This window comes from Lactuca serriola, chromosome 3, assembly GCF_051521515.1.
Source record: "Lactuca serriola cultivar US96UC23 chromosome 3, Lser_US96UC23_V15, whole genome shotgun sequence".
NCBI lineage: Eukaryota > Viridiplantae > Streptophyta > Magnoliopsida > Asterales > Asteraceae > Lactuca > Lactuca serriola.
In genome coordinates, this window is record NC_136410.1 from 50,737,900 (window position 1) to 50,809,988 (window position 72,089).

Genomic DNA, 72,089 nt, shown 5'->3' on the forward strand with positions numbered 1-72,089 from the left:
TCACCGATAAAAGTCATTTTCGCCGTTAAAGGCATTATTGATAATGTGTTGATTTCTTGTAGTGTGATTTGTGTTGTAGTCTTTTTTTCATTTTATTTTTTTCATAACCTTCTTTCTCCTCTAGCTTCTAAGTACTTAAATAAGGTTTGCCTAAATTTCCAAAAAGAACAAGAATGAATATAATTACAAGTTTTATTAAACCCGCCATTTGATAATTTTATAGTCAAAATCATTACTCAAGTATTTTCATCCATTTCACTTTGTATATGTTCTAGACTGCGATTTATATGTTTACGTTGATCGTTTGAACATATGCTTTGAACATATGCTAAAAGACAACATTTACTTATTCCTTACATCTATAATACTCTAAATATATTATTACTTCTTTTACCAAAAGTAAGATAAAAACACTTTAAATTTTACAGATAGAGTAATATTTTTGTTTGGACATTTATGCAAAGGGAAGAATACAAAAACGAGACCACGGTACATGAATACAAAAACGAGACCACGATACATGAACCATAATAAATAAAAGGGTGACGACAATAAAAACAAAACAACCAAACCACTTTAACCCAAAACCAATTTTAGAGTTTGTGTGTTTTGGTTTTGCATGCAATACCCTCTCTATCGAGCTGCCACATACTCCCCTCTGCATGCTTTCCTTTTACACCATTTGGCCACGCACACCCACATCGTCCTCGTCATCTCCTTTTTCTCTGTCACTATAAATACCCATCTCCTTCCATTCATCTTCTTCACTCAAACCCTAATTCTCTCTTTCACACATGCAAAACACAGAAGAGGTCATGGCAAGTGGATGCCTTGAACAACACAGATTCCATCCTTCCCACCAAATCTATCTTGCCAGCAAAAAGTCACTCAGGGACATCGATATCCCACCCCGCAAGCTCCTCAGCCGCCGTGCCTCCGCCTCCTCGCAGGAGGCCCTCATAGACAGCATGTATCATCAGCAGCAGAATGAATCTCCCAGGGTACTTCCCGAGGAAACACTCTTCAAGAAATTCTTGCCTTACAACTCCGGTGTGGATTCTGATGAAGATGCCGATCCCTACTCTGCTGATCATTTCCGTATTTATGAGTTCAAGGTTCGCAAGTGTACCCGTAGCCGATCTCATGACTGGACTGACTGTCCCTTCGCTCATCCTGGCGAAAAGGCTCGCCGGAGGTGTCCTCGTCGGTATAATTACTTGGGTACAGTGTGTGCAGACTTCCGTCGTGGGAGCTGCAGCCGTGGTGATTCGTGTGAGTTTGCTCATGGAGTTTTTGAGTGTTGGCTACATCCTTCTCGCTACCGAACTGAAGCGTGCAAAGACGGGAAGAACTGCCAGCGCAAGATCTGCTTTTTCGCTCACACCCCGCGTCAGCTCCGAGTGGTGCCACCGGAGACGACGGTTCCAGCGAAGAAGCATCATTCGGAGACGTGTCATTGTTGTGCCCATTGTCGGTGCCTTTCAAGTGTCCATCACATCAATTCGCCTACCTCCACTTTGAACATTGATATCGACAGCCTTTCCCTTTCGCCACCTGCATCTCCGCCCTTCTCTCCGGCCAGATCCGGAGCAGGGTTCTCCCCTATTTCCCGATTTGCAGACAGGCTAGCTAGAGCCGAGTCCTTGGGGATGACCCAATTTGGAAACAACAGTTGTATGCAGAATGAGTCGATGAATGAGCTGATCAGCAATCAGTCGCTAACTGAACTGATGAGATCTATGGAGGCCATGTCTGTGGAGGAGAATATGAATATGAACTCGCAGTGGGTAGATGAGTGCTTCAACAACGGGTGTGGTGGTGTTTATGATTTGTCTGATTCAACTCCGACTTCATTCTCGAGGAGCAGCAGTTCAAGCCAGAATGTTTACAATGACAGCCCCGTAAATGGTCCAGATCTTGGATGGGTGAATGATCTTCTGACATAGACGAATCAGATTTATGGGTGGTGTAAATTAAGAGGAAGATGTGGCGGATTATTTGAAGTTATTATTTTGCTTTTATGATTATGAATATTATGTGTATTGTTGGTTTTTGATGTGAAATAAAATCTAATCAGTAAGTTGTTCAATTACAAATTAATGCAAGAAATAAATTTGGAGTTTTACATAAAGATCCCATGAGAGGTGTGTCTCGGAGTCTTAGTTGGATTTGCTACATAACTTATTTTTCTTACAACTCAATCTGTTTAATTAGTTATTTTTTACATGCGTCTCGGTTAAATTTGTTCCACAAACTATTTTTCATTTAATTTAATTTGTTGCATATGTTATTTTTCCTTAGGGTACTTCATTGACGTGTATGATTTGTACATGTGAGTAAGCATTCATCCGACAATTCTAAGGTCCATTAGAGCATCACAATCCATAGTTTAATATAGTTTAATAGAAGATGCAACCAATAATCACAATCCCTTATCCATAGTTTAATAGAAGAGACAATCAATAATCACAATCCATAGTTCAATGGAAGATACAATCCATAGTTTAATTTAATAGTTTAGGAGATACAATCCATAGTTTCATAATTTACTAATAATTTCATAACATAATAAAATAACATAATAAAAGGGGTCGAATATATTTAATGGATTGAACTATTTAGTTAGTATTTAATGGATTAAATTTAATTATAGTAGAATATCATGTTAATGGAAAAAAAGGCGTATTTAACTGAACTTTTTAGATGAAATGGTGGACAAAAAACCAGTTAGAATTTTCTTAAAGTTCAAAAATGGTTATATAAAGTCGATCGTATGAAAAATATAATAATGATAATAATATAACAGTTTATTAAACTTTATAGAATTCAAATACATCCACATTCTTAGTTTATAAACATCACAATATGACATTTATAGCCATTCCATTTACATTACGAGCATTTGAAGCCGATTACTATTGACTTCACGTGATACTGTGAGATAAAAGAAAACAACATTATATATTTATTTATTGATCTATTTTTTCAACATATCTATGTCTTTTTTTTTTCTTCTTCATTTTTACCCACCAATAGCTATGTTTGATCACAAAAAATATGTATAATAAGAATGACATATGGATTGGTTGGTTGAACAAGATTATTTGTTACCTTTTGCTAATCTACGTAAACATTCAAGTTTAGAATATGTAAACACAATTAATTAAAATAATTTTTTGATTATTATGAGAAAATCACTCAATACTGTGTTGGGTCGATTTCGGTTTCATCTTCGGCTTTCCACAATTTATTTCCCGGTTACATTGGAATGTGGGTCGGATTGCAATCATGTAAACCAACTTTTTTTAGAATGCGTTGAGCATACGCTTCTTGGTTTATAGTAATCCCCGATTCTTCTTGTTAACTTCAATGCCAAGATAGTAAGTTACTCTTCTAACATCCGACATCTCAAAGTTCTTGGACATCTCTAATTTGAACCTTTTGATCATCTTCAAATTTGTACTTGTCATAAATAAATCATCAACATAAATTGCTAAAATCAACAGGTTAGATCCTTCATTTTTTCCGGTACACCAATGGTTCTTTCATGTACTTTTGAAATTTCATACTCTTCAAAATCCCTTCAAGCTTTGTGTTCTATGCTCGAGGTGCTTGTCTTAGACCATATAGTGTTTTTGTAAGGCAATACATTTTATGCTCGTTTCCTTTCTTTATATAGCCTTCCAGTTGCGATATGTAAATGGTTTCTTTCAATTCTCCATGCAGGAATGCCGTTTTAATATATAAGTGGTGAAGATCCCACCAATTAGAAAGACGAATTTAGAAAGGTATTCTCGCACCATAAGAAACAGTCAGACATCTACTTTAGTGGAAGAAAGGGAAATAATGGTAAGTACTATGGTTTCATTTGTTTCGTAGGAGTGACTGATGAAAAAGGATTGGAAGCAAAACTAGATGGAACTTACTGCAGAAAAAACAAGTTACAGATTAATATAGCTCGCCATGAAAGGAAGCTGCCAGTTGAGATGCCCTGCAGTAAAATGAAGAGCGGTTTCCCTGCCTAAAAGAAAGCGCCAATGGGTAGTGGTTTCGTTGACTGAAGATCATATGCCGAGGTCACAGGAACCAGAAACTTCATGTAACATCCCAAAACCCATGCTAAATTTCTCATTTTTAAAAAAATATAACATCCATTTTTAATAAAGTTACATTCTGGATTAATCATTTGTTCATAAACCATTATTCAGATATTAGAGTTATACCAAAGACAATGCGGAATCTCGAATCATAAAACGGTTGATGTGTGTGTACAATCACGCCTTCGTTGTTCGATAAGTACCTACAAAATAGTTAATCCACAAATGTAAGCATAAATCTTAGTGATTTACCTAAAATATCTCATACAACACAACATAATAACCAGCTATGTTCTAGCAACATCCCTGGAACTATCAGCAATCTCAAACGTCACATACAACACATGATATAACCAACTATGGGTTAACAGCAACCATGGGGAGTATTTTCAGTCCCAACGGGATAACAACATGTCTTGTAGATTAACAGCACACCTCCCGGTTTATCAACAACCCTAGGGACTATCAACACTCCCATGGACTCACAACGGTCCTAGAGTTATCTGCAACTCAGTTCACATATAGCAATAATCAACAGATAATACCCAGTTGGTCAACATATATTACCGCACAGGTAAGTATAGTGAGAATACTCACCTCACGAATAGCAACTAAACACCACAAATCTCACACACTAGGTAGACAGGTACAACGAGACACCTAACAGTAATAAAGAAGTACCCTATCAATCTACACTCTAAAGCCCTATTTTGACCAAAAGTCAACTATGGTCAAAAGTCAATGCTCAAAGTCAAAGTCAAAGGCCAATAGGTTCAATTGTCGAGCCTCACATCGTGACCAACCCTTGTTCACATCGTGAGAACTCACTCAGCTCGAATCCAACTCAACTCATTCCTACTCAGCCATCTCGATCATGGAAAACCCACTCAACATGCATCACAATGTGAACCTTCCTTGGTCACATCATGAGCATAACATAACAATTCAGACACAAAATCCTTCCTTGGTCACTTCGTGACACCCTCATTGTCACGTCATGACTTTAGTCTGAAACCTCCACTTAATGATTTTGAGTCCTTAATCCATTAAGTCTCTAATTCCAACTTTTCTAGAAGCTAAAGGGGACTTCAAAGGTCCATAAAATGATTACTTTATAGACATGCATGCTCCATGCATATCCTCAATCCATTCCATGTAACACCTCAAATTTCAAGATATTTTTTTTTCAATTTTAATTTACCAAACATTACTCATAAATCCAAGTCATTACATATATTATAAGTCATTATCAAAACAATATCAGAGTATCCTAAAATCCACAAGACATCATAAGCCGGTGAATGTGTACAATCATGCCTCTGCCTTCTCAGAATCTACAAAAGTACCTGAAACACATTTAAATTAACACTGTAAGCACGAAGCTTAGTAAGTTCCTCAAAATACCACATACACAAATAATTAGCCTCTCATGGCTGAATCTCGATAAGGACCCTCCGGTTATGTGTCTCAGTGAAGACCCTCCAGTCCCACGTCTCGGTATAGACCATTCGGTCATAACTCAATATATACACACAGAATAATATAATAACATAAGTCACAAAGACAGAATGCATAATAACACATAGATCAGCATAAGCAAATGAGACCCTCCGGTCAATAATACGAATAAGACCCTCCGGTCACACATAAATTACCACACAGGTACGTATAATGAGAAGACTCACCTCAACCGCTACACGAGTAATCCTACACTGTTGCTGCTGCTGTGAAATGGCTACTGAACTGAACCAAACAACCCAACACCATAATCAATAACTAAGCAAGGCTAAACCCCAACACTACGCCCAAAGATGGCCCAACTAACTAGGCCCATTAATGACCCAACCCATTGGGCCCTACCATGGCCAAAGACCAAAAGATCCATAAAGGTCCACTAATGGCCCAATTTTCCAAATTGGGGCCAAACCCTTATTTGGGCCTTACCTAAAGCCCACTACTTAACCCTAAACCAAACACACCTTCTCAGACGGCCCAACAAGGCACCAAGCAACTAGGTCCAAGAAGGTAGCCCAAATGCACAAACCCACTCACACAGAGTATGCGGGGCATACAAGCATGTATGCGCATCATACTCGCTTGGAGGCTTGTACGCCCAGCGTAAAGTTGCCAACTTTACGTCCACATGCGACTACATGAGACTCTTAAGCTAGAAAGGGACTTAATGGGTCACTTAATACATGCATGACCACATAATACACATAAAGCTTGCATCTTTATGCTCAAAGATGCCAAAACAAACTCAGATCTGAAAGGATTAACATTCAAATAACTTAGCTCATCCATTAACTCAAAAAGAAGGCCAAAATCACAATAAACTACCAATGAGGAGATCTATATATACATACGGAAAGATTGAAACTTGATACCTCAAATGGCTTTCCCACAAGATGATGGCTCTGGATCTAAGGCTACTCCACCAAGCCAAGCAACTTCAAACTCCTCTTCTTTCCTTCCTAAAGCACAAAAGGACACCAAATCCATCCAAGAGCTCAAGAGGAAACAAAGTCGATTTAGGGTTTGTAGGGTATTGGGGCTGCCTTGGCAATGAATAAAAATGACTAACATTATGCTTATATACGGTACAACCCTAAAAATTAGGGTTTTCAATATGTCCCTCGTACGCCCAACGTACCTCCGTGTACGCCTAATGTACGAGGTCTTGTATGCCGACCCAACTTTTCCTCTACGCTGCGTGTTCTTCCAACTATGCCTTGTGTAACCTTCCTCGCACCCTGCGTACCTTCTTGGTACGCTTCGCATACTAGGGTCTTCCCCAAACCCTAAACCATCCAAAGACCATAACTTTCTTGATACAACTCTGATTTTGACCATCCCTATTTCCACGAAAAGGTATCAAGACACTTTACACTATTAGGAACTCATACCAGCCAATATCCCGATTCCATAAAAGTTCAACTGATAAATTACCAAAATACCCTTTTAGCTCCAAATCACAACCGAATACCCGGATCATCAAATACATCATCCATCTCCAAATGAGCTCAAAACTGGCTTCCTCAATGATTCTAATCCTGCTAATATCCAATCCTTGATCACCATGTTGAAATGAAAATGACCTAAAACAGGATGTTACATTCCAGACCAAAGGTGAAGAGATAACATCAAAGCTCACATAGATCTAGCAACATAAAAGCATAAATGTTTAAGCTCCCAAATGCACCAAAAGGCCAAAAACCACCACAAGAGATTTTGGCCAGGGTTTTTCCTAAGGTTTGAGGGTAATGGAGGCTGCTAATGAACCCTAGATTTGAGATAATGGGGCTTAAATACGAGGGAAACCCTAAAATATCATGGGATTAGGTTGTAGCATTCCTCACGTGGTGAGCACAAACCCAGATATACATTTCTTACTTGGCTTGTGTAACACCCAAAAATTTGGGCTAGTCAATTTAGAGATAATAAGCACTAAAAATGATTTTTTAATATAATATTATTTAGGATAAATAATGTTAACCAAAGTCATATTGTACGTAATAGGACTCCGTACATATAAAGAATGCTAAAATCTGACTTCGTATGAAGAAGTTATGCTTCATAGAAGTTTCACGATTAAACTGACACGACTCCGTATCGTAAAAAAGTGAATTCTCGATAAATTACTTTTTAGCCTAAGTGATATAAACATAATTCATAGTAGTCGTTAAAACAAGAGCGCTCATATAGAGAATGTCCAAATCTGACTTCGTAAGAGGAAGTTATGATTTTTCAAAGTTTCAGCGCAGCAGTATACTGCTCTGAAACTGAAAGTAGAGATTGGTTGATTGTTAGGAAAAACAATCTAAATGGGATTTGGATATCTTGTACATATGATTTTTTCAATATTAAGACAGTCGAAAGGGATATCGTATGAGAGAATTATAAATTTTTAACGGACTTTAAGAGTCTAAGCTTGTTAAAAAAATATAACTTTAAAAATGAATTCAAAATTAGCCGACGAAGTCTAAATGAAATTCATAGATCTCATCACGAGATTTCTAGTGATATAAGAAAGTCGAAAACAAAGCTCGTATGAAGAAGTTATTCTATTTTGAAAATAAGGAAATTCGTGTGCGCAACGCCCGACGCGCGCTGATGATGTGGTAGTACGAGAGGGCGTCATGTGGCACGGTCTATCGCCACTCCTCCAAAGGTCAAGGTGACATGGCTCCACTTAATTGCGACACATGGCTCTATGAGAATTGGACACGTGACAGGTTCTAGAAGGGTAAGAGGTCGCCTATTCGCATAGCGACACGTGGAAAGCAAGCGCAGGAGCCAGCATAGCCCAGGTGCATGGCACACCTCCAGGCTGTGCGTAGTGTACCTTGTTGTTACCTATATATATCCTCCGAAATTTCTTCATTTGGCACCAAATTCAAGCCTCTTTCTCTCTCGAGCGTTCCTCATTCTTACATTTAATTTATGTGAGGTTCCTTAGGGCATTTAGCAAAGTTTTGAAGGGTCTATGAGTTTAGAAAATAGTACTGTTCTGTTTTAGGATTTTGTCCCTTCATTTTCCCGGCTTTCACTTAAAATCTCTGTAAGTTTAAGTTACACTCTCTTTCTTTCATTATAACTTATATTTATAGTCATAATTCGTTATTATGAACCTATAAATACTATTTATTAGTAATTCCATGTCGTTATACTGATTGATCTGCTTATGGGAGAGGTGTATAGAATAGTCACCTTGGCTTGGTTGCTAGATTTCAGAAAGGCTACACGCCGAAATGATCCTGCCTCCCAACTGTCATGTTTGGCTGATCCTTATTTGATAGATCTTGGTGTAGACGTTCAGGTTAGTGAGGAATCCAGACTATAATTATTATAGTCACCAGGATTACGAAACTAGACTACGACTTAGTACTTTATACGTCTAGGTCTTTTAAAAGTACGAAGCAAAGCGCTGCCAAAATCATCAGGCATCCACTTTTATCAAGTGAGTGCATAGTTACTTTCATCTTATATATATATATATATATATATATATATATATATATGAAGTTTCTAAATAATTAAATGATATATGTGCTTATGTGCAAAGATGTTTTGTGTTAGATGAAATATTATTTAATATATACCATATATGTATTTTATAAATTTAATACATTTGGGTAACGATGGGTAGTAGTAGATACCACTGTATGATAAAATGCCATAGTATGAGGAAAGATGTAGGCAATTATAGGATGCTATGACTCAGAAATGGTACTAGTGTAGCAACGATGTAGAAATGGAACTAGTGTGCCAATGATGTAGGAATTGTACAAGTGTGCCAACGATGTAGGATGGTACTAGTGTGCTAACGATGTAGAAATGGTACTAGTGTGCCAACGATGTAGAAATGGTATTAGTATACCAATGATGTAGGAATGGTACTAGTGTACCAATGATGAAGTCACTTAACAGAGTACAGGTGACAACCACCATACTATTCATGATCGTCCTGTGGAACACAAGTAGGTTTATAAATTGTAGGTGATAAACTTCATGCCCATTTAATGTACTCTACCTTATTGACCCGTACTGCAGAGAAATCCTTGTAATAGTACTATCAGTAATGATGATTAAGATGTCCTTATGAATAAAAATAGAAAGAAACCTACTAACATGTATTGCAGAGAAATCCATGTAACAGTACTGTCAACAACGATGAATACGATGACACTTATGATAAACCCTTAGGGAAGAATAAATAAGAAAATAAGGATGGATAATTGGGTTAATTGTTTGATAATTAAACACACTAATTTTATTATTTTCGGTTGAAAACTATATGTACTCACTAGGTTTCCAAACTTGACCCACTCAATTTTTTTGTATCATAGGAAAAAGTACAAAGATATTAACATCCGAACCTGATGAGAGATTTGAGGAAATATAGGCTATAAATGATGTAAAGACTACGTTTATGCCTATGTTTCTTGTATCAGTTATGACATCCTAAGATTTTATAAATTAATGAAAAACATTTCTTCTGAAATACTTTTACGGCACCAAGTTTTGCATTTGTAAATAGACTGTGTTTTAAATAAGCATAAACAAAAAGTTTTAAAATGACCATAAATTTGGGGATTTCACAGCTTGTCACCTCATGACCACGCTGTGATCATGTCGTGACACCCGGTTTTTCCCAAAATCCATGTTTTTGACTCGTAGAAGCCCTAAATCGAACCATTATGGGATACGGGTGTTACACTGCCCCCCCCCCACTTAAATTAGATTTCGTCCTCGAAATCTACCCTACCAATCATTCTGAAACACCCCTTCCATTATCCCCCTCTAGTGATTTTCCAGACCAACTACTTCTCGTTCAAGCCATCACCACCCATGATGCCCGAGTCAGCGACCAAAAACCCAAAGATTTTCAAAACCAAATGCGTACCCCACGCCTGAGTAGAGTGTTCCTCAAGTCAAAGTAATGATCTTGATAGAGAATGAGGATCAATACATCACAACCAACCGAAAAAAGAGGAGTTGTCACCCTTTCTATTAACTTAAAACTCTGCGAACATGTCTGTCCCCATTACAGACAAGGCCTCTCTCAGCATCAATCATGTTGACCAAAATTCAAAAGTATGACCCCAACAAAACTTCCCTGATATACGCCGTCCCACTGAGAGCAGTAGACAGGAAACCATTACTAACTGCAGAAACTGACAACCTCGCTTACTGAAATTTGAGTGAAAAAGCACAGGTGAGAGCTAAACTAACCCACACATCCCCGAGGTCCAAAAACCCTACATCTAGATAAAGCGATAGCCAAACGGAATAACAATGACTAAGATCATACCACACTAAAATCAGATATCATGATTTAGTTCCTTAAATCAACACCCTACTTCCTAACGAGTCGTAACTAACCAACCGCTCCCACGAGCACAAACATCGACAATATCAAAAATTGTGTGACACCTAGGCTCCTAGAGCAATATAGGTGCACAATGATCTGCCAAAACCCCCAAGGGTCTTAAAACCAACTGCACCACTGTCATCTAGCTCGAGCCATCACCACCCCTAATGCCCAAGTCAGTGACTAAAAACCCAAAGATTTTTAAAACCAAACGCGTACGCCAAGTCTGAGTAGAGTGTTCCCCAAGTCAAAGTAACGATCCTGATAGAGAATGAGGATCAATACATCACAACCAACCGAAAAAAGAGGAGTTGTCTCCCTTTCCATTAACTTAAAACTCTGCGAAGTGTCCCCACTGTAAACAAGGCCTCTCTCAGCATCAACCATGTTGACCAAAACTCAAAAGTATGACCCCAACAAAACTTCCCTGATATACGTCGTCCCACTGAGAGCAGTAGACAAGAAACCATTACTAACTGCAGAAACTGACAACCTCGCTTACTGACATCTGAGTGAAAAAGTACAAGCGAGATATAAACTAACCCACACATCCACGAGGTCCAAAAACCCTACATCTAGATAAAGCGATAGCTAAACGGAACAACAATGACTAAGATCATACCGCACCAAAATCATATATCATGATTTAGGTCCTCAAATCAACCCCCGACTTCCTAACGAGTCGTAACTAACTAACCGCTCCCATGAGCACAAACATCGACAATATCAAAAATTATGTGACACCTAGGCTCCTAGAGTAGTATAGGTGCACAATCATCTGCCAAAACTCCCAAGGGTCTTAAAACCACCCGCACCACTGTCCTCTTGGTATTCCCAACTAGTATACTACTACCCCCATGTCAATCTGAATAACTATGGGCTATCATCAACCTTAGGACTATTAGCAGTCCTCGATTTATCATCAACTCTAACATTATTCATAACAGCCATCAGTTACTAATACCTAGCTAGTCTAGTATACACCCTACCATGACATATGTAATATAGGGAGAGAAATCACATGAATCCTCATCATGGAACGAACACGATTCCACTAAGGATAATTCCAATAATAACTGCTAACGTACAACCCTAACTTTTCTAGCAAGTCCACATCTTATCTCTTCCCAAATCAACTTGCCGTTTTGAGACACACACTCTTCCCTAGTCCAGCAGCCACTGACATCACATTTGACGAAACGTGACCGCACACAATTAGGAATTAAAAAGGTTGTGAATGATTGATCCAACATATCACACTCCCCAAGAGAGGACAAAACACTCCTCAGGCTAACTGTCTTTCTTCCTAAACATGACCTTACCCACAAGGTTACATACCAGCAAATCAAATGAAACAATGAGCATCAACCTCCATTTACACATTCTTCTATCGACCATAATTAAGATTCCATACTATTATGACATTGAACATATCCCAACAATGTGCAACCACGTTTGACGAAATGCGACTTGCTGAAACTGAATCTTACGTAACCACGTTTCTACCTTAAAAATGAACATTGTTTCGCTGATTTCCGATCTTCCACTAACTAATTCCAGCTACTATTTCAAACCCAATAGGAACAATAATTCAATAACCAAGAAATCAAGAGAAGTCCTACACCGCGACCAAGATACAAACTTTACTAAACTTGTCTAAGGGTTGACTCATCAATTTCACCCTTAGTTGATACAGCTTGAATCCTTCAAATATCCTTAACTGCTACTGATAAACACAACAATCAATGATCGAAAATCAGTCTGGAACTAAACCCGATGAACCCGCACATACTAAGCAAAACCCCCACGAAAATACTCTTATCAAACTCTGAAGCAATCCAACATAATAATGACTGCCCATTCTCAGCTATAAATATCCAACCCATACCACGAGCTAACCATGTTCTCTAAATCTGATGCACAAATCGAGTGGCTCAACGCTCCCTAACAAAATCACCGGTACTTCTGAAAAGAACTATTGGCCGCAACAAGTTCCTTACCCATCAACCTCCTACAATGAGAACAACACATGCATCCTTAAAGACGTGCACCTGACGACAATTTGCTCAGCACCCATGACCTGTCCAAATCTTAAATTTATCCGCGTCCATGGAAGGCTTTGACAGATTCTTAAAAATTACAACGAGAAAACTGTTGGATTAGGTGTCTAAGCCAATAACTAAATTGGTATATACTTGAATTAAAAGCAAATTCCTTTTTGGGTTGCCCTCAAAACTAGTAATTAACAGAATGACTTTTGGAGAGAAGATTGATTTATTGATTTAGTATATGATTAATAAATAGAAATAAATAATTTGTTAATATATTATGAGATTGATATATTAATTAGACATAGTAACACTTAATTAACAATTAATCAAAAATTATTTAGAATTAATTTTAGGATTAATTGGATTAATTAAAAGTGTAATGACTTAAGTTGTAACTGTTCAATAGTTGAACAGTAGAAGGATTCTAGATCCCTCCAAGGGGGAACGGAATTTAGGCGCCTCCTATGGTTTCTAGAATACTCCATATAGATAATATGAATAATTTGGAAAGTAGATAATTCCATATTTTAAATAATATTATTTTATTTCAAATTACGGATTCTAGGATTTTCCTATCATCTATAAATAGGCGTCCTTGGACTCCCTATTTTTGTCCCAAGTATACCAAGAGCTAGAAGAGTAGAAATTATGCTTCCATGTCTTCTCTCCTCATAAGTCTTCTATTGTTAGGGTTTGTGTACAAACCATTAGAGACATCATAATTTTGGTGTTGGCTTTCCAAGCAAATTGAAGAAAGATATTCTTGATTATTTACAGTAATAATCAAAGATTTATGTAAACCCTAATCCTTGTAATTTCGATTATAGTAGGCTTGCCTTAGGGTTTATGAAGTTCAATTGTTTATTGCTTTTAATAGAGAAAATTTATATCCGAAGTAGGTTGCATGTAAACTTAAGGATTAAGTTTTTCGACTCATGTTTTCTTTTATAACCTACAAACCCTATTAGTGGTATCAAAGCCTTACTTTCCAATTGATTATGGATAATGTTGAATAGATCAGAACTAGGATTTATAGAAATTAAACCCTAAGGGCTTGAAATTTCGAAAATGGCTAGGGTTCTCAAAACCCATTCACCCACCCCTTGAATCTCGAAAATAGTTAGAGTATGTTGGGGTTTATCTAGTTTCCTTCACAATTGTTTTAAAAATCTTAAAATATAATAACTAAAATTGGATAACCTATACCCTAATTTTCAAAAATTAGAAAGGGTAATGGGTTAGTATTAAATTTATATTAATTAATTAATTGTTTAATAGTAAATAACTATTTAACCCACAAATGATTTAAATTAATTTAATTAGAGTTAATTAAAGGATAAAGATTAGATCATAGTTGGTTTAAAATTAATTGAATTAAAAAGTTTAATTTAGATAATTAAAAGTTTAAACCTTGATTTTGAAATGTTTTAAAATACACCTTATATATATATATATATATATATATATATATATATATATATATATATATATATATATATATATATATATATATAGAGAGAGAGAGAGAGAGAGAGTCAAAATCAAATAAGAAGGAAAATTTTGGTAGGAAGGTAAGAAATTTTTTTCTATGTATTTTTTTTAACAAACAAACAAAATGAATCATTAGATGATTCAAAAGTTAGATGATTCACAAGAAAAAATCCCCAAAAAAACATCTTCATGATTCATTTTTAAGTAAATTAAGAAAAAAACTCATTTTTATGACAATTTTAGTGAATAACAACAAAATCATTGTATAATTGAATCATCGAGATGTTTTTTTGAGAATTTTTTTGTGAATCATGTTATTTTTGATTCATCTAGTGATTCATTTGTTTTATTCGTCAAAAAAATATATAGAAAAAAAACTTCTTACCTTCCTACCAAAAAAAATTTCTTACCGCATCTATATATATATATATATATATATATATATATATTATAATAATAATAATAATAATAATAATAATAATAATAATAAGCCATTTGAATCGCTAGTATGCCTCATTCACGAAGCCATACTATAAGGGGGTATAAGGAAGCGGCCTATAAAATGGTCGTTGAATGGGTGTCCACTCTCACCAACCGCTCCTTTGTTTGGTGAAGGGTCGTACGCAGAACGGGCTCGATATGACATAAACTCATTAAAAGTATAATGATACAAAAGTACTAGAATCATCTTTTAAAATCTCACTCTAGTTACTTTATGAAAAATGTGAAAAGTATTCTAATCTATGAAAATGCACATCATGCTTTATATGTCATTAGTAGAGCGTGTATAGTTAACCGAAAGACTAATAGGGACTTTAAAGAGAAATGATGGGCATCTAAAAAATTTATCATTGTTAATGGAGTGCGTGTGTTAACCAACACATTAATTAGAGATGATAAATGACATCGAGGTTGCCAAGCGTGTTTGCATGGTTATTCACATCTTGTTTGTGATCCTCGGCATCCAAGTCAAAAATAGAAGAGCATAATCTGAGATTAGATATGTCATTGATAGATTCAATGAATCTCAAAAGATCTAGGAATTTTATAGATTGAAATTGGTGAATTGTTTTACCTACCTTCATAACCTCACAATAAGATTACGACATCCCTCTTCTTAGTTGTGAATTATTATACTGGATTCTAGCCTTGAATACTTATTATGGGTTAAAATATTAAGGAATTGATATCATCTAACTAAAAACTTCTCTTCTTTTATAGATGTCTACTTCTACTGGTGATGTTACTACTCAAACCTCCACCAACAACAACTCAACCTTCACTCTACTATCAATCCTCTCTAAAGAGAAATTAGCTGGTCCAAACTACATGGATTGGATGCAAAATTTCAAAATGAAACTTCGATATTAGAGCAAATATAAATTGTTGGATTAGTGTCTAAGTCCATAACTATTTTGGTATGTACTTGACCCGACTGTGCATGGTCCTTTTGGGTTGCCTTCACACTGGTGACTAGACAGGATGATTGTTGAGGAGAGAGACTGATTTATTGTTAAGAATAATAAATGAGGGTATAAATATGATTTTTTTAATATATTATATGAATAATATATTAATTTGGAATCATATTATTAATTAGTATTTAATCAGAAATTATCTTAGAATTAATTTTGGGATTAAAGGAACTTACTCAAAGTGCAGGGGCTATTTTGTAATTATTCAATAGTTGAGGATTTGGGGGCATTGGATCACCTTTATTAAGGCTTGAACGAAAATCCTAGAAGGATCTAGGAGTTTTCGTCCTAGGGCTTAAGGAAAGGAGTCCATGGACTTGCTTAGGCCCTAAGCTAAGGGATTAGGGTTTACACCTTGAAACCCTAGTTAGCCTTAAGTATAAATAGCACCCTTAAGGCACTAAGATTTCTTCCAAGACTTGGGAAACGCTAAAAGGGACGAAATCTAGGGCAAGATACCCTTCTCACCTCTCTCCCATATTCATCCTTTCACCTAGTGTGTTTGTGAGCCATTAAAGGTACTACACTTGTGGTACTTGCTTTCAAGAGCTAAGGAAATTCAAGGAACTAGTTGTTATTGCTATATAACAACAAAATGTATGTATTCTATTTTTATATATGAATTTCGAAAATAATAGTAGCATGCCAGGTTTCTTTTTGTGTTCATAAAGTTGTATAACTAATAGTGAAAACATAGATCCAACTCTAGGGTTGCATGCACACATAGGATTGTTTGTATAAAACCCATCAGTGGTATCAAAGCCATTGTTTTTTTTTTTCAATTAGCATTATTCAAATGTATGAACTTGACATATTAGGGTTTATGGCCAATAAACCCTAGGAGGCATGAATTTTCAAAAAATTAAGGTTCTTGAACCCTGATTTTCGAAATTTGGCTAGGGTTTCCCAAACCCTTTCCTTAGCCTCCAAGATTTCGCAATCTAGGGTTATCTAACCCTTGGATTTTGAAATTGCCTCCTTCCCCAAGATTAGATCCTAAATTTTAGGGATTTGGATAATGCCATATCTTGTAATTATCCTTTAAATGTTTAAATTTGGTAATTAAAGATTTTGATTTATCCCATCCCAAAATTTCGAAATCTAGGGTATTTAAGGGATTAGATTAAAATTAATTGTTTAATTTAAAAGATATCCTTACCAAAATAAAAGATAATTGTCAAATTAATTAGATAATCATTTCCTTATGTGATAAACTTGATTTATTTGAATTATTTGATAGATTATCTTGCAAGAAATTGAATTAGGTCATATTTAGATTATTACTAATTAATTGGTTAATTATTATTATTTGTAATTTGATCTAGAATGTTCTTGTTTATGTTTTGAAAAGTTTCAAAACTTGCCCTCAAGTTTTGGAATTTAAATTGTTTGATTAAAAGGTTTAATTTTGAAAAAGTCTAAATTCTAAAACCCTAATTTTGAAAAGTTCAAATTACACCCTTTTGGTTTTATTAAATTAATTAAGTGTATAATTAAAAGAAAGTTAATAAATCCATAATGATATGGTTTATATTTAATTAAATTAAAATTGTAATTTATAAAATTAAACCACCTAGTATTTTAAAAGTGTAAAATACACCCTTATACTATGTATAACATTAAAAGTCTAATATTATATATGTATAACTTAAATGCTAGTCTTACCGTTAATAGGCCTCATTCACGAAGTCGATCTATAAGGGGGTATAAGGTTATGGCCTATAAAATGGCTGTTTAATGGGTTTCCACTCTCACCCACCGTTTCCTTGATTAGTGGAGGGTCGTTAGCCGAACGGGTAGGATAGGGCAAACCCTTTCCATTAAAAGTATAATGAAGTATAAAGTAACTAAATGTTTTTACAAAATTCCCAATCTTAGTTACTTTAGGCAAAAGTGAATTGATGCAATTCCATGAAATTACACTTTGTGCCCTTGCGAAGACGTTAGTGGAGCGCATGTGGTTAACCGGCACACTAAATGGTTCTAAGCAAAGGTAGCAAAGGGTGACTCAATGTTTCTCATAGTTCAGTGGAGCGTGTGTGGTTAACCAGAACATCGAATAGGTGATTGTAACATTGGGGGCACCATGTAAGTTTGCATGGTTATTCACACCCTGTTTTATGATCCTCGGCATCCCAGTCACAAATCGAGGGGCATATCGAGATTTAAACATGCCATTGAAAAGTTCAATGAATCTCAAAATATCTAGGAGTTTTCAATACATTTTAAACTTAAGTTTCCTTTTCGTTTTTTATGGTGGAAATTGGTAAATCGTCATTTACCTACCTTCAAATATTCTGCAACTAGATTACGACATCCATCTTCTAGGTTGTAGAGTATTGTGTTGGATCCTAGCTTGATGTTTCATTTGGATGTCACATCAAGGATTCTAATCAACTTAACTTGAATTTTCTCCCGTTTTATAGATGTCTAGTTATGATAATCATGGTCTTCCCAAATCCCATGGAACAAGCTTTCCAAACGAAGATGATATTCCGCGATATGATCGAGGAACAAGAGATCATGCTTCACTTCCTCCACCTCCTCCAATTATTCTCCCTAACCCACAAGTTCGAAGCCTTGAAAAGTTCAAACTCACTCAAGCCCTTTTGGCAAGTAAACATGAAGATGGGAAACCTATGTGTGCACGCGTCTTAGAGATGAAGTCACACATCGATAGGTTAAGGATGTTGGGTGTCGAGATTTCAGGCGAGTTAGTTGTTGATTGGGTTCTTCGGTTGCTTCCTGAATCATATAGTGAATTCGTTAGAGAATACTATATGATGGATCATGACGTGACCCTCATTGATCTCACCTATTTGCTTATAGCTGCTGAATCAGCAATGATTTGGCGTGCTGGTCAAGCAAATTTGTCTGGTGAATCAAACTCCCAAACTACAATGGACATTGAAAATGGTGACATTAGAAATCCAGAAAAGGTAAACTCTGAGATAGTTCCATGTGCCATTTCAAAAGAGTCAATTTGCTTTTATTGCCAAAAGAAGGGGCATTGGAGACAAAGCTGCCCTAACTACCTGAGAAATCTAAGAGATGGGAGAGTCAAGGTGCATGGCTCTACTTCAGGTAAAATCCATTAACTAACTCTTTTAAGTTCCTATTCTAGATTCTTAATACATGATGTAATAAGATTACATTTTGATGTTTTATAGGATCGAAGAAAAGAGAGGAAGCTTAAGGGAAGAAGTGAGCTGAATCTAATCGTGAAGAAATGGATTTCGATTGCATTGCTTGAAGATTAGAATTTTAAGCTACTACTTGGAGTTAGAATAGATTGCTATGAAATATGTATTAACATAGTTTTCAATTGAATTGCATTGTAAGGACAAATTTTTCCGCAATAAAATAAATTTTGATTTTATATTATTTATTTATCCTTGCAATGGCGTGTATGAAAAATTGATGTTTGAATGTTTCAGTTATTAGCAATAATGGATTATGTTATTTGTGGAAATGTCAAGAATTTACCAAATACGGAGAGTTTCTCATCGCCCAAGTTTCAATTGGACAGAGACTTGGAATCATGCAACTTGGTTGCATCATGACTGAGAAATTTTATTTTTGGAAATTAGACTAATTCGTTGACAAAATGTCAAGTGATCAAGTCCACCACAAGAGTGACAAATATATTCGTCATGATTTACTAAAGGTTTAGTAATTATGATTATACTTATAAAATTAAGTGTAATTCTGAGTTGATGGAAAGAGTTTCAATCAATAGCAGAACGGATAAGAAGAATCAAGTAGGCAGAAAGATAAAAGTTTCTCTATTCTAAGAAGAAGGGAGAGTACCTTTTATTATGTTTTATGATAGGTCTTAATGATTAAGATGTTGGATATAGTGTCTAAGTCCATAACTTTATTTGGTATGTACTTGACCCGACCCGGCATGGTCCATTTGGGTTGCATGACATTACAATACTTGGATAGACTAAACGACAGAATATGGCACTTATGATTATTAATATATTATAAGTTCTAATATATTAATAATAGTATTATTTAATTAGTATTTGATCAAGTAGTAATCTAGTATTAATTTTGTGATCAAAGTGAGACTAATTAAATATATATATATATATATATATATATATATATATATATAAGGGTTGATTATGACAATCATCAATTCTTTTATGGTGGATTAATGATCCATGGTTTATAGGTTATGGATGTAACCATTTGGAGCTCCATGGATAGTCCATGGGAGTTACAAACCCATGGGTCATGAGAAATGAAGAGTCATGACAATTAAGAGTATTCATGTGAAAACCCTAATTGTGACACCACTATAAAAGGGACCCTTTGGCTAGTGAAATCGGACCTAATAAGGTTACTAGAGAGGGCATAACCGATTTTGAGTGCTAGAAGTATTCTCTCAAGTTATTCCAAGTTTTGTGGTGTTGTGTGAAGCATTTGAGGCACAACATTTGGGGTGCTAGGCTCATAAAGTCTTGAAGGAATCCAAGCAACAACAAGGTATGTATTTCTACTAGTTTTTATGTTTTATATATTCCCCATGCCATGCTAGTTAGGAAATAACCTTGAAAAAGAAATTTGCATGTATATAGAGAAAACATAGATTCAAGGTTATTAGGGTTGCATGTACACTTAGGAAGTGTTAGAATGCTCAAAACCCATCATAAGAACCATATCTAAATTGATCCTCTAAATGAGTCTTAGTACAATTGTATGTCTGAGAAGAGGAATCAAGAATTGAAGAAATGGTTCAATCAAGAAGTCAATCATACTTCGTTCCAAAAACAAGTCTTAGAGTAAAGATTGTGACATTGAGTGACAAGTCTTAAGAAGGTTTATAACATTCATCAAATGTGGAAAGTTGTGATGTCTTGGATAAGACAAATACCAACTAGGACCAATTTTGTGAAGTGTTTTGTCTTGATAAAAGCTGCACTAACTCTTGAATATTTGTCGAGAAATGGTTATTGACAAGAGAATCTTATATGTCAAGGAGTCAGTGGGAGTCTTAATGGTCTTGAAAAGTTCAAGAACTAATCAAGAATAAACCTTATCGATCATCACTAGCACACGACTTGAGGTTCACAACCTATCGTGTTGACACTATCTTGTTTCTGTGCCATTCCAGTTGAGTTAATTATGCATGAGTTCTATGAGTTCTCATTTGAAAGCATAGAAGGCAAGCACCTTGATCAATGAAAAGTACATTGATAGGAAAGGATGAGTAGCTTAACTACTTGGAAGACATGGTGGGCACTCGTGTTACCATAAGGCAAGAAATCAAGATTGAGAAAGTTCAGTCCATATGAGTTTGGCTTTGTCGCAAACTTTGGTTTTGACAAATTCGCATGGATAGGAACACATACACCATTAAAATCTAAGTGTCATAAGATTCCCTCCTTCATGAAAATGATTGTGAGGAAATGCTTTCACTAAGAGAGATTTTAAGAAGATAGTGATTGTGAAAATTGTATTCTCGAATTCGATTATGGTTACGGTATCCCTTTCCATGATTCAAATTGTGAGATTTGGCAATTTGTCTGAATTGTTTAGACACACATATGGGTTATCTAAGGCAAAGGTGTATAAGTTTGAGAAGCTTAGATAAAGGATTATCAAAGCATTAGGTATTAGAAATATGAACTTCTGGAAGTTAGCTGTTTTCTAAATACATGTCAAAGCTAGTGGGAGCATAAGTGTTATGCTTATATGATAATAATCATCATGATAGTGGGAGCATAAATGTTATGCCTGTATGATTATTATGGCAAGTATTGCAAGTTAGCAATATTAATTATAGAAAACAAGAGTTATACTTTGCAAAGTCGTAAGGGTTGAAAAGTTGTTTTGCTATAATTAAGGGAGAGAATATTATGCTTCATTTCAAATCTAAAGGCTTAGGTTGTGGAATGTTAACAAATTTAGTCAAGGATACATAGTGCGTTCTCAAAATTTCGATTATGATTATGGCATCCCTCTTCATAATTCGAATTATAAGAACGTGACATATAAGATATTATGGCAGAAGATTGATAAAGTATCATATCTTTATGTAAGACATTAGGCATCGTGTCCCATAAGCTTCGGGTATAGGATCGATTGCAAATGCTATAATATTTGACCATTCAAAAATTTTCCAAATGTCTAGCGCATTAAGAGGGAAAAAGGACTAGAATCGATTTTGACTAAAATAATTAAACAACTATCAAAGGACGATCCAAAGTTCGCTGAAGATTGGTTGCTTGTGAGTAGTTGGAAGTATGGTATTGGATGGACCATATCGACATTATTATGAATAGATAAGATTCTATTAAGAATGAGTTGTCATATGGCAAATATGGAAATGTTTCCATATTGGGAGTTGGATATTGAGAATCTATGTCTAGAATAGAAACTTTTATGCAAGAAGGATGTTCAAAGGAATGTACTTTGAATGAGAGCCATCATATATATAGAATTGTTTCTGATAGAGATTGGCCAAGTCTTGATGATTTTGAGCTATGACTTTACGAAAGGATCATTGCATAAAATGTTAGAATCTAGCATATTCTATAAGTGGCAAGAATTTGATATACTTATACTTATGATAAGGATTGGGAGTTGTGAAATAAGTATGATTGGAAATGTGTTCATTTGATATATTTCACAAAGTAAGGACCGTAGGTAAACATTGTGTGCATGCTGAGAGCATGAGACAAGTGTAGTAATAATTCAAGTAAGAAGTTGATTACCCGAAAAAACAAATAATGAGTAATCAATATGGTGATTAAATAAAATGTTTTATTTATACCCAGAGTTTAGGGCCATATGGGATTAGTATTATTCTTGTGTTTCACTTTTCATGTTTTGACTTCCTGAATAATTAAATTGGTTCAGAACAATCAAATTATTCGAATGGACCACAGTCGTTCATATGTTGGAAGTAGGTATGAATGAAGACTGTCGTGAATTGGTGTGTGGATTGTCTAAAGTGTATTAGACATAACCAAATGTTTGCTGCAACGTTCATGAGTGCTTATGAATATGATTTGAGCATTGGATTAAACCCACGCTCACTTGGATCACTTCATCGATTTTATCACGAGTGATTGGTGAGACGATAATATCTTATATTCTTGAAACCGAGATGTGTGAGTTGTATCTTGCAAGTCGGTTACACATTGATAATATGTAAATGCACCAGTAACTTGGTGTCATAAAACATATTGTTGTGTGTGATTCGATGAGTGAGTGCAAGCAAGCATTGAATCAAAATTTATCCGTTCCTTTTATCAAAAGTGGGATGAAAGCGATATCTGTGGACCCCTCGATGATTTAGTGATGGCACTTAAGCGCTTGGCCAAGCCGGGACTAATTTGATGTGTTCAATTGTAGTCTGTTGTCAGTCGTCATAAATCGGAAATCGGGAAACAGAACATAGACTAAGAGAATGATCAAAATCCATGTCTCAAGTCTATACGATATCAAGAATGGAGGAATATATGATCCCTTATCTAAAGGACACGCTTCTGATAAGATCAAAGTTGACAACGACTTTTGAAAGCTACGATTGCTAATCAGGATCTGAGGTTATACGCAGAATAGTTATTAGACTTATCCAAGTGGGAGACTGTTGGATTAGTGTCTAAGTCCATAACTATTTTGGTATGTACTTGACCCGATTGTGCATGGTCCTTTTAGGTTGCCTTCACACTGGTGACTAGACAGGATGATTGTTGAGGAGAGAGGCTGGTTTATTGTTAAGAATAATAAATTATGGTATAAATATGATTTTTAATATATTATATGAATAATATATTAATTTGGAATCATATTATTAATTAGTATTTAATCAGAAATTAATTTAGAATTAATTTTGGGATTAAAGGAACTAACTGAAAGTGTAGGGGCTATTTTGTAATTATTCAATAGTTGAGGCTTTGGGCCATTGGATCGCCTTTATTAAGGCTTGAACGAAAATCCTAGAAGGATCTAGGAGTTTTCGTCTAAGGGCTTAAGGAAAGGAGTCCATGGACTTGCTTAGGCCCTAAGCTAAGGGATTAGGGTTTACACCTTGAAACCCTAGTTAGCCTTAAGTATAAATAGCACCCTAAGGCACTAAGATTTCGTCCAAGCCTTGGGAAACCCTAAAAGGGACGAAATCTAGGGCAAGATACCCTTCTCTCCTCTCTCCCATATTCATCCTTTCACCTAGTGTGTTTGTGAGCCATTAGAGGTACTACACTTGTGGTACTTGCTTTCAAGAGCTAAGGAAATTCAAGGAACTAGTTGTTATTGCTATATAACAACAAAAGGTATGTATTCTATTTTTATATATGAATTTCGAAAATAATACTAGCATGCCAGGTTTCTTTTTGTGTTCAGAAAGTTGTATAACTAATAGTGAAAACATAGATCCAACTTTAGGGTTGCATGCACACATATAATTGTTTGTATAAAACTCATCATGAACAACACTACGACGAAACAACAAAGGTCTCTTGCATAATGGTTGCAACCATGGTACCTGAGTTGAAAAAGTTCTATGAAGACTGTTGGCCATATGAGATGTGCTTGGATCTTGCGGAAAAGTTTCAAAAGAAAGCACATAAAGAGAGATATGAGGTTATAAAGGCATTAAAGGCTTGCAAACTAAAGGATGGAGAATATGTTTGCAATCATGTATAGAGAATACATACATACATATATATATATATATATATATATATATATATATATATATATTGAGGGACTGGAAAAACTCAACGTGTCTTTTAACAGAGAGTTGGCCATGGATATGGTCCTTAACTCTTTTCCTCTAAGTTATGATCATTGTATCTTAAATTAAAATTTGAACAACACAGATACCACGTTGACCCAACTCCACAACTTGTTGCAGACGGGGATGAAAAAGAATCAAGTCCCTTCTACAACAAGTGCTCCAATCCTAGCCATTGGACAAATCAGGGGAAAGAAGAGGAAGGCAAATCCTCAATCAAACTATAAGGGAAATGGTCATTCTAGATCATCTAGATGTGGGTCCAAGCCCAAGCCCAGTTCTGATATTCCAACTATGAGTGATCCTAAAGAGGTTGCTTGCTATTATTTTAACGAGAAAGGCCACTGGAAACAAAGTTATGCCAAGTAATTGCAGGACATAAAGGATAACAAAGTCAAGCCATCGTCGGCAGGTATATACACTTTGAAGCCAATAACTCACAACTTACTCATTCTTGGGTCCTTGATACCAGATATGGTTTTCACAATTTTTTTTCTAATTTGCAAGGAATAAAAGAAAGTAAGAAAGTGGAGCATGGAAAAATAAATCTGATCACGGGGAATAGGTGATCTTCACCTATTACCAAGATTGGAACTTATAGTCTAGTTCTTAGTAGTGATGTTAGAATTGATTTGTTAAATTGATGATATTCTTCATAAATGATGCAAACATTATTTCTTTTCATGCATTGTTCAAAGAAGCTTTTCGATATTCTTTTGATGATTTGAATGGGTCAATATAGGATTATAAAATTGGTGTTTTATGTTTAAAGCTTTACCTTGTAATGGTGTGTATTGAATAATGACTTATGTTGATAACTTGGGCAACATTGTATTTCACTTTGGTTCGTCTAATGGTGTAGACAAAGCATGCTTGTGGCATTGTCGTCTTGAAGACATTAACAAGAAACACATTGGAAAACTCCAAAATGATGGAGTATTGGAATCATTTGATTTAAGGTTAGATGATGAATGCGAGTCTTGTATTTTGGGTAAGATGACAAAATCACCTTTCGCTAGGTCTTGTGAAAGAGGTGAAGTTTTGTTGGATCTCATAAAGACAGATGTGTGTGGACCCTTCAGATCTACCAAAAGTGATGCCAATCGATTCTATGAGATGTTTACGGATATTTATAGCAAATATAGGTATATCTACCTAATTAAACATAAATCAAAAACCTTTGAAAAGTTCAAAGATTTTAAACATGAGGTCGAGAATCAATTAGGTAGGAAAATAAAGATGTGCTGATCAGACAGAGGCAGAAAGTATCTTAGTATCAAGTTCCATGAATATCTTAAGGAGTGTTCAATATTTTCACAATTGACTCCTCCTAGGACACCACAACTTAATCGTGCGGCTAAAAGATATAATCGAACCTTGTTAGACATGGTTCGTTCCATGATGAGTCGAGACTTTCTTCCTATTTATTTTTTGGGGTATGCCTTATAGACAACCGCTCATATCCTTAATCTTGTACCTACTAAGAAGGTTTCCACAACACCTCACGAGAAGTAGATTGGGATAGTTCGCTCGCTTGACCATATCGATGTCTAGGGTTATGAAGCTTTCGTTAGAAGAGAGACTCATGACAAGCTAGAACCTAGAAGTGAGAGGTGGAAATGGATCTTCTCACTAGTGGCCAAGATAAAGTCTATCAGGATAATGTTTGCCATAACTACCTTTCATGATTATGAAATATGGGAGATGGATATTAAAACTGCTTTCCAAAAAGGGAATTTGGCTGAGGATGTTGACATGAGCCAGCCAGAGGGTTTTGTACATACAAAGTATCCTAATAGAGTGTGTAATATAGAGAAATCAATTTATGGATTGAAACAAGCATCTCACAGCTAGAATCTTTGCTTACATGAGAAAGTCAAAGAGTTTGGTTTCTCTAGGAGTGAAGATGATTCATGTGTATATGTCAAAGCTAGTGGGAGTATAGTAACCTTCCTAGCATTGTATGTTGATGAAATACTCATGGGAAATGACATTCTGACCTTGCAAGAAGTGAAATCTTTGCTTGGGAAGTCTTTCACCGTGAAGGACCTAGGGGATAGTTGACATGAGTCAAGTCCCATATGTTATGGCTATAGGTTCGATCATGTATGCTATGACATGTACTCTCACTGATGTGTCTTATGCTTTGAGAATGGTTAGTCAATTTCAGGGCAATCCTGGCAGAGCACATTGGACAACAGTAAAGAACATTCTTAAGTATTTGCAAAGGACAAAGGAAATATTTCTAGTGCTTGGTGGAAGTGATAAATTAAGAGTGACTAGAGATAGTGATGCCAACTTTCAGAACGATCAGGACAATTTTAGTTCTCATTCGGGTTGGTTGTTTTATTTAATGGTGGAGTGGTTATTTGGAAAAGTTCCAAACAAGAAACGGTGGCTGATTCTACTTGTGAATCAATGTACATTGCGACGAGTAAAACATCAAAGGAAGCAGCTTGGTTGAAGAATTTTATCGGTGATCTCGGAGTAGTCCCGACTATTCAAGAGCCAATCATATCGACAAAAGGTACCATTACGTCATACATAGGGTTGAAGAAGGTCATATCCTAGTGAAGAAAGTGTATTTAGAAGATAATCTTGCAGATCCTTTTACAAAAGCTCTGAGTAGGGTTAATCATAATCAACATCCTTAGAGTATAGGCTTAATAGATAATATTAGATTTAGTAGTTAGTTGATAGTAACTTGTAACAAAATAAATGTAATTGATTTTGGTGATTAAATTATAGAGATTATTTATGAGTATGGTTACTATCTTTTTCAATTGTTTATTCTTGTGTTTTGTTTTGCATGTGTTTACTTTCTGAATGATTTGATTATTCGAAATTCCATAGTCGCTTATACTTTTGTAGGTAAGTGGTGAATCAAGATTGTCATGAATTGAATTGTAGATTGTCTATAGGGTTATACATTGAAATAAGATTTGTTACAATGTTCATGAGTACTTAGAAAATGGGATTTTAAGTATTGGATAAACACACACTTAGAGAATTACTTCATGGATTATATCACGAGTAATACTGAGACAATAATATCTTATATTCTTAAAACGGAGATATATGAGTTGCAATGTACAAGTCGGTTGTGCATTGGTATTATGAAAATGCATAAGTAACATGATGTTATAAAACTTAGCATCATGCATGATTTGGTGAGTAAAAGATACAAGAATATAAGTCGAAGTTTATTCGTTCCTTTCTCCCTAACAGGAAAAGCAATATCTTTGGGACCCTCGATGATTTAGTGGTTACATTATAGTGTTGGGCCCAGCCAGGACTGAATTGATGTGTTCAATTAGTAATCTATTGAGGTCGTCACAAATCAGGAAATCAGGAAACAAAATTTTGGACAAGAGATTGATGGTAATCTATGTCTCATCTCCATACGATATCTTAAAGAACGAAGGAATATTTAATCACTTATCTTAGGGTCGATCTCTGATTAGATTAAAGTCTGATAGTTTCTTTGGAAAGCACACTTTGTTGTTTAATTTAAAAGTTATACTTGCAATTGTAGTTACAGACTTATCCAAGTGGGAGACTGTTGGATTAGGTGTCTAAGCCAATAACTAAATTGATATATACTTAAATTAAAAGCAAAGTCCTTTTTGGGTTGCCCTCAAAACTAGTAATTGACAGAATGAATTTTGGAATGAAGGTTGATTTATTGATTTATTATATGATTAATAAATATCAATAAATAATTCGTTAATATATTATGAGATTAATATATAAATTAGATATAGTAATATTTAATTTATAATTAATCATAAATTAATTGGAATTAATTTTGAGATGAAGTGTCTAAATTAAAAGTGCAATGACTTAAACTGTAATTGTTCAATAGTTGAACAATAGAAGGATTCTTGATCCTTCCTAGGGGAACGAAATTTAGGAGCCTCCTAGGGTTTTTAGAATACTTCATGCAGATAATATGGATAATTAGGAAACTAGATAATTCCAAATTTGAAATAATATTGTTTTAATTCAAATTAGGGCTTCTAAGGTTTTCCTATCAACTATAAATATGGGTCATTGAACTCCCTGTTTTTGAACCAAGTATAGTGTAGCATCCCAAAAATATAGATAAAATTTTGTATTTAATTTCATTCAAATCACACGACACTAATATCAAAATAGTCAAGAGAGTATCATAGTAAGATGTTATCAGAGCACAAATTCCCAAAATCACTAAGTGCGGAAAACATAGGGTGATAAGATGAAATTAGGCCAGGCCCTGGCTAAAGAGCTCACACCGCGACGTTGTGAATAGATGACTGTTACGTGGTGTCGAGGGTTAACTACAAGTTATAACATGTTAGAGCCTCATTTACGAATCAAAACACCCCAAATCGATTGAAAGCTAAAGGTTGGCGATTTTTAGGGTTGAAATGAAGGCAAGAAAAGTTAGAGCTGGAGATTGATAAGTATTTTCATTCTCTCTCCATTAAGGTATGATTTCTCCGCTTTTGGTGAAATGTGTAGTTTGTGTAGATTGGTTGAATTGATTAACCTATAGCTTGATTATGGTGTAGATAAGAGGGTTTAGGATCTTTAATCAAGCTTAGAAAGTGAATCCCATAGTGGAATCAATCTAAAGAGAGTTATAGTTAGTGAATTAATGTATTAGAAGTACATTATAATGAATTAAATAGTATGAGATTATTAATTCATTGGCTGGAATAGATTAAGAAGTGGAGAATGAGAATTTAGAATAATGATCCATTAAGTGGTCATTTTGACCTTAAGAGTCATTAAGCTCTTAATAGGCTAAGACGAGTATTAAGAACTTGTATATGTGTATGAATAGGCCTAAGAGCAAAGAAGATGGATCAATATGCTCAATTGAAGAATAGATCCAAGGTGAGTTATATTTCTCTCTCTCTCTCTCTATCACACACACATACGCACACACTATCTCTCTCTCTCTCTCTCTCTCTCTCTCTTTAGATTACGTTATATATTTATTTATATACATGTATGTATGTTGGTACATGGAAGAATGTGTATGTGTGGTTATACATGTAAGACCATGTATCTGAGCATGTATGTATAACCAGAGAATATAGAGATGTATAAGGAAAGAACAAGGGTATTGTGAGAAATACCTATAACAGTAGATGAATAATGAATAGGATTATATGTAATATAATCCTATGTTTGAGTAGATAATAAAAGGTATATGTTGACACCTAAGAGACTGTAGATAGAGGCATAAGATGATTATATGCTGTATAATCATAAGAGTATATATGTATGTCTAGACATTAAAGGTATTGTGTAGAATACATATATGTTACTAGACATAGATAAGGATTAAGTAGTTAATGACTTAAGTACTAGATAAGTACTAAAAGATCCATTGATGAGGTAAAGCAATAGATTGTCCATGGGATACATATTATGTGATGAGTTACATAATAGAGATGATTTTTTAGATAGATGATTCATTCGAGAATGAGATAGAGGTTCCTATGGGAACAACTGTATGATTCCTTTGAGGAAAAGAGCATGATTCCTTCGCGAATAATAGTATGATTCCTACGGGAATTAGATTATGTCCCTACGGGGAAAAGAGATGATGATCCATTTGGGGATCTAGATAGATGGTTCCGGCGGGAATCCAAATTAGTATGATTAGATAAGATAGATAAAAGGTTTCTTTAGAGGAACAAGATAACAGAGTTCTTTGTAAGAACTTAGGGGTAATCAATGAGAGATTAAGAGTAAGGAATCCACGAAGGGATTCAAGAGAGAGGGATAAGTAAGAATGAGTGTTTCCGGTAATGTAATGGGATGTTGTTCCCTTAGAAGATAAATAAGATTAGAGTATGAGCTGTGACTGTTGGTCTAGTTGAAAGTAGAATGTTGAGGCATTAGAGTGGAGAATAGACAGATGAAAAGTAAGAAGGGTATGAGACAAGAATGCTCAGAGTAAAAGATGTGTCAAGAGCAGAGTAAGATTTTGAGAAAAGTATGCACAGAGTATAAGGATAACAAACAAAGTATGAGAAACAGAAGAGATATAGAAAGAAGAAGATTAAAAGAGAGATAAAGAAAGAGAAGGTAGAGTATGAGATGAGCTTGAGAAGAGGCTAAGAAAGAGCATGAGTAGAGTATGAGATGAGCCTGAGAAGAGGCTAAGAAAAGAGTAGCTGATAGAGAAAGAGATAGATAAGATAAGAAAGAGTATAAGGTAAATATTAGAGAAGAGTAGAAGAGATAAATGTAAGAAGAAGAAATAACAATGTATGCTATTAGAGAAATAGTTATATCACGGAGTAAGAGAAAGAAGAGATACGATAAAAAAGAGTAGATGAAACATGAAATCATATTAGAATATAACTCACCAGGCCCTAGTGTCTCATGTTTTTCTGGTTCAGGAAGTAGACGTGGTACATGAGAAGACAGGAGCACAAGGAGTTAGATTAGAAGAATAATTTTTAATTATTTGTCTTTTCCATTGTTGCTATATTTATAGAAAGATTTTATTGTAAACCTGTGATTAAACCTGATATTTAAAGTGTTCTAATTTGAATATAATTTCATATTGATATTTAAAACTCTGATAATTTTCTTATATATTTGTATAGAAAAATCTGGGTCATTACAATGAACCACGTATCTGAGAAGATCAACTACAAGAGAGATCTAAGTCCATTCACTCTTGGGCACAACTTTCTTGCAGGTAATTGTTAAATCTCATCCATGTCGTTGACACGAGGCGGTGAAGGTCGTCTCCACCGCTACTTCAACCTCCATCGGTAGGATATCAAGCATCGTTGCATCGATATCAGCTAAGGAATTCACAACAAACCCACATAATTCAAATTCGACTCCGAGTCTATTTACTAACTGGGCTAATTTCAAGCATACTTCCTGTAAAGCATCAATGTGAAAAAATGGGGACTATCGTTTCGACCATCCATCCGGTAAGGAAGCAGGAGATGTTGACGCTTGGATTGTAAGAATACATAGGTGGATGAAGTCTTAAGCGGGCAAGTGTTACATACCTGGATGGCCATGGTGATGCAGTGGTGTGTGTACGATTGAAGATTTTAGAGGGAAAGTAATCGACTTCTTTGGAGGACAATGGGCCGAGCAAGTAAAATAGGTGCGACGGAAGAAGATAAAAGGAGTCGGAGGCGGTGGCCATAAATAACTCTCTAAACATTTCATTAGACAATCAATGATGATGAAATGACCAAACATGTTCACCTCAAAAATTTAGCCACAAACCGATATTAATATGTCTGTTTAATTTAATTGTATATATAATAAAAAGTAACATTTTATTTTCAATCAATAAAATATTTATTTTAGGAAGAATAGTTAAAGCATGTTTTACTCCGAAAATATCAAAAATCAAACATCAAAGACGTAAGTGAGCCAATTATTAAAATTAACCATCAGACTTCATGACTACATGTACACGACTAGGCGACCAACTTTCATGAAGAAAATAACATTAGTTCAAGTTCGAGTCAATGAATCAATATTAACCATCATATACTTAGTATGCCATTTTTTATTTTTTTATTTTTGTTGTGAAATTATTATTATTATTATTATTATTATTATTATTATTATTATTATTATTTTATATATATATATATATATATATATATATATATATATATATATATATATATATATATAATTAGAAAGAAAGAACAAATGATTAGTGATTTTTTAGATTTTATATTTTGGTAACAACAATTTTATATTTTAACAGATTTGGTTTCTATGTAAAAAATAAATTATAAAAAATATTTTTTAATTTACAGAAAAAATTCTTATGCAAATTATTTTGTAGAAACGGTTTATATATATATATATATATATATATATATATATATATATATATATATATATATATATATATTTAAGACTTTATATGTTGACATTTTTAGTTCATGTGTAGAAAATAAATTATAAAAATCTTCTATAAAACAAGGTCTATGCGTAGATTTTTTATATAGAAACAATTAATGTATTTAAAATAATTAAAAAAAGATCTATATCAAATAGAAAATTTATATCTCTGCAAAACAAATTGTAATATCACCCTCATTAATAATTAAAATAAACTTTAATTCTATGTCTCAAAAGGATTACCACTAACATTTAAAATAGAATAAAATTTGATAAAAGAAGTTAATGAAAATTAAAATAGAATAAATTTGATAAAAGAAGTTAACAAAAAGACATTATATTTAATAGACATAAAGTCGATCTTGTTAACGTTGATATACAGTACATATCAAATTATATCATTGAATTACTAAGATGTAAAAAAAAATGATAACTACCTATTATTATTGTGCCGTTTTCTTGACACAAAAGTTGGCAGCGAAATAAAACTAATATTAAACTCTAATAAGAGTATAATACCATACTATAATTATTCTAAAATTGATTAGACATTTGTAACATACAAGCATATAATGTCCAACTTAATTACTAAAAAATTCTAATATTTGTATTTAGTGTTAAAATTTTGTAATAGATCGATCCGATCATAGTCAACTTAATTGCCTGTGTGACGCATGAGCCCCCTACACGTGTTTTGTTTATTTGTATGAAATCTGTGACGTGCTAAATTCATGTATAAGATGCAGATAAGAAGAATTCATTAGAATATTGTAGCTTTATTCTAATTTTCTTTGAAGTTATGTGTTTGTTTCCTAGGAAGGATGCCATGGTTGTGGTGACAGCAAATGTGGTTAGATTGGTAGGACATGAAATGATGAATGGATGTAATGTCTCCATAAGTGTAGGGCAGTTTGAACTTACACCCATGGTGTGGTATCAGGTAAAGGAATGGTGTGGGTATGGGGGAACATTGCCCCATACACAAAATGGACTTTAACGCCAATGTTTAGGGCACCCCACGTGCCTTTGTAATGGATTATTGCCACTTTTCTTTCTTTTTGCTCTCTGATTTCATGGGTGTATGTATGTGTATGGTTTACTTTTATAATTTTATTATATATGGTATATGTTATATTAAAATAAATGTCATAGCTTGAGGGGGAGAAATCAACACTTACAAGGATAAATGTTTTATACGGGTTTAGTGTGATAATGTCTTTGACTTGTTTCGTTGCATAATGAGCATAATTGATTATAGCAGGAAACAACCTTATTTTCTCAATTTGTTAGATATCTCTTCTCTCCCTTACTGCTAAGGGTGTCATTATGAAAAAAGGAAATATTATTATATAGTAATTTAATTTTACGATTGTTCTGCTGAAATTATATAAAGTTTCTAAAGAGATTTAATCATTTAAGTTTCGATTTTCTGTTGTGAAATTTTGATCCTTTATGATTCAACTTTTTAATGATATGGATGAGAAGTGATCATGACTTGGCAGGGTGATTGAGACAATTTCGTCAAATATTAGTTAAGCTACTAGTTCACATCATCAAAAAGTTTCTAAGTCGTAATCGACCTATTTTCAGCAATTAATGTCATTTTTAATCACCTAAAAATGACAACTTTCTTATCTTGCATTAGTAAAAAAAATGAATAAAATGGTAAACCACATCATTTGAGCGGCTCACGATAATCCTTCCTGATACCTAAATAGGAGGTCAATCACTGAACATTGTCGATATTTTGAGTTTGCCATGATTTGAATCATTGACTTCTTGTGTAAACTTCTACACCTCAACTGTAGGTTCCTATCGCGAGAGTTTATCTCGTAGTACTATTGTACTAATGATTCTACACATCTTCTAATAACTTGATCAGCACATTGTTTCTATAAATATGGCTCGTTCCAAATATATGTTTTCGCCTCCTTCATTATGTTATCTTTCTGAGCTCGGGTGAGATCTAAAGGAAGTTCTCTGGAGACCAAGTAGTTTACTATATCAGCACTACCTTGACATTCACCAGGATCTCGCTGCTCTTCAGCAGTGTATGTATGGTCTCCGCTTAGATTATCAACTTTATGGCACTCAGGTTTCCAAGCTTTGCGACGAGGTTGTAGGTTATCGAGAGGACTTCATCAACTTCTGCGACGAGTTTTTCCGTCGTTTTCCGCCCCCGCCATAGTAGTCGTTTTCCACTCCTCCCTATGCATTGAGGACAATGCTTAATTTTAAGCTTGGGGAGGGTATTTTTTTTTGTACAAAGTTTTTATGCATTAAATTTAAAAAAACAAATTAAAAAAAAAAAAATTTAATCCCAAAAGATTTTTCGTTTATGTTCTTAGTTTTCATTTTTCTTCTTAGTTTTTATAAAAAAAAATTTTTTATAAATAATTTTGTTATTTTCTGCATTTCTGCGTTTGCATTAAAAAAAAAAAGATTTTCTTCTTATTTACAATCGATAACTCCGCGAAGTTGGAAAGTTGGAAAATGAAAATCAAACTGAAAATCTGAAGTGACCGGATCGTTACTGGAAGCATAGAATCAGCTGCCATAACTAGGGGACCCAAACACCGTAGTTTGAGACTCCAACCTTAAATAATAAAATAATGGCATACTGAAACATTTTTGTGGGCGGTAATAATAGCTTTGGGATGATTTGCTTTTGAGTGTCTAAAAAGAACCTTTATCAACAACTCTGGACCCATAGAACACGGACCTAGTTGTTGACACGCGTTACCCTCGCGGTAACAGAAAGCTTAAGTATCAGATCCATACAGTCAAGAAGGAAGAAAAGGTACAACTGTCATATCCAGTACCCAAATCGAAATTTCAAGCACTTAATCGAAGAAATCTCAAGAAATTCAAAAGTTGATTGAAGAACTCAAGCCAAAAACAAAGTAACAAATTCAAGTTCAATCAAATCAGAAGCCATCTTAAAGTCAAATCTAGCGAATGAAGAAATGTGTGATATGATACTTGTGGCTCTCGAAAAAGTGAAAGCATATGAGTTGGGCCCCTTCGAGTGGGTTCACTGCTTCAACGAAAGCTTATTTGTCGTGACGGGTTCTTAAGGATGCGACAATTCTGATTCTTGAATATCTATTTTTAACGACATGAGATCCCGGATTGTGTTATTTTCGCTGACAAAGCTAATTAAGGTATAAATTTTAAATAAAATTTTGGCTGGACTATTGGGTTACACCGTTTCGTGGTCTTCCTTACTTTGGGAGTCTGTGATACATGAAAGGTAACAGGATGGTCATCTAGATAGTAGTGATTAGAGCTCCCTCGATGTAAAGTCTTATCGTATAAAAAAATATATAAATAAAAAGAACAATCAATAAAAAAGAAAACATAACTATCAAGATTAACAGATAAATAAAAAGAACAATCAATAAAATATGCATGCAAAAAAAATGAAAAAAAAACAAACAATGATACGGAAAAGAATATATATATATATATATATATATATATATATATATATATATATATATATATATATATATATATTTTATTGATTGTTCTTTTTATTTATCTGTTAATCTTGGTAGTTATGTTTTCTTTTTTAGTTGTTAGTCCATTTAGGTTATTCCCTTACTACCCCTACCTTCAATTCCATTTTCAATGTTATCTCTTCCTTACTTGAGGACAAGTAACGTCTAAGCTTAGGGGAGATTTGTTAGATGCATTTTACATGCATATAAAATGCATCTTTTAGCACAATTTCCTCAGTGTTTCATTATAAAAAGCTAACTAACCCCCGATTGTTCTTATGTATTGTGTGGTTCATGATTATTTTGTAGAATGCCCGTACTGCTCACGTTTGTTATGATTTTCAGGGCAATTTGGAGCACATGGATGATTACGTGAGTAAGGAAGGATGCTGAGGAATGATCAAGAATAGCTTGGAAGGAGGAATGACGATCAAAAAGAGACAAAATTGAAGACATGCGATCGCATGTCTCATCTATGGAATCGCATGTTTGGCTCGCAGCTTGACTTCAGTGATTTTTCGTGCCAAAAATTCAGATGGATGAAAAAATGATGTTTATGTGATCACAACTTCCCTCTATGCGGTCGCAATTTTGCCAAAATGTCTCAAAATAGCAACGTACTTCATTTCTTCGGTCCGAGACATAGTTTCTTTAATACATGTGATTGTATGCATGCCGTTTTTGCTGCTGGAAATAGCCCCACATAATCTTCCAGTAACCCTAATTGGCGATTCCTGACGATTGAGAGGCGATTTTCAGAGGTTTTTAAGTGCCAAACGCAGATCCGAAGGAGACGATTCGATTTTTTTTTGGCGTTTGGTAAGAATTATCGTTTAGATTCCATTTCTACTACTTGTAATTCGATTTTAGCCATGTCAGGCTAAAAACCTTAGATTCAGTTTCGCAAGACGCAACATTTTCATGTGATTAATCATTAGGCACGATGTTTAACTGTGATTACTGCTTAGTTTGATCAATTTCATGCTTAATTGAACGTTTGATTTTGATTCCAATTTCTGTTGGCCACTTTAATTGTTTGCAAATCATTCTTGTTAGCTAATTGTTTGGATCCGTAATTGTCTACGTTAATTAGTAAAAAGTAACAAGTATTGGATTAATTATGTGTTTAGGATTAACTCTAATATGAATTGATCAAACGAATTTTTACGCCTCCGAGCTTATGAGAGGTATTGGACTTTACTACACTGTATCTAATGTTGTTTTTCTTTGTTAATCAAGAGATTGTTTGGTTAATTAAGTAAAAAGTTAGGTTTCATTCAGAAAGCTTATTTTGATTAAATAATTTTTGTAATAAAGGTCATTAGATTTTGTTAATGAACTTCAATACCAGTTTAAACAAGTGCACGGTTCAATTATTATGTTGAAAGTTAATTGCATGATTAGGAGAGTCACCGTGGAACTGAAATTGCTTTCTCTTTATTGAATTTTCCTAGTCTTTCAATTGTATTATTCTTATATAATTTTCTGCTTTGTTTTATACACTTGTCAATAATTAGTGTGTGCCTTACGCAAAGAGGCATAGACTTTAGGACGTGTCCCTGAGGATTCGACCATGTTCACCTATACTACCTGTTAACGCAATAGAGCAATCTTCCATTTATTTTTATTTGTTTAAATTGTGTGTGAAAACGGTTTTAACAGCGACAAAGCAATTTCTGGTTAAAATATATTGATTTGCCCTAAAATTGCTATTTTAGTGAGTTTTCTTTGTTTTTTTCTGGGGAAAATTTCATAGATAAGTAAAGTTCTTTGACCAAAATTTATTATGGGTAATGATGTTTGTTTTACCCAAAGAAAAGATAACGGACTATTAGAAAGTTCTATCTTAGTGAATTTGACCATTTGTAGAAAGTTTCAATAATAATAAACAAATGACCTAAAGTATATTGGTAGGGCCGGTCCTGAAGATGTAAATATCCTCAAATGCCCAGGATGAGTTAGAGAAAAAGGGTCTCTATCGCTATTATAAGTTTTTATTTTTAAATAAATGTATATATAATATATAATAAAAAAAATCGGGCCATGTGCAAAGTGTGGTCTTGATGGTTAGTTTTGCTCTATGCATGCTATAGAAGGTCTTAATGCATTAAGATGTTGAGATTTTGTGTTTTAAGCACTTAATGGACATGCAAAGTCATAAAGTTGGAAGCTTTATGACTCATGATGGTATTTTAGCCTTGGATCTGCAATTGGACGTATTAAGTTGAAGAAATAAGTGCTTAATGGGATAAGAGGAGGGTTGTTGCGTATGTTGGGCGTACCACAGGGTACGTTGCGCATACACAAATCTGGCCCCAATGCCTTGAACATGCGTGTACGCCCTGCGTACCTCCGGAGTACCCCCACGTACGAAGACTGAGTCAATTCGGCTGAGTTGACCCGTTAACTTTTACTTTGACTTTGACCAAGGTTAAAAAGTTGAACTTAAGGGTATGTTGAGCAATAGTTGAGTCTTGGTCTCTATCTGTTGAATAGGTGAAATGTAGAGCCGGTATTTTGAGCAGTTTATCGTTCAGCCTTTTGTCAAACTGTAAGGTGAGTTTTCCTCACTGTATTCATGGGTTGAATGCACCAAGGCCAGCCCATTGGATTGATATCATGTTATACATTGACTTATGATATGCTGAGTATGGGATAAATATGTATGATTATATGATAGTTTCTTATATGCGTAGACTGATAGATCTGTAGGACTACCTGTAATTTCTGGCTGCATGATTATCTATTTGTTGATTATGTTTATTATTTGTTATATGTCGACATATTGTGTTGGGTTGAGACTTTACTGCTATGTGCGTGAGTCAATAGACCGGGGTATTCCAGTCCGATGATTGAGTGCACCTAAGGGTATTCCAATCCAATGACTGAGTGGGTCCGTTGTATATTGGTATTCCAATCCGATGACTGAGGGACCTGTTGTAATATAAAAACACTTGGTCTGTAATATAAAAACATTTTCTTCCAAACTTTAAAGTATCCATTTTTTATCATTTAAATCATAAGTTTTTATGTTTATTCATATGCATAAAAGGGTTTTATGCAGTGTTGTAAAAGTTACCGAGTTGGCCGATTACTCGGCCTCTTACCGAGGCGAGTTACGAAATTCGAGTACTCCCTAGTCGGCCCCTTACTAAAGCGAGTAGTGGTGTAAAACTCGGCAAGATCGGTGATTAATATGTATAAGATTCTTAATGATTTATTATTTAACACATACACATGTGATTATTACTACATATATATCTTAAGTTTTTAATAATTATTCATAAAGTGAGACCATTGTGTGTTTTTCAATTTTTGTGTATTAACATGTATCGAATTTTATTATATATTTCAATCAACTTATCATTTTAAGTTATGATTTTGATATATATAATTTCTTTAAAAATATTTTTACATGAATTACTGAACCCGAGTACTCGGTACTCGACAGTCGGCCGAACAGGTACCGAGTAGCGAATTTTACAACCTTGGTTTTATGTATGTACCCCTAATTCCCCTTTCTACACCCCCCCCCCCTTTCCTTTTTGTCTTTTTGATTTTTTTTCTTTGTCTTTGTCTTTTTGTTTTTTTTTCTTTGTTATTTTTTTAATCTTTTTTTTTTGTTATTCGTTTTTTTGTTGTCTTTTTTGTTAATTTTTTCTTTTTTTGTTTTTAATATTTATAATAAATACATATTATTATTATTATTATTATTATTATTATTATTATTATTATTATTATTATTATTATTTGGGTTATCCTTGTGTTATTTTTTTCATTTAGACTATCTATGTTTTATTTTTTTGTTCGGACTATCTAGTATTATTATTTTGTTGCGATTTTTATAGTCGTTAAATAAAACCCACACACAAACATATATACAATTGTTTGTAAATTTTTTTAACACAAAGATACTCAAGACAAAAAAAAAATAACACAGTGATAGTACGAACGAAAAAAATAAAGAAAGTTAAAATTAAAGTTAAAGAGACATCAAATCAAATCAATTATTTTTAAATAATAATAATAATAATAATAATAATAATAGAATACAACAAAAAAATGACAAAATATATTAAATCAAAATGGGTTACAGACACAAAAAGAAAAAAAAAAAAAAAAAAAAAAAAAAAAAAAAAAAAGGTATACGGAGAAATTTCAAGAATTATGGTTACATACAACAACATTCATACATAGATACTCTGATACACTATTGTCTAATAATTATGCAAGTATGAATAATAATTTTAATATTTTTTACTCGTTTTATTTTATTTTATATTTATTTCATGACGATTCTGATGTAAATAAATTGAGCGTGATGATCATGGTTTGAGTTTGAGACTTGTCTTGTTGTTTGTAGGGGAGTCGGACTTTGAATTCCATTGTAACTCCCGGTTCCTAGTATGTATTTAAAGTTATAATTTATTCATTTTTGTTTAGAAACTCGACGAGTTGGAGGCCCCAAACTCGTCGAATAGAGATCAGATGAGACGCGGCTTTTAAGTAACCTACTCGACGAGTTGAGAGCCCTTAACTCGACGAGTAGGCTGGCAGGGGTGAAACCCTAATTTCGGGGTTTTGCACCCTATTTAAGTGTCTTAATCCCCACATGCTAGCCTCATTTACAGCCTCCAAGTCCCCAAAACCTAAATCACGAAACCCTAAGGCATTGTATGAGCTTGCGAGTCATTTTGAGTGAGTTTTGTGTGTGTTGAAGCTTGTGAAGGAAGGAGAAGCTTGGGGATTCAAGAAGAAGCTAGTACATCCAGAGACACCACTTCATTCTCATCATTTTTTGGTAAGCAAGTCTAAAACTTTCTTAGTGATTTCTTAGATCTCCTTATTATCACTTTATTGAGTTTTTGGTCCAAGAAGCATGATCCTTGGGAAATGGACGTCCCAAGTGAGTATACCTTCAGATCTAGAATCATGGAGGGCTTTCATGGCATAAAGATGCAAACTTTATGGCCATTGAAGCCCCATGCAAGCTTTAGGATGTCATTTTGGCCTTTTTAAGCTCCTAAAGGCCATGCATGGAAGGAAAGTTAGAAGCTTTATGTATTTCTGAAGTATCTAGGGTTCAAATCTCAGTGTATATGCCTTAGTTTGGAGTATTGATGGCTTGTGGACCAAGATCTAGGTCCTAAAGAGTTAGGGTTTGAGCTAGATCCATTAAGTAAGGGTATTAACGGGTAAAGGAGCTTAATCCATTAAAAGGACTATTTCATTGTATATGTGGAGTATGGAGCTTAGATCTGAAGAAAAGGAGCTTAATCCATTAAGAAGGGCTTAACAGACTGAAGAACTCGACGAGTTGGGTCGGGGTGTCCCGATTTTGTTGATGGGAGGAACTCGACGAGTTGTGAAAGAACTCGACGAGCCGGGTCACGATTTCAGGGTTTATGATTTATGGAACTCGGCGAGTTGGGTCAACCCAGAATGTTGACTTTGACCAGGACGTTGACTTTGACCAGAATGTTGACTTTGACTTGAACTTTGACGAAAGTTGACCCTTAAGGGGTTATGAGTATGAAATGAGTAATTAAAGAAATCTTCTATGTATAGGGGTTTGAGTCGGGTGATATCCGGAGCCTGAGTTTTTGCAGCTACTTCCAGTTATCGAGGTGAGTTACCTTCTATTAGAAGTAGGTCTAGGGCACCAATATCGGCCCACTAGTAGATATATAGAGTAGAGATGATTGTCTTTGTGATAATTGTCTGGTTTGCCACTATCTGATGTGATTTATATAATATATGCCATGCTATATGTGATAGTGGTAGGAGGGGTACTTAGACCCCGTAATCGATTGTGATAAACCGGAGGGTAGGTCGGGCACCCAGATATGTCTGACAATATGTTTATGATATGTTATTATGTGGTAGTGATAGGGGTGAAACAGTCCCCGTAACCGGTTGAGATAAACCGGAGGGTAGGTCGAACACCCAGATATGCCTGACAGGGTAGGTCGGACACCCTGGTATGTCTGACAGGGGTAGGTTGGGAACCCCGGTATGCTTGTCATGGGTAGGTTGAGCACCCAGGTATGCTCAGTAGGGTAGGTCGGGCACCTAGATATGCCTGACAGTATGTATTTATGTGGTATGATGGGAAAACTCACTAAGCTTTGTGGTTACGGTTTTCAGTATTGGTTTCAAGTACTTCTTCAAAAGGAAAGGAGTTGGCATGATTGCAGCGCATCACACCATGATTTCTGCACATGGGATTGTTGGAAGTTATACTCTGATGTTGTTTTATCATGACATGATTTGACTATCAATACATTGGTTTTGGATATGAGTTGTTTATATGATGCTTTCAGACAAATTGTTTTATAATTATTAAATTAAACATGAATTTTTTGATCTTAAATTTTGAGATTTTACATACATCCCTTCCATTTATCTTTTTGTGGGTTAAAACTTAAAACTCACTAACCGCTATTGATATCATGACTTATCTAGCTTCATATTTTTACAATTTTACTTTATTATTATTTTTTTTTTTACAGTTTTAGCCCAACATTAATTTATTTTTATTTTTATAAATTTGTTTTTTTTATGAACGTATTTTATTTTATTTTTTAACTTTTATTTATCTTTTTTTTTTTCAAATTTCTCATTTTGCAACTTTGTTTTTAATTTTTTTTAATTTTTTTTTGTACATCTTCGTTTATGTCTTTTATTTTTTTTTTCAATATTATAGATTTCAAAGAATTTTTATAAAATTTTCCCAACTTTCTTTGTACATCTTTTTACGAATTTACTTTTATAAAATTAATTTTTTTTTACATAATTAACTATATGTATCTTTGTTTTTATGTATATTTTATGTTAAAATGCAACCACTTATCTACCAACATTCAGAAAAACACTTACATTTTGTTTATATCCAGAAAAACCCTTACATTTTCAGTTACATCTTACATTAACCCAAATATCCGGTTTTTTAAATAAATTGTCGATTGTGTCACATGACATTTATCTTTTTTGTTTTTAGGTTAACATTAGGGTGTTCATGGGGCAGTTCAGATCAGATAGTAATAAAATTGTGAATAGTGATAGCGGGGCGGGTACCTTGCTAGCATTAACTGTAACCGAACCGAATTGCTAAAAAAACTGAACCGAACCGAACCAGATAAAGACGGGTAACCACGGTTTGGTTCACGGGTATCCATTAAATATAAAAATAGAAATCAATCAAAACTACAAAGCATGAAAATGTATTATATTTAAACTACAATAATTTTTTTATATTTAAGTTACAATCAAATTAGATTGTATGTACGGTTTAATGATCGAGAAAAAGCTTCAATTCAAAGGAATCAATTTGGGTATTATTGATGTATTTACATCAATAATACCCAAATTGATTCCTTTGAATTGAAGCATTTTCTCGATATACGGTTCAGTTCGGATATTCCGCGAAACTCTAAATATCCAAACCGAAACTAACCCGTAGGTATCCGGTTTTTTCGGTTTCGGTTTTTTTCGGTTTTGGTTTTTTTCGGTTTTCGGGTTAGCCGGATCGGCTCGGTTTTTCGGTTTTCCGGTTTTTTTGAACACCCCTAGTTAACATAAAAACAAAAATAAGTGACGTCGCCTCTTGTCTAAGGTAAACCTAAGAAATACATCATTTACTTAACGTCCATTTACTCATGCAAAAATAACAAACAAGATAAATGTGATATCACAAAACAACCGGTAACTTCTTTTAAAATAACATATATATATATATATATATATATATATATATATATATATATATATACTAGTTTATAACCCGTGGAAACCACGGTTACAAAATTAATTAAACTATTATAGTGAGAACTCAAAATTATCAATCAATAATTTCAAATAAATTATTAATTAAAAGATATTTTTTAGTTATATAAAATTATAATCATTAATTTAAATAAATATGTGAAATTATATCACTTTATAATTTGTATTAATTTTAATTTAATTTTTATTCTAATGTAGTTAAATTAATGTAATTAGAGTGGGAAAATTAAAATTTAAAATTAAGAATTAATAGGTTGATAAATGGCATGCATTAATAATAAAGCATAATAGGGTGACACATGACAAAAGTAGAATAAAATATGCATTAATTAGGAGATTTAATAGGATAACACATATCAAAAGGAGATTAAGACTATTCTTTTATTAGAATAAGGATATATATATATATATATATATATATATATATATATATATATATATATATATGGGTAAATCTGAAAGGTAATTGAAAATATAAGCGTTTTTTTTGCATATAAAAAAATATAAGGGTTTTTCTGAATGCTGAAAGATAAATGGTTGTATTTTTGTGTATTTTTCCCTTAAGATTTTCTGCTTGTACAAATTCTATAGTAAATTATTTTTTGTTAATTGTACATACAAAAACTTTCCGTAGCAAAATACGGGGGTGTGCTACTCCTAAATAACTACTCTCCCACAAATTTTTTCCATATAACCTATATATATATACATTCTAATAACTTACTTTATATTTCCCAATACGTCTTTTGTCTATATTTACTTATATGTTATGATATGATAAGAATGTCATAATAATCTAGATTATCGTATTTAATCCATTTTTCATTCATTTTAGTTTACCTTTTGGCTTTTTTTAATCCATTTTTTTAGTTTTAAATTTCCTTTTTAAACTTTCCTTGCTTGCAATAACTTCCTTGCACATCTAGCAACCTTCTAATTGTATGATATACAAAAAAAATGACCACAAAACCTTTGGTGTTCACTTGTATGAGCTCACTAGTATTGAATAAAATCTTGTTTACACACTTTCTTTGTGTTCTTTCTTTTGTAATTACCTCATGTTTGATGCTGCAACTTTCTTTGTCTTTCCTTCATCACACGACCACTGAAGGTTGATGATTTGGATTTTGTGACCACATTGGATGACCTATTTTTTCAAAATTCATGATTTGGTGAAAATGAATAAAAGTGTAACATCTTTTAATACTTTAAAAGAAAACAGAACTTAATGATGCAACATCACCCTTCTATTTGTTTGTGTAGCATTTTGACCACAAATTTGCTTTCTTTTTGTGCCCCTCTTTCCTCTGTTTGGAAATGAAAGGGACGTGGTATTGTGTTTCTTGGAATTAGTTTCTTGTTGTGGGATTTTAAGCAGAATGCAACCTGTTAAATCAACACAACAATGATCTTTGGTTACATAAAGAAAAGAGAATAACAACATATATAGGTGTGTATCATATATGTAATATGCTTCCTCCTCACAGACCTTGTTAAACAAATCAACATCATTGGTTGTTCTTCGTGGTGGAATTCTTTTATCAATTGCAAAATGAAATTCTTGAGGTATTGTGACTTGTCGTTTTTTGTTACATAATAGCCCCAACTCCCCTTTACTTTCAAGTATCTACAGGAATTTCAAGTGGATATATCGTATATGTTAAAAGTTAATTATAAAAGTTTAAGTTTTAATGTTTTATACCTTCTTGTTTAAAGGTCTGGCCTTGAATTTTGGAGCTTTCTCCAGCTGTTCTTTTTCTACTTCTTTGGAATTACTAATCTTCAGATGGCGTGGCCTCAGCAATGTCTGTAACAGGGGTATTTTGGGAACTGTTAGATTTGTTTTCCATTGATAATTCTGCATGAAAAGAAAAAGAAGAAAACTTAGCTGATGTATACTTAAATATAAATTGTTATATTTCAGGTGTAAAGAAAATAAGGACCAACCTGTATTGTTTTTGCTTCTTCAAGCTTTTGCTTCTTAGGAGGTGGAGATCTAACACTCTTATATGTTAAACCTGCATCCCTACAGATATAAGAGAAATTAAGCATAAGAAGGTTTGACAGAAGGAAACTCTATATGAAGGGTTTTAAGTGTGATAGCTAGTCTTTCCAATCATAAGAAGCTCTAACTCTAACACTCTTACCTTTGTTTTTGTTTCCCTGGTTCCATTTTCAGCTTCTTAAAGGTATCTATGAAACCTGTTGACTTAAATGGTGTTTCCTGCAACTAGAAGACAAAGGTAAAATTTTAACCACAATAAAAAACAACAATGGACAAAAAGTTATTTGTGCTAGTGAAGAGGGGGATTGGGGACATATAAGTCTCGTATAACCTTCTGGGGAATTTCAGCTTCATTCAAGTAACAAAGGCTTTCAATCTCAGTAGTTCTTGATGTACTATCTGTAGGTATAAAATGTATACCAATAAACAAGAAGCAATCATGAATTTGAATGAAAAATGTCGACATAAACAACATAAAGCTAAAGAAAACCAACCGATCCGATCCGATCCATTTGGCATATTATTGACATAAACAAATAATCATTCGTTCACCATCACTTTGTAAAATCAAACAGATTACGGAGTTCTATGACAATGGGAAATGATTAATAACAATAAAACATCTAATGTTTCATAAACTCTAAAGTACAAGTAACCAAAGCCACTACTCAGAAACATCAATTAACATGTCCGTTAAACTGAATACGCTAAACTTAAAATCGAATTCTGAAAAGGAGACCCTAATTGAAAGTAGAATCTTAAAATTCCAAAAAAATTTGCAATCTAATGACTTAGAATCACAAAGTTATGACGGACAACGTACTTGAAGGGGAATAGCTAAGAGCTCCCTTGAGTAATGCTTTGTTCATATGCTCTTCAGTGTCTCCTTTACTGTAATTGAACAATTTGGTCGCTGAGAACTTGTGCTCTGCATTGATCACTCTATTTCTGGAGTCCATTCACAACTTTTGATAGATTTGAAGACAATATCGATAAACAGATGTAGAAGGAATTTGCTTGTTAGGCAATTTGGTAAAGCAGAAGTAAACGATTCATCAACCGCTGAATCATTTCATAGAAGGGAGAAAGCTTACGACCGTTGAAGTCGCACAACTGAAAAAAGACCCACTAAAAGGGAAAACCACTATTTTTGTCCATTAAAAAATACGTTTGATTTTGCTTTAATTACTTTTACGTTAATTTTATGGTAATTTGTTTTTATTAAAATAAAAATATAACGAAGTTATTTCATTCATATGTTCATTAAAAACGGTATAAAAATCTTATAGCAGTGGTCTTATAAAACTTTCTAAAAAATAGATCATAAAATAGTTATGAATAATTAATATAGGCCATATCGGAACCTAAAATGGTTTTGAATGACAAAAATATAACTAAAATAGTTCTATAATTTTTTTTTTTCTACATATACAATTCATTCTAAAATTGATTATTTTTTATTGGGTCACATTTCTTTTACCTAAAATTTTAAAATATATTTCTTGTCTTGACAAGACTTATTGAATTATTTTTTATCATATATTTTTCTTTCATATTTTATTTAATTGTTTTTAACATACTTTTTGTTAGGTAATAATTATATGGTTTGGACTAGGCATCTATCTTGTATAGGTCTTGGTGGGATGTTAAGAGTGTGTTGTGGCGGTGGTTGTTTGTTAGTGGGTGTGTGTGGCCATACACGTGTGTGCAGCTGCACACCTGTGTGCTGCTAATTGTGGTATAAATAGGAAGTCTCAATATACGTGTGTGAACAGTGATGTGTATGTGTGTGCTTTTCAAGGTGTACCTGACATTTATGAGTAATAGATGTATGCATGCTTGATGTTATTCTTATTCTACTCCTTATACACTTTGATTGATTGATTGCAATTCATTGACTACTGATTTGGATCCATAGATTAAGGGACTTACAATTGGTATCAGAGCTTGGATTGTATCAACCAATTTTGTCAAATCTGGAGCTTATTTGATCTTATTTTGAAAAGAAATTTGCGTTTTTGGATAGATATCTGGAAAATAAGGGGAGGGGGGGGTTTCTTTGCATTTTTTATAAAAACGAGTTTTTGATCGAGTTTTGGAGCAAAAATGAGTGAAAAACGTTGTTTTTTTCGCGAATTTTTAGAAGGTGTGCGGCCAGGGAGTGTGCGGCTAGGTGTACGTCTCGGTTCACGGCTCAGCCTCAGTTCACGGCCCAGCTTTGTGCGACCTAGATTATAAACTCAGTTCACGGCCCAGAGTCGGCTTGTTTAAATTTTATACACTTCGTAGCAGCAGCAGCAAATAATCAAAAAAAAAATTTGCAAGTGCCAGGTTTGGTCACCTGATAAACAAGTCCAACACCTTACCATCTCATCAGCCTTGTTGGATGTTCCTTTCCTCCCAAATTTAATTCAAAAGGACTCTCTTTCGGTTCCTAATTTCACATTTTTGACATATTTTACCCAAAAATCAATTTCCTTTATTTTCAAATTTCATTTTCAACCAAAATTTTAGATTTTAATTTTTAACTTTTATTTTTTGACTTCCAAAATTTGACCTTTGACTTTAAATTTTGACTTTCTCGTTTTACTTTAAAATTTTCAAATTTAGCTTTTTGGTTTGACTTTGAAGTTTGACTTTTAAGTTTGACCTTTTAAATTTGACTTTTAGGATTGACTTTTGAGTCAAAGGGCATATTTTTTTAAAAATGGGTTCCTCATCCATTCCGGTAAATGAAGTTTCATGTACTCCATTTTGTGAAGCTACGATTCAATTTCTTCGCAAACAAATTGATTTGTTAAAAAAGGAAAATGAGGACCTTAAATACGAAGGATATCAAGTTAGGAAAGGTCAGAAACCATTAGACAAAATTGCAAGAATGGTCCTTGTGTTTAGGTCGAAATTGCCACTTTGGGTCAAATAGGTTTGGACTAGCACTTATGGTCCAAAAGTTTTCATTTTCTTGCCACTTTTGTCCACTTTACTTTAAACTTTTTTGTAATGACAATTTTGCCCTTTAGATTTTGTTTTTTCAGTTTTTTATTTATTTAAATACATTTAATTAAAATAAAAATAAAAAATACACATCTTTCTCTCTCTCTCTCTCTCTCTCTCTCGTAGACATCATTCTCCTGCACCATCACCCACTGATGAACACTAAATTGTGAAGATTAACTCCAAATTCTTCCCCACCGATTATCGGTTTATAGATAAGTTGAAAGGGTTAACGGAGAGCAAACTAAACCAAAATCAATAACATAACTCAAACCAGTTTCCAAAAAATCAAAGTGGTGGCTCCGATGAAATCTAAGGAATGAAGAAGTAGAATCAGTTTTTATGTTTGACACTCGAACCCTAAAACCATTTTTTGGATCTGATGAACTGACCTTCACCACAATCTAAATTGATTTTTGTATGTGAAAATCGAACCGAAACAAACAACAAGATCTAGATTCCAAACAGAAAGGGAAGGAGGGATGTTGAGAGGAGATGAAATCGACTTTGATGATCTTTTTCCCCAATCCAGAACTAAGTGTGTGTGTCAATTTCCAGATCTTCCTCTGTCATCATCAACTTACAGAAGATCTGAATCTGATTGCTCCGATCACCTCCATTGATGTCGTTCGCATCTCCTTCTTTCCTTCTTCAAACTCAACTGCAAGTCACAGTTAAGAGGACAAATAAAGTGACCCTTTATTTTTTTTTTCCTTTTTTTGTTCGATCGCAGGCGACAATTCTTTGTTCAATCACAACCCCTCATTCTTTAACCTTCTCCTTTCTTAATATTTTTTGAGTTGCAGTTTGATCAGAAGAGAAATGGAAGAACAAGGAAGATGGGGATGATGGGTTCTCGATGGTGATGATTTTTCGTGGGGGTTGAAGATGAATATGATGGTGATTGTGTGAAGGCTCGATTTTTCACAATTGGTATATTTGGTGGTTTGGCGGGGGTGACCGAAGGATCTGCTTTGATAGAGATAGGAGGGGAGTATCGGACGTTCTTTGTGTTCTTAAATGTGGATTTGTGTGCTTGTGTGTGAAATGAGAAAGAGGGAGAGAGAGATGTATTTTTATATTTTTATTTTAATTATAAAAGTATTTAAATAAATAAATAATTGAAAAAATAAAATCCAAAACATTTGGACCATAAGTGCTAGTCCAAACCTGTTTGGCCCAAAGTGGCAATTTCAACCTAATCATAGGGACCATTCTTGCAATTTTGTCAAACCATTAAAAGCACAATTAGAAGCCAAAATCAAGGATTTCCGAAAGCTCCAAGAAGATTACAGCAACAAGTGTGAAAATTATGATTACATTAAGAAACAACTTGCTGCTGTAACTGAAGAACTCGACACTTTGAAAATTAAGTGTGGAAAAACAGATGTTAGTTTCAAAAATTACACTGCGTCAAGTAAGACAGTCGAGTCCTTAGTAGAAAAACAATATAGTTTTAAAGATAATCAAACCAAGGGTTTAGGATATCACAGTGTGCCGCCTCCTTTTAATCACAACTATAACCCACCCCTTGAGACCAATAAGGAAGAAATGTATGCTCAGTATGGCCAAACCCCTGCTCCAGCTTCAGTTAAGACTGAACAATTAGGGCCAACTGAGGGTGTTGAGGTGAAGAATACTGATGTTTCTACTTCCTGTGCAGGTAAAGTAGCGGAAGATGAGAACAAGGAGAATACTACTGAACAAATAAATGTCTCCTTGAACTCCGAATTTGTTGCTTCTAACTCAGTTACTTCTAAATCTGTTGTTGAGAAATACAAGCCACCAAAACAAGCGAAACTGACGGCTTGCTATAATTGTGCTTGTAGGAACAACAAGAGACAAGGCATGGATACACCACCAGGGGCAGGAAGAAACAACTTCACAGTGAAGAAAAGGACATGTTTTCACTGTGGAACACCTGGACACATTGCCATAAATTGTCCTAATCGCGCATACGTTCCCTACTATGCACAAGGGTGGTAGTGTTGGATTAGTGTCTAAGTCCATAACTATTTTGGTATGTACTTGACCCGATGGTGCATGGTCCTTTTGGGTTGCCTTCACCAAAGCAACTTGATAGGATGAATAATGGAGAGAAAGGATTAAATATGATTTATTAACATATTATGAGAATAATATATTCAAGGATAAATCATATTGTTTAATTAATATTAGTCAAGAATTAATAAGAATTAAGTTTGTGACTAAAAGACATTAATTAAACTAAGGGACTAGAACTGTCAATTATATGATAGTTGAATATTGAGCTAATGGACTCCATATTAAAGGGGTGGACGAATTATATGGGGAAACCCATTAGAAATCGTCCAAGGCCTTTAAGGAAGGAGCCCATGGGTAGCTTAGGGCTTAAGCATCCAAATTAGGGTTTCCTTGTTAGATAACCTTAATAGCCTCACTATTTAAAGAACCCTTATGCCCCAAAAACGTGGATAAGCTTCCTTCTAGGGTCTCCACACGTTTTGGGCAGCCTCCTTCTCTTCTCCTCTTCATCCTCTTGCTTTTGGTGTTTGTGAACCATTAGAGGAGTGACATTTGTGACTCTAAGCTTTCTAAAGTCAATACAAGAAGGATTTGAGATTGTTATTGCTACATAACAATCAAGGTATGATCTAAACCCTAATTTACATGTTATATTGATTATCATATGCTAGATCTAGGGTTTATAGTCTTGGATGAATTGCATGTACAATAGAGAAACCTAGATCCAAGCATTAGGGTTTGTATGAGCACATAGGATGTTCTTATGGCTAAAACCCATCAGTGGTATCAGAGCCTTGATTGGTTTCTATTGTATTGATGCCTTGTGTGTTTATTCAAGCTACAAAATCGATTTTTGGCCAACCTGCCTGATGAACTCGGCGAGTACCACAGTGTACTCGGCGAGTAGGCCTCAACTCGGCGAGTCTAGTGTGGTACTTGGCGAGTTCGAGCGTCAGAAAGAGGGGATTTCGGGATTTCTTGCTGTTTTTCTCATGGATACTTGCCTTATCTGTTTTAGATCATTAAAATCCGATTTTATACATATTTATGAGTATATCCTTGATTAAACAAAAGATAATTACCAATTGATTAGATAATAACTTCCTTATATGATAAAGTTTGATTATTTGTATTAATTGGGTAACTTATTTTGCAAGAAATTGAAATTTAGGTCAAATATAGATAATGATGAAATTAATTGTTTAATTTATATTATTTGTTATTTGATCCCTGTGTTATGAAAAGTTTCAATTTTCCCCCTTTAGGTTTTATAGTTTAAATTTGAACTCAAAAGTTTTGAAATTTAAATAGTTGAAACCTTAATGTTTTGAAAAGGTTTCAAAACTTACCCTCAAGTTTTGGAATTTAAATTTTGATTAAAAGTTTAATTTTGATGTATATTTAAATTCTAAACCCTAATTTTTTGAAATGTTTCAAAACTTGCCCTCAAGTTTTGGAATTTAAAAGTTGATTAAAAGTTTAATTTAGGAATGTTAAATTCTAAAACTCTAGTGATGTTTTGAAAAGTTCATATCACACCCTTATGGTTTTATTAATTAATTAAGGTGTATAATTAAAAGAGGTTAATAAATCCATAAAAGTTTTGGTTTACAAATTAATTGAATTAAAACTATAATTGTTAAATTTGACCACCTAGTATTTTAAAAGTGTAAAATACACCCTATACTATATATAACATTAAAAGTCTAACATTATATATATGTATGAGTAAAAGTCAGTCTTACCGTTAGTAGGCCTCATTCACGAAGCTAGTCTATAAGGGGTGTTTAAGGAAATTGCCTATAAAATGGCGATTGAATGGGTATCCACTCTTACTCACCGCACTCTTGACTAGTGGAGGGTCGTTAGCTGAACGGGTAGGATAGGACAGAACTTTCCATTATAAGTATAATGAAGTACAAAAGTAACTAAATGTTTTACAAATTCCCAATCTTAGTTACTTAGGCAAAAGTGAATTGATGCAATTCCATGAGATTACACTTTGTGCCCTTGCGAAGAAGTTAGTGGAGCGTGTTTGGTTTACCGGCACACTAAATGGTTCTAAGCAAAGGTAGCAAAGGGTGACTCAATGTTTGTCATAGTTCGGTGGAGCGTGTGTGGTTTGCCGGCACATCGAATAGGTGACTGTAACGTGTGGGGGCACCATGTAAGTTTGCATGGTTATTCACACCTGCTTTGTGATCCTCGGCATGCCATGCACAAACTAGAAGGGCATATCGAGATTTAAACATGCCATTGAAATGTTCGATGAATCTCAAAGGATCTAGGATTTTTCATAGATTTAAAACTTAAATTTCTTTTTCGTTTTTCGTTGGTGGAAATTAGTGAATCGTCATTCACTTACCTTCAAATGTTCTGCAATCTGGGTTACGGCATCCCTCTCCCGGGTTGTGGAATATTGTGTTGGGTCCTAGCCTTAATATCTCATTTGGGTGATTTATTAAGGACTCAATCAATCAACTAACTTGAATTCATTTTCTCCCGTTTTGTATATGTCAAAGTACGACAACTATGGTCTTTCCAATTCCCGTGGAACAAGCATTCCATATGAAGATGATATTCCACGATTCGATCGAGGAACAAGAAATCATGCTTCACTTCCTCCTCCTCCTCAAATTATTCTCCCTAACCCACAAGATCGAAGAATTGAAAGGTTCAATGTCACTAAAGCCCTATTAGAAATGAAACATGAAGATGGTAAACCCGTGTGTGCCCACGTTCTAGAAATGAAATCACAAATCGATAGGTTGATAATGTTAGGTGCGTCATTCCCTAATAAGTTGGCTGTGAACTGGGTTCTGCAGTCACTTCCTGAATCATATAATGAGCTCAAAAGAAAGTATTATATGATGGATCATGACGATAACCTCATTGACCTAACTTACATGCTCATTGCTGCTGAATCAAAAATGATTTGGCAAAGCAATGGAGCATATTTGTTGGGAAAGTCAACCAACTATGCTTCCAAGGACGTTCTAGGAGAATCGACCTGCGTTTGCTGCCAAGAGAAAGGGCGTTGGATACAAGTCTTCCCTAAGAGCCCGAAGAGTCCAGAAGATGGGAGAGTCAAAGAGTATGGCTGTGCTTCAGGTAAAATCCACTATCTAACTCAATTAAGTTCCTATTCGTTGATTCTTAATACATGATGTGATAAGATTGCATTTGAATGTTTTGCAGGATCAGTGAAAAAGAGAGGAAGCTTAATGGAAAAGCAAGATGAGTCTAATCACGAAGAAATGGATCTCGATCGCATGGATTTGAAGATTAGATTTTGAGCTTAGAAAGTTATGATAGAATTGTTAGGAATATTTGACTACATAGTTTTTCAGTTGATTTTTGCATTGTAAGGACAAACGTTTTCCGCTTCTTTTATGAATAAAATAAATTTTTGATTTGACTTATTTATTTATTTCTTTGCAATGAAATCGTTATGAAAAATTGATGTTTGCATATTTCTACAACGAATGGATAAGATTCTTAATTATGTTAATAGTGGAAATGTCAAGAATTTACCAAATAGGGAGAGTTTCTCATCGCCCAAGTTTCAATTGGACAGAAACTTGGAATCATGCAACTTGGTTGCACGATGAATGAGAAATTTCATATTTGGAAATTAGACTAATTCGTTGACAAAGTGTCAAGTGAAGGACTAGGAGATCGATTACACAAAGTTGTGTGTTGATCAAGTCCACCACAAGGGTAACAAAGATATTCTTCATGATTTACTAAACGATTAGTAAATATGATTATACTTATAAGAATAAGTGTAATTCTGAATTGATTAAAAAGGTTTAAATCAATAGCAGAACGAATAAGAAAAATCAAGCAGGTAGAAAGATAAAAGTTTCTCTATTCTAAGAAGAAGGGAGAGTGCCTTTTATGCTTTATGATATATCTTAATGATTAAGAACCATATCTTAACTGATCCTCTAAATAAGTCATAGTACAAGTGTATGTATAAGAAGAGGAATCAAGAATTGAAAAAATGGTTAAATCAAGAAGTCAATCATACTTCATTCCAAAAAAAGTCTTAGAGTTAAGATTGTAATATTGAGTGACAAGTCTTAAGAAGGTTTATAACATTCATCAAATGTAGAATTTGGAAAAAGGTTTTCCTATTCTTGAACATTTGAAATTGGTAAGTTGTGATGACTTGAATAAGACAAAGACCAACTAGGACCAATTTTATGAAATGTTTTGTCTTGATAAAGGCTACACTAACTCTTGAATATTTGTTTGTCAAGAAATGTTTATTGACAAAAGAATCTTATATGTCAAGGAGTCAGTGGGAGTCTTAATGGTCTTGAAAGGTTTCAAGAACAAATCGAGAATAAACCTTATCGATCATCACTAGCACACGAGTAGAGGTTTACAACCTATCGTGTTGACATTACCTTGTTTCTGTGTCGTTCCAATTGACTTAATTATGCATGTAAGCCTATGAGTTCTCATTTGAATGCATAAAAGGCAAGGACCTTATTCAATGAAAGGTACATTGATAGGAAAGAGTGAGCTGCTTAACTACTTGGAAGACATGGTGGGCAGCCGTGTTACCATAAGGCAAGAAATCAAGATTGTTAAGAGTTCGGTCCATATGAGTTTGGATTTGTCGCAAACTTTGGTTTTGACAAATTCACATGGATAGGAACACATACCATTAAAATCTAAGTGTCATAAGATTCCCTCCTTCATGAAAATGACTGTGAGGAAATGCTTTCACTAAGGAAGATTTTAAGAAGATAGTGATTGTGAAAATTGTATTCTCGAATTCGATTATGGTTACGGTATCCCTTTCCATGATTCGAATTATGAGAGTTGGCAATTAGTCTAAATTGTTTAAGACACACATATAAACTATCTAAGGCAAAGGTGTATAAGTTTAAGAAGCCTTGATAAAAGATTATCAAAGCATTGGGTATTAGAAATATGAACTTAAAGAAATTCAATAGGCATTGTTTTTCTGAAAGTTAAGCTGTTTCTGAATACAAGTCAAAGCTAGTGGGAGCATAAGTGTTATGTTTGTAATAATCATCGTGATAGTGGGAGCATAAATGTTATGATTACATGATTATTAAGGCAAGTATTGCAAGTTAGCAATATTAATTATAGAAAACAAGAGTCATACTTTGCAAAGTTGTAAGGGTTGAATAGTTGTTTTGCTATAATTAAGGGAGAGAATATTATGCTTCATTTCAAATCTAAAGGATTAGGTTGTGGAATGTTAATAAACTTAGTCAAGGATACATAGTGTGTTCTTAAATTTCGATTATGATTACGGCATTCCTCTTCATAATTCGAATTGTGAGAACGTAGCACGTAAAATATTATGGCAGAAGATTGATAAAGTATTAAATCTTCATGTAAGACATTATGCATCGTGTCCCATACGCTTCGGGTATAGGATCGATTGCAAATGCTATAATATTTGACCATTCTAAAATTTTCCAAATGTCTAGCGCATTTAGAGGGAAAAGGACAAGAATCGGTTTGACTAAGATAATTAAACAACTATCAAAGGACAATCCAAAGTTCGCCGAGGATTGGTCGCTTGTGAGTAGTTGGAAGTATAGTATTGGATGAGCCATATCGACGTTATTATGAATAGAAAAGATTCTATTGAGAATGAGTTGTTATATGGTAAGTATGGAAAGGTTTCCATATTGGGAGTTGGATATTGAGAATCAATGTCTAGATTAGAAACTTTTATGCAAAAGGATGTTCAAAGGAATGTACTTTGAGTGAGAGACATCACATCTATGGAATTGTATTGTAACAATAGAGAACCTTGTAATTTCATTGGCAATAGTCATTGTGACTTTTGTGCTATGACATTACGAAAGGATCATTGCATAAAATGTTAGAATCTAGCATATTCTATAAGTGGCAAGAATTTGATATTTTTTCACTTATGATAAAGGATTAGGAGTTGAGAAATGAGTATGATTAAAAATATGTTCATTTGATCTATTTCACAAAGTAAGATCCGTAGGTAAACATTGTGTGCATGCTAAGAGCGTGGGACAAGTGTTGTAATAATTCAAGTAAGAAGTTGATTACCCGAAACAACAAATAATGAGTAATCGATATGGTGATAAATAAAAAGTGTTTTATTTATACTCAAAGGTTTGAGGCCATATGGGATTAGTATTATTCTTGTGTTTCACTTTGCATGTTTTGACTTCCTGAATAATTTAATTGGTTGAGAACAATCAAATTATTCAAACGGGCCACAGTCGTTCACATTTGGAAGTAGATATGAATGAAGACTATCGTGAATTGGTGTGTGGATTGTCTAAAGAGCATTATACATAAGCAAATGTTTGCTGCAACGTTCATGAGTGCTTATGAATATGATTTGAGCATTGGATTAAACCCACGCTCACTTGGATCACTTCATGGATTTTATCACGAGTGATTGGTGAGACGATAACATCTTATATTCTTGAAACCGAGATGTGTGAGTTGTGTCTTACAAATCGGTCGCACATTGATAATATGTAAACGCACCAGTAACTTGGTGTTATAAAACGTATTGTTGTGTGTGATTTGGTAAGTGAGTCCAAGCGAGCATTGAGTCAAAGTTTATTCGTTCCTTTTATCCAAAGTAGGGTGAAAGCGATATCTGTGGGCCCCTCGATGATTTAGTGATGGCACCTAAGCGCTTGGCCAAGTCGGGACTAAATTGATGTGTTCAATTGTAGTCTGTTGTCAGTCGTCATAAATCTGAATTCAGGAAACAGCACATAAACAGAGAGAATGATTTAGATCCATGTCTCAGTCTATACGATATCTAGAATGGAGGAATATATGATCCCTTATCTTAAGGACACGCGTATCTGATAAGATCAGAGTTGACAGCGGCTTTGGAAAGCTACGATTGCAGATCAGGATCTGAAGTTATACGCAGAATAGTTATTAGACTTATCCAAGTGGGAGATTGTTGGATTAGTTTCTAAGTCCATAACTGTTTTGGTATGTACTTGACCCGATGGTGCATGGTCCTTTTGGGTTGCCTTCACCAAAGCAACTTTATAGGATGAATAATGGAGAGAAAGGATTAAATATGGCTTATTAATATATTATGAGAATAATATATTAAAGGAGAAATCATATTGTTTAATTAATATTATTCAAGAATTAATAAGAATTAAGTTTGTGACTAAAAGACATTAATTAAACTAAGGGACTAGAACTGTCAATTGTATGATAGTTGAATATTGAGCTAATGGACTCTATATTAAAGGGGTGGACGAATTCTATGGGGAAACCCATTAGAAATCGTCCAAGGCCTTTAAGGAAGGAGCCCATGGGTTGCTTAGGGCTTAAGCATTCAAATTAGAGTTTCCTTGTTAGATAACCTTAATAGCCTCACTATTTAAAGAACCCTTATGCCCCACAAACGTGGCTAAGCTTCCTTCTAGGGTCTCCACACGTTTTGGGCAGCCTCCTTCTCTTCTCCTCTTCATCCTCTTGCTTTTGGTGTTTGTGAACCATTAGAGGAGTGACATTCGTGACTCTAAGCTTTCTAAAGTTAATACAAGAAGGATTTGAGATTGTTATTGCTACATAACAATCAAGGTATGATCTAAACCCTAATTTATATGTTATATTGATTATCATATGCTAGATCTAGGTTTTATAGTCTTGGATGAATTGCATGTACAATAGAGAAACCTAGATCCAAGCATTAGGGTTTGTATGAGCACATAGGATGTTCTTATGGCTAAAATCCATCAGGTAGAACGCTCCAAGAGGGAGATACTCCAAAAGAAACCCCTCAAGGTCACGTTCAGACAATGATGACTGGAACGCGCAGAAGGCCAAGAATCAAACCCACAAGGCCAAGAATCTGAATCCCAAGGGCAAGAAGGGAATGGCCAAGAAGCCAAATCCAAGAGATGCTCCCGTGAATCCAAAATCAAATTCATCTCAACGGCCAGCCTCGAGTTCAAAATCAAGTGTCGAGGCACCCATCGGATCGAAAAAGAAATGGGTCAAACCTAACTACAAATGGGTTCCAAAGGTTCAATCTCCCAAATCAACTAATGACTCTAACGTTTCTATATCTTCTGTTTGTGATAAACAGGATATGTCATGGGAGAGAGTATCGTGCATAGATGACAAAGGTCAACCTAGTTTCAAAATGGAATGGGTTCTAAAGACCAATTGATCCCGCTCTGTGTCGAAGCAGCTATGGAGGCATATCATCGGATTTCAGTTTGTTGATAGTGGCTACTCCACGCACATGATAGGAGATATCTCTCAACTGTGTCCTTTGCGGGAAAGGAAGAAAGGAAGGGATCACACATTGGGGTTTTTGCTTAACGATGTGAAGAATTTCCGGATCTGTTCTGAGTTTATGCGTGCTGTTCTCAGACCTTCTGGATGCAAATTCAATCGGTGACTTACGGTTTGAGTTTTCTTCTCTATACTCCTGAGTTTATCTTACTCTGATTCGTTTTAAAGACAATTCTTCATTATCTTAATAGTTTTTTGTTAGTAGTTATTATTGGGAAGTGATATCAACAAGTGATAACGGACAATCTGAGTCTATGTAAAGTACCAAAGTTGAATTGTCTAGGCTCTGTGTTCGATGCGCTGGTAGGCATGAAGGATTTAAATGGACTTGACTAGGCAAAGATGAACTTAAGAAATCAAATGACTTAACAAATCTTGACCTAGATAGATACGTTTAGCCTGACAATACGACGCTTGGATAGGTTAAGCATGGAGATATACATGAGAATCCACCAGTCACATTAAAGAACCCGTATCTAGAACTATGGTTTTACTTTTCCTCGATGTACGGATTTTGTCCTTAATTCTGGTATTGACGGAACGACTGGGGAATTCCGATAAAGTAGGTCTGTAGAAAATTATTTTCTTTCTTTCTTACTGTTAGTCATATGTTGCCTCCTCTACGTGATTGGAAGAGATCCGAACTGGACTGCAACATATGCAAATCAATTTCTCTGCATCTTATTGATGGGTTTTGGTCCCAAGAACATCCTATGTGCTCATACAAACCCTAATGCTTGGATCTAGGTTTCTCTATTGTACATGCAAGTTATCCAAGACTATAAACCCTAATTCTAACATTCAAGTAATCATATTAACATGAGAATAGGTTTAAGATGTTACCTTGATTGTTATATAGCAATAACAATCCCAAATCTCCTTTTATTGACTTTGGAAGGATTAGAGTCACAAGTGTCACTCCTCTAATGGTTCACAAACACCATAAGCAAGAGGATGAAGAGGAGAGAGGATGGAGGCTTCCCAAAAACGTCTACAAACCCTAGAGAAGTCTTCTACACGTTTTTGGTCATAAGGGATCTCTTTATATAGGAGGCAATTAGGGTTATCTAACAAGGAAACCCTAATTTGGATGCTTAAGCCCTAAGCAACCCATGGAGCCCTTTCCTTAAGGCCTTGGACGATTTCATATGGGCTTCCCCCATAGAATTCGTCCACCTTATAATAAAAGGCAATCCATGGCCCAAATTGCAATTATCTTATAATTACAATTCTAGTCCCTTAAGTTTAATTAATCTCTTTTAGTCACAAAACTAATTACCAATTAATTATTGACTAATATTAATTAAACAATATGATTTCTCCTTTAATATATTATTCTCATAATATATTAATAAATCATATTTAATCCTTTCTCTCCATAATTCATCCTATCAAGTTGCTTTGGTGAAGGCAACCCAAAAGGACCATGCACCATCGGGTCAAGTACATACCAAAATAGTTTTGGACTTAGACACTAATCCAACAGTCTCCCACTTGGATAAGTCTAATAACTATTATGCGTATGTCTTTAGATCCTGATCTGCAATCGTAGCTTTCCAAAGCCGCTGTCAACTCTGATCCTATCAGATACGCGTGTCCTTAGATAAGGGATCATATATTCCTCCATTCTAGATATCATATGAGACGTGATTTCAAATCATTCTCTTTGTACTATATCTCGATTCCCGATTTATGACGACTGACTAATTGAAAAAATCAAATTAGCCCTAGCCCGGCCGAGCATTTATGTTTGTCATCACAAAATCATCGAGGGGCCCAAAGATATCGCTTTTATCCTACCTTGGATAAAAGGAACGGATAAGCTTTGATACGATGCTTGCTTGCACTCACCCACCGAATTACAAACAACAATATGTTTTATAACACCAAGTTACTAGTGCGTTTACATATTATCAATGTGCAATCGATTTGCAAGATACAACTCACACATCTCGGTTTCAAGAATATAAGATGTTATCGTCTCACCAATCACTCGTGATACAATTCATGGAGTGATCCAAGTGAGCGTGGGTTTAATCCAATGCTCAAATCATATTCATAAGCACTCATGAATGTTGTAGCAAACATTTGCTTATGTCTAATACTCTTTTAGACAATCCACACACCAATTCACGACAATCTTCATTCATATCTACTTCCAACATATGAACGACTGTGGCCCGTTTGAATAATTCGATTATTCTTAATAAACTCAATTATTCTGGAAGTCAAAACATGCAAAGTGAAACACAAGAATAATACTAATCCCATATGGCCTCAAACTTTTGAGTATAAATAAAACTCCTTTTATTTATCACCGTATCGATTACTCATTATTTGTCGTTTCGGGTAATCAACTTCTTACTTGAATTATTACACTTGTCCCATGCTCTTAGCATGCACACAATGTTTACTTATGGTTCTTACTTTTGTGAAATAGATCAAATTGAACACATTTCCAATCATTCTCATTTCACAACTCCAAATCCTTTTTCATAAGTGTGAGAATATCAAATTCTTGTTACTTATAGAATATGCTAGATTCTAACATTCTATGCAACGATCCTTTTGTAATGTCACTGCACCAAAGTCACTAAGACTATTGCCAATGATACGATGTCTCTCACTCAAAGTACTTCCTTTGAACATCCTTTTGCATAAAAGTTTCTAATCTAGTCATAGATTTTTCAATATTCAATTCCCAATATGGACACATTTCCATATTTTCCATATGACAACTTATTCTTAATAGAATCTTATCTATTCATAATAATGTCGATATGGTCCATCCAATATGAAAACATTTCCATAATTTCCATATGACAACTCATTCTTAATAGAATCTTTTCTATTCATAATAATGTCGATATGGTCCATCCAATACCATGCTTCCAACTACTCACAAGCGACCAATCCTCGTCAAACTTTGGATTGTCTTTTGATAGTTGTTTAATTATTTTAGTCAAAACCGATTCTTGTCCTTTTTCCCTCTAAATGCGCTAGACATTTGGAAAATTTTAGAATGGTCAAATATTAAAGCATTTGCAATCGATCCTATACCCGAAGCGTATGGGACACGACGCATAATGTTTTATTTGCTATGTTCTCAAAATTCGAATTGTAAAGAGGAATGGCGTAATCATAATCGAAATTTTAAGAACACACTATGTACCCTTGACTAAATTTATTAACATTTCTCAACCTAATCCTTTAGATTTGAAATGAAGCATAATATTCTCTCCCTTAATTATAGCAAAACAACTTTACAACCCTTTCGACTTTGCAAGGTATAACTCTTGTTTTCTATAATTAATATTGCCAACTTGCAATACATTCCTTAATAATAATATTTATGCTCCCACTATCATGATGATTATTATAAACATAACACTTATGCTCCCACTAGCTTTGACATGTATTCAGAAACAGCTTAACTTTCAGAAAAACAATGCTTGTTGAATTTCTTAAGTCCATGTTTCTAATACTTAATGCTTTGATAATCTTTTATCAAGGCTTCTTGAATTTATACACCTTTTCCTTAGATAGTTCACATGTGTGTGTAAACAATTGCCAAACCTCACAATTCAAATTATGGAAAGGGATTCCGTAACCATAATCGAATTCGAGAATGCAATTTTACAATCACTATCTTCTTAAAATCTTTCTTAGTGAAAGCATTTCCTCACAATCATTTTCATGATGGAGGAAATCTTATGACACTTAGATTTAAACGGTGTATTTGTTCCTATCCATGTGAATTTGTTAAAACCAAAGTTTATGACAAATTCAAACTCATATGGACCGAACTTTCTTAATCTTGATTTCTTGCCTTATGGTAGCACAGCTGCCCACCATGTCTTCCAAGTAGTTAAGCAGCTCACCCTTTCCTATCAATGTACCTTTCATTGATTAAGGTGCCTTGCCTTTTATGCGTTCAAAATGAGAACTCATAGGACTCACATGCATAATTAACTCGATTGGATTGGCACAGAAACAAAATAATGTCAACATGATAGGTTGTAAACCTCAACTCGTGTGCTAGTGATGATCGATAAGGTTTATTTGATTTGTTCTTGAAGCCTTTCAAGACCATTAAGACTCCCACTGACTCCTTGACATATAAGATTCTCTTGTCAAAACATTTCTTGACAAACAAATATTCAAGAGTTAGTGTAGCTTTTATCAAAACACTTCATAAATTGGTCCTAGTTGGTCTTTGTCTTATCCAAGACATCACAACTTTCCGCATTTGACGAATGTTATAAACCTTTTTAATACTTTTTACTCAATGTCACAATCTTAACTTTAAGACTTGTTATTAGAACGAAGTATGATTGACTTCTTGATTTAACCATTTCCTCAATCTTTGATTCCTCTTCTTAAACATATAATTGTACTAAGACTCACTTAGAGGATCAATTGAGATATGGTTCTTAATCATTAAGACTTATCATAGAGCATAAAATGTACTCTCTCTTCTTCTTAGAATGGAGAAACTTTTATCTTTCTGCCTACTTGATTCTTCTTGTTCGTTCTGCTATTGATTTAAACTTTTTCAATCAATTCAGAATTACACTTAATCTTATACGTATAATCATATTTACTAAACCTTTAGTAAATCATGACGAATATCTTTGTTACTCTTATGGTGGAATTTGATCAACACACAACTTTGTGTACTCGATCTCCTAGTCCTTCACTTGACACTTTGTCAATGAATTAGTCTAATTTCCAAATATGAGATTTCTCATTCATCGTGCAACCAAGTTACGTGATTCCAAATTTCTGTCCAATTAAAACTTTGGGCGATGAGAAACTCTCCCTATTTGGTAAATTCTCGACTTTCCATAAATAACATAATAAGAACCAAATTCATTATTGCTAATATTAGAAACATTCAAACATCAAATTTTCATATACGCCATTTCAAGGATAAATAAATAATATAAAATCAAAATTTATTTTATTGCGGAAAATTTGTCCTTACAATGCAATTCATTGAAAAACTGTGCTAATACATCTTTCTTAGCAATCTAATTCTAACTCCAAGTAGTAGATCAAGAATCTAATCTTCGAGAAATGCGATCGAAATCCATTCCTTCACGGTTAGATTCTTCTCACTTCTTCCCTTAAGCTTCCTTTCTTTTCTTCGATCCTACAAACACTACAAGAAAAATAGCCTTTTACGACGCGCAAACCACGACACTCGTTAATTTATGTTACGCAATGGAGAGTAACTTTAAAAGAGTGTCATCTCTTCAAAAAATTTAAGGATTTAAGTCACGCATTATTGCGTGCCCTTAAATTAGTGTTTAAACAAAAAAAAACACGGAGGGCACCTATAGTAAAGTGTGTGTTGTCTAAGGCCGTCACTTTATAAAATTTAATGGAACGCGTGTTCCTTCAGGGGGGAAATGAAATCCTTAAAAATTAAAAACCCGCGTTTCGTCCATCTTTTAGGGTTTCCATGTAAACCCTAGACCTCATTTGGAGGGTTCGTTCTCTGATCAAGTTGTTGCTTTTCAGGAAGAAATAACGAATTCATCCTCTCCACCAGCCGACAACCTTCACTCTCTCCTTCTCATTTTCTCTGTAAACCCTAATCCACCTCCACCACTACCGAATCCCTTTTGTTTATCGTAAAGGAATACCGACAACCTTCACATCCTCGCTGACGTGCATCACATGATATTCCAGACCACCGAGGTTTGATCGATTTGAGGGCTCCGGTCGGAGGCTGGAGCAACAGCTCGGGTCCATGGAATTCGGAGGAGGTGGTGAAGGACGATGGTTGGAGGAGGCGATGAATAACATGAACGAGGAGATCTTGTTCCTGACTGTATCCCAGTATCCGAATGTACAACAATTAAGGCAAGATATTTAGGGGTTTCTTTCAAGAAGCAAGTTCAATGTACAACAACAAAAGTTTACCTGGTCTCAAATTCTTCTTGCCCAAGTTGTTTTTCTACCCTCGTTGTACTTTTAGTTATCCCACATCTTCTTATAGTGATGATAAACTACAAACTGCTCTTATGTTGGTTAACCTTGAGATCTAATGCTAGAGGACAGCAAGTGAGTATTCTCATAATGTTCATATGTTCCTGTAAGCATATATTAGAGAAAGAACTTCATTAAATGTATCCATAATGCTCATGATCATCTGCTTTAGTATGAATTGCATTAAATGTATCCATGATGCTCATGATTATCTGGTTTAGTAACAACAATGAAAAATCTGATAAATCATCAAAATGCAAACACCAAACTACTAAATTGATTAGGCACTCTTTGAGTTATGTGTTCTTTATTCATTCCAGGAAAAGGAATAAAAAGAATGCAATTTGGACCGATCCAGTATAGAGCAAAAGGGTGCTTCACTACTTGAAAGTAGGTCTCACGCTATCTTTTACTATGAAACACTCACAAAAGTATCCATTTTGCTGAAATAGGCTCTCTTGGCACCCTCATATGCTGAAATCACCCTCTCTGATGCGATTATTTTTGCTGAAAAAAAGTCCAAAAAAGTCCTAGAATCTCAATTTTACTTTACATATTATGTACTTTTGTTTAACCTTTTATATATTTAATGTGTGCTTTGTTCCATCCGAAATAGGACCTTGTTGTTTCAGCATCATTAGATCAGACTGTTCGAGTTTGGGACATTAGTGCTCTGAAAAAGAAAACAGTTTCCCCTGCTGATGATAACCTCCGCCTCAGTCAAATTATTGCTAATCCCAGGGATTCTCTACATGGAGTAGGAGAGACTTCAATACTTTTACTAGGGCTTGTGAGAAGTATGGTAGGAGTGATGTGGGTGTATCGCTTCTGAAATGGAAGGCAAATCAGAAAAGAAGTTGAAAGATATGCTGCAGTGCTTAAAGAAAGATACAAGGAGTTAAATGGTAAATTAGTTTTAACAAAATTATAAACTTTGTCCATGGTCCTAACTTGCTACATTGCTACTTGTTAGAGTTTGAGTCCATATATGTCTATTACATGGCATGATGTTTTTTTTGTTTGTAACAGATTATGATCGAATTATTATGAATATTGAAAGAGGGGAGGCTATAATTTCTCATAAAGATGAAATAAAGAAAGCAATCGGAAAGAAATTAGACCGGTATTAAAAACCCATGGTTGGAGCTCAAAATCCAATATGGTCAAAACAAAGGCAAGCTTTACAATGAAGAATGTGATCGATTCATGGTAAGAAAAAAACACTAGGATGCTATTTATATTTTATAATACACTAACAAACAAAAGTAGATTGGTATGCTATAAATCTCAACAAATTTTAAATTTTTATAGATTTACATGGTTCAGAAGCTTGGGTATGGAAACTGGGACGAATTGAAGGCTGCATTTAGAACATCACCTTTGTTCAAATTTGATTGGTTTGTTAAGTCACGAACCACTCAAGAGCTTGCAAGGAGATGTGATACTCTCATTCGATTGGTGGATAGGGAAGATCAATGTCCCAAACTCGAACAGTCTGATCGTGGATTCAATTGGGCATCATTCCATCCCACTCTTCCTCTTATTGTTTCTGGAGCTGATGATCGTCAAATCAAGATATGGCGCATGAATGGTATGGTGTCTTTACAGGGTAGTTCATTTGTTAATAAGCTTTTAATTCCCATCTCTTCTTGTGTCATGCATTATCACCAAGATACTTTGGGATCACAAATCTCACTTATCAACTTTATCTTTCAGATACCAAAGCTTGGGAAGTAGACGCATTGAGAGGTCACATGAACAATGTATCGTGTGTTCTTTTCCACGCAAGACAAGACATCATAGTATCAAACTTAGAGGACAAAAGCATACCCCTTCAAATATTCCGCTGGGAACACGACATATTCTGGATACTCGACTGTCATCCCAAAATGAATCTCCTAGCAGTTGGCCATGACAGTGGCATGATTGTTTTCAAGCTGGAAAGAGAACGCCCTGCCTTTTCTGTTAGGATCCTTCTGCAGCACATTCTGGTGGGGGATTCTACAACACTACGACAGTAAGTACATTCTTTTCTCAACTAAATAAATTATTTTATGGGTATGTCTAATTTAATTTTTTTAATGTTTGATTAGATTCCGAATTGAAAGGTTACAAAATTAGTGTGGGAATGGCGGAGAAATCTGCTCCAAGGGCTACTCCTGCTCATGAGCCAGGGTCAAAATTTGATATCATTGGATCAATTTTGTATGTTATTTCCCAATCTATACCTGATAGAAAATTTCCATATAAAATATTAAATTTCTTAAAAAATAAGTAAGTAGCATTTAAAAATATTAGTTTATAAATTATTCTTTGATTTAACAAAATAACAATTAAAAAAACTTAAGAACTAAGTTAAGTTGTAGCATACCAAAAACAATCCATAACTTGCAAGAAGTATACACAGTTAGTGTGAATAATATGTTCATTTTGCTACTTCAGGGGATTGAGAAATTTGAGACAGATCTTAAGACCTTGCACCCTATTTTGACTGAATACCGTGTTTTGAAGTCAAAATTGGAGCTTTTTGTGATCCAGTATGCCAATGATATAAGTTTAGAAGCTCACATTGAGGTAGATATCAATATCATTCAACTATGTAATGACTAAACTGAAATTAGCTCATTACTAAATAATCTTCAATTTCTCAATGCATATTCTAACATTATAAGTTGCTTGTACATGGTGATCTCATCTTTTGGTGATATTAAATAACTACTTTTGGAGTAGGCATTGTTCCTATACTTGTATTTGTGCAACTGGTGACAACAGGTAATAATTTTTTCCTTCTTAGGTTTCCATCTTTCTTATATGCTTGTTTATCAGCTAAAAAAATTAATTTATTTTTTCATCCTGCGGTTATGTCGTTCTTCATTATGGGCATGCAGCAGCTCCAAGGCAACCTCTGTTCTGTTGCAAATAAGGTTTACAACCATAAAAATATTAGCTCAAACCATAGAAGCCAAAACATTACAGATGCAAATGTTCTTAGGCTTCTAATTATTTCATATAGTGGTAATTTTACTATCTAATAATATTACTTCACCCAAAACAGATAGTTCTATATATGGATCCTACTTTACAACATGATAAATATTTAATGATGGTAATAATAGACTGTTTGAGCAAACATGAAAAACTTACATGAAATAGAGATATGAGTTTACCCTTCCAGTTTGCCATCGGTGTGGAAAAGGGGTTTGGTTTCAGGGGTTTGGACACCCACATTTCAACCAATTAAACAAGTTGAAATTAAAGATGGTGATAGTTTGCCAATGATAACTTTATTGCATAAACAAACATTTAAACCTTATTTTCTATTACCAAAGCAGAGGTTTTTTTTACATGTATTTGTTGTTGTTATATATATATATATATATATATATATATATATATATATATTAATTTATACAATTTTATTAAAATATTTATTGTACATTTATAAGTTTTTCATTTTCTTTTATTTTCTACAATGTACAGGTGTTGACAATATTTGCGGGTGCATTGCTAGAAAAGCAAATTGTGTTTGTATGCTCAAATTTGGTATGTAATGTAAATGAATGCATATTATAGTGTTTTAAGTTTTTCTTACTTGAATCTGTTGAATAATTTACAGGGAATTTTATATGCTTTAGTTTTGTCAATTATACCCCTCATGCGTACCTACCACTGGCAAAGTTTTTTAATGTCAGTAATAGCTTTATCATATGTTTATACAAGTATTAATCATGATTTAAATTTTTAGTTTTAATAAAAGTTTATCCATTGTACTTCAGGTCTTGCCAAATGACATGGTGGACTTCTTGGATGCACCTGTTCCATTTGTTGTAAGTAAATTTTATTTTATATTATTTTTTTTTTTGTAAAAAAGATTACTAGTTTTTTATAATATGTTAAACAGGTTGGTGTGAAGCACAAAACTGATGAAGTACAATCCAAGTTAGCAAATGTTATTTTTGCTGATGCAAACAAGAATTAGGTAAGTATTTGTTTCACTCGTATTTACCTTTTTCACATAAATATAACAAAATTGAAAACATACTCATATTTATATAAATCTGTTATTTTGTTTTTGCTGATGCAAACAAGAATCAGGTAAGTGTTTGTTTCACTCCAAGTTAGCAATTGTCATCAGGAGACAAGTTCTTCCAACAGTTCCACACCTTTTGGTTTCTGTCTAGGTCATTATTTCACCCAAGTTATCCCACCCAAACTTATTTTAATTTTGTCACACACCCACATTTTCTAATAATCAAAGATATTATGTATGAAAATAACATGTTTCGTTTGTTATTTTATTATTCATATTTGAAATTCTTGACTTTTGACCAAGCTTTTTCTGAGAAGCATTATGCTGATTTGTCTTCAAAGCCTTTCTTCAATGGACTCGTTGGGTAGATCATCTCTGGCCTAGTTGTTTCCATAGTTTGGGAGGGCAAAAATGCCATTCATGGTTGATATATAATATATTATCATATTGTTTACTTTTCATATTGTAGGATGGTTAGATTGTCCTGCCGTGTTATGTATTGTATATGATTGGACTAATTGTGGGAAGCTATTCTTATTTGATTTTTTATTGATATTTTTTCAGCTGGGGTTAGTAATTGATCTTATAAATATGTCTCGTTATTATTATATGAATGATTGGAAGAAAGAAGGCATCAAGTATGTTATGGTTAGTTTCTAAATACCTTCTACTCATCAATTTCTGGAATATAGATAAATTATGTTTAAAGGTTCTTTGAGAAAATGAAAGAGAAAACAAACGATGGTAAATTTTGAACAAGTTAGGACTTCATGTTTAATATTAATTTGAAATTGTAAACGGTGTTCTTATTTCTTTAAAGGTTGAGTCGAGGCTGAAGAAAACAACTTCTAGACTTGAACATTAATTGGCAGAATAACAGGTTGCAAGATTGAAGGCTGAAGGAAACAACTTCTAGACTTGAACAACAATTGTAAACGGTGTTCTTATTTCTTAATTCTATTTTTTTTCTTTTTAGTTATATAATAATGATATTGCTGACTCTGCTTTTGGTTATTTTGACCAGGTTGCCCTCATGCTTGAAGGGATGGGTTCATCAGCACAAATCTTGTTTACAGTGAGCAGGGATGGGTTCATCAGCACAAATCTTGAAACGTTACTTATCATTCACAACTATAAAAATTTTCCCTGATTTTTCAGTGCATGCATCATTGCAGGTTTATTCTTGTTTCTTGTCATTTGTATTGCATTTAATTATAATGATCAGGAGGGACTTTATGTCTTTTTTTTATCCTTCAAAGTTTTGGAGCAGGGAGCTGATTCAGCAAGCAAGTGTATGCTATTATTCTCATTTTTTTATAAAAAAGATTATGTCTTAATAAGTAAAATCTTGTAAAGACTGAAAAGAAAGTCAAAGTATGTTAATATGTCCAAGTAGTGATATCGTATGATGTTGGCGCAGGAACTTGATCATATTGTGGAAGAACTTGAAAATATTGCTAAAGTGAATCTCCTTTAACATAGATCCATTATTTCACTAATTGAATAGGTTTATTTGTTGTTACATCGTAGAAATTTGTTATCCTGGAGTTCCATAGGTAGCACATTTGACTAGTGTCAAATTGTTCTTGCATATGCTACAACTTAAATGGGATCTTACTTAACTTACCAATGTTTTTATATTTATGATAGATTGGTCCTTTAAAATGTTGGCGATGTGGGTTATGCCTTTCAAGATCTATTGGAGATAGAGATGTTGGGGAGTTCATTATTCCAGTTCCTCATGTCAAACAAGTGAAGGTTAGTTTAGTAATTAAACTCAATTTATTCCTCTTTTTATTAACAACTTTTATTTATTCATGATCTTCAGCTATCTTCTGATGTGGGTGGCTTGTAATTTCAAGTGATGGAGTCGCGAATTGGCTCCGGAATCAGCAGCAGCACAAATTGTCAAAGTACGGAAACAAAAAAATGTCAAATTTGTAATAAAATATTATGCAATGGATTCTATTTTTTGTATATGATATTTTGTATGACATTAAATTTTATGAAATGAATTATATTTTTTGTATATGATATTTTATTTTCTATTATGAGGCATTAAATGCAAATTTAATTTGAAAATTAGTAAATCTATAAAAAATATATTTTTTTAAACATTTAAAATTATGATACCCAAAAATGTGTGTCATCTTCATTTATGACATGGCCTTTCTTGACAGGGGCTTTCTTGATACGCATTGCGTGTTATTAACACGCGCGTCGTAAGGTTACGACACGCGAATGCGTGTCGTCTTCCTTTATGACAGGGCCTTCCTTGATACGCATTGCGTGTCGTAAACGTGCGTCGTAAATGCGCGTCGTCTATAGACGACGCGCTTTTGCGCGTCGTTTCTCTTTATGACAGGGCCTTCCTTGACGCGCATTTGCGTGTCGTCTGAGCCTTTTACGACGCGCAATGAGCGTCGTAAAAGGCTGTTTTTATAGTAGTGAAAACATCAATTGTAATCTTATCACATTATGTATTAAGAATCTAGAATAGAAGCTTAAAAGAGTTAGTTAATGGATTTTACCTATTTTAGAGCCATACATTTCGACTCTCCCATCTCTTAGATCTCTTAGGTAAATGGGGCAGCTTCGTCTCCAATGCCCTTTCTCGTGGCAATAAAAGCAAATTGACTCTTTTGGAACATGACATGGAACTACTTCAGACATTGCCTTTCTCTTATGATCAAACTTTTCTATCATAGCATGTCTTTCGTTGCCATCGTCTATATCCATAGAGGTCTTGAAGGCAGATTCACCAATCAACTTTGTTTTTCTATTGCGCCAAAACATTGTTGATTCAACAGCAATAA

The 72,089-nt window shown here is 34.2% G+C and overlaps 2 protein-coding genes across 4 annotated transcripts; one reads left to right on the forward strand and one right to left on the reverse strand.

The window, feature by feature from the left end:
- The first annotated feature begins 734 nt into the window (after window positions 1-734).
- LOC145092255 (zinc finger CCCH domain-containing protein 2-like) lies at window positions 735-2,109 on the forward strand. Its single transcript, XM_079030185.1, has one exon. The coding sequence runs from the start codon at window positions 795-797 to the stop codon at window positions 1,944-1,946; it is 1,152 nt and encodes a 383-aa protein (XP_078886311.1). The 5' UTR covers window positions 735-794; the 3' UTR covers window positions 1,947-2,109.
- Window positions 2,110-4,214: 2,105 nt separating this feature from the next.
- LOC145092256 (uncharacterized) lies at window positions 4,215-47,044 on the reverse strand. 3 transcript variants are annotated; one of them, XM_079030187.1, is made up of 9 exons: window positions 46,753-47,044; window positions 46,261-46,328; window positions 46,072-46,154; window positions 45,872-45,950; window positions 45,627-45,782; window positions 45,414-45,551; window positions 45,168-45,310; window positions 44,980-45,071; window positions 4,215-4,300 (listed from the first exon to the last, which is right to left on the reverse strand). In XM_079030187.1, exons 1-8 carry the CDS (start codon window positions 46,886-46,888, stop codon window positions 44,981-44,983), a joined length of 894 nt encoding a protein of 297 aa, XP_078886313.1. In that variant the 5' UTR covers window positions 46,889-47,044; the 3' UTR covers window positions 4,215-4,300; window position 44,980. The 3 variants fall into 3 exon arrangements, with proteins under 3 accessions (XP_078886313.1, XP_078886314.1, XP_078886312.1); XM_079030188.1 differs by lacking the exon at window positions 4,215-4,300 and having other exon boundaries at window positions 44,816-45,071; window positions 45,627-45,731; XM_079030186.1 differs by lacking the exon at window positions 4,215-4,300 and having other exon boundaries at window positions 44,816-45,071.
- Between the last annotated feature and the right edge of the window lie 25,045 nt (window positions 47,045-72,089).

Coding starts and splice junctions, on each gene's coding strand:
- LOC145092255 (XM_079030185.1), top strand. CDS start 795: ATGCAAAACACAGAAGAGGTCATGGCAAGTGGATGCCTTGAACAACAC.
- LOC145092256 (XM_079030187.1), bottom strand. CDS start 46,888: ATGGACTCCAGAAATAGAGTGATCAATGCAGAGCACAAGTTCTCAGCG. Junction 46,155..46,260: donor AAGCTGAAATTCCCCAGAAG/GTTATACGAGAC, acceptor TTTGTCTTCTAG/TTGCAGGAAACACCATTTAA. Junction 45,951..46,071: donor CCAGGGAAACAAAAACAAAG/GTAAGAGTGTTA, acceptor TTATATCTGTAG/GGATGCAGGTTTAACATATA.